The sequence below is a fragment of the Panicum virgatum genome, chromosome 6K (genome assembly GCF_016808335.1).
Source record: "Panicum virgatum strain AP13 chromosome 6K, P.virgatum_v5, whole genome shotgun sequence".
Lineage (NCBI taxonomy): Eukaryota > Viridiplantae > Streptophyta > Magnoliopsida > Poales > Poaceae > Panicum > Panicum virgatum.
Window position 1 is genome coordinate 28339989 of NC_053141.1, and position 71931 is coordinate 28411919.

Genomic DNA, 71931 nt, shown 5'->3' on the forward strand with positions numbered 1-71931 from the left:
ATATTCCGCCTCGGCATACTTGTCGGGATTCACGAACTTCAATTGTTCACTGCAGCATGAACACATTACAAAGTTATTAATATGTAAAGATTCCTATTTGGTTGAGGGCCTTGAATTTGGTATGTTGCAAATGCCTAGGGAATCCTATTTTTCCTGATTAGTTAATATTTTTTCAAGACTGGGCAGGAAAAATGTAAATGGAGAATGCAATGTGTTCAGGTTAAGCTCTTTAGGCCCTGTTTAATTCCCAAATAAATTCCTACAGTACCCGTCACATTTAATCTTTGAACACATGCATGAAGCAGTAAATGTAGTTGAAAAAATAACTAATTACACAGTCTAACTTATTAGCACGGGATGAATCTTTTAAGCCTAATTAGTCGACGATTGGATATTATTTGTCAAGTAACAACAAAATGTGCAAACCAGTCAACTAATATATACTTAGTCGGCCAAATCCACTACAAACCAGAATTAATAATAAAATCTCATGAGATCAAAATCTAAATTATATATATATACAGGAATAGAAGCATCTTATTTCTCACAAAGTAGTATAACGCAGTATAATAACAAAGTAGAATTTTGCTTGAAACTAAAACTTGAACATTGAAGAAACAGAGCTTTCATGTCATGCATATGAGATCCTGGCAGAAATAAAAATTGACATCATATACCCAACTTTGTGTTGCCTAATCTGATATTGAACACACCTATAAATGTCTGTTTTGAATAAAATTGGCAACATATGACATACTAAATTGTAGTTGCACATTTACTTGAGCAAACCTTATGCCATGGTGCTAACATGTCAAAAATTACATAGAATTGTTATATTTTATTCTCTCTGTGTTAGTATGTCTGAAGGGATATATTAAAGCACTGCAGTCTTAGCAAGTTTCTTCCATCTAAATAATTTTCAAGCTCAACTTACTATATCTGGATTTGGATCAAGAATTCTACGAACCAGTCTTAGCAAGTTTGGTGCAAAGCCATGAAGGTATCAGCTGCAAAAGATTTAGTATGGTGCAAGTTTGGTGCAAAGCCATGAAGACAAGTTCATGAGGATGAATGACTTAGTATGACACAAACATGATTTCTCAAAGTAGAATCAGCTGCAATACTAAAGATTTAGTATATTCTTGGAAACAAAGATGCAGGCCTTGCACTAATATACTCTACAAGCCTCTCCCTAACTACAGAGACTCAACAGGTAGCCAAATCAAAAGAAACTATTCCCAGTTGCAACAAATAGGATTTAGTGGCAGTCCATTTTGACTTTTGAAGGGGACACATGAAACAGAAACACTTTAAGAAAGGTAGTGACTAATCAACATGCATACAAATGATGAAAGGTAGTGACTAATCAACACTTTAAGAGCACTGGATCCATGGTTACCATCACTTCCTTCTTTCATCAATCTTGGAAGAAGCTCATCAAATATTTCGAAAAGACACAAAAATAAAGTGCTAGGTTCAAGTAGGTACCTGCAATTCCCTTTATTAACCCTTTTCGCACATTCCGGCAAATTGCAATGCAAATTGCATGCAACCAGTCTCATTACTTGAAACCCGGTGTCTTCTTCAGGCATGCTGCATCAAAATATTTTTACCTGTCAATAATTGTATTCAAAATATTTTGCAGTCATTTTCAGGCAAAGAAAATCCCCATCCTCCTAGACAAGATATGTCTGCCATGGGAAGGTACCAATATGGATACTACACAACCAATTGACAGTATAAAGTATAAACAATGGTAGGGAAATTGACGCTGGCTGAACTTGCACAAAAAAAGGACCTCTATGGATCTATCTAGGACCACAAAAAAGATTGACAGAGGACCATCTTCTTCCATAAGAGCACCAAAGAGGACTATCTCTTGCTCTATCAAGGACAACCAACAAACTGATATGCGATGGAAACAGACTGAAACGTAGAGCAAGTGCAGATGACATCAAGCTGTATTGTACCCCTAGACACCGAGCAACTTCCAGAGCAACTCACGGACTCCAACTCCTCTAGCTGAGCACCATCCCTTCCCTCCAAGCATTTCAACCCACGCCAAGCAAGCACACTCCATCCTCCATGAACTCTAACAACTACAGAACCGATATATGTCCTGATAATTGATCATAAAAAAAAGAATAATGCCACGAACAATAAATCCATGTTACCCTAATCAAAATGTTACTTGAATGTTAGCAGGCAATGCTAAACAATGTAGAACGATAGAGGAATGCAGAACCGAATTGCATAATGAAAATCCCCAAATCTCCCAAACCCTAACCCTAAGATTGAGGAAATCCTCACCTTTGCGGGAACATGGAGTCGCAGGCAGGGCACTCCAGCAGCTCGTGCATGCTCATCGCCGGCGGGCCCCCGACTGCTCATCCCATGGAGCCGCGGCAGTAGCAGCAGCAGCAGTAGCCGCCGCTCCGCCCCCGGCATGGTGTGCTCCCTTTCCTCCCGCCGGATCCTTCCTCCATGTCCAGCGCCACCACCACGAGGGCGTCCCTGGTCAGCAAGGTCAACGCATGAGTCGATGGCCGGGCTGAGGAGGACGCACGCATCGGCGGTCGGGCGGAGTGGATCCACTCCGCAAGGGGCGGAGCGGATCGGGCGGGGGCACGGCGGCCGCGGTCCGCACGGCGTCCGCACGCTGCCCGCCGCCCGCGCGCCGTGCACACCGGACGCGGGGCACGCACGCGCAGGGCAGCGCCCCACACCGCGGGGTACGCACGGCCGTCCGTGCAGGGCGGCAGCCCACGGCACAGGGCACGCACGCGCCGGGCGCGTGCTGCACGGCCGAATGGAAGAGCCCCTTGAACCGCCCCGGACGGCGGTGGGAACGACTGGCCGATAGAGGAGCCCCTTCCTCCGGCCCGAACGGCGGCGGGCATGAGCGGCCGGCGGAGGAGTCCTTCCTCTGCCCCGGACGGCGGCATTTCCGGGCGGCGGAGGATGCCCCGGATGGCAGCGTGCTCGGCCGGCGGAGGAGCCCCTTCAACCGCCCCGGACGGCGGCGTGCCCGGCCGGCAGCGGAGGCGACGGCGGACCAGAGGAGGAGGTTGGGGGCTCACACGCCGGCTGCGCCTTGGCCCTCGTGGCGGCTGCCGTGGCCAAGGCGAAGAGGCCGAGCAGCAGCGCGAGGTGGCGGAGGGGGCGCTCCATGGGGGCGGGGTGGGGGGCAGGGCCTCTCGCTTGCTAGGGTTTGAGTGCGGAGGGCTTGGCACTGGGTAGGGAGGAAGGCTCTCGGGATCGCGACGCCAATTTTGGGAAGAAAATGAGTGCGGGGCGGGGGCGGGGGCGATTCGAACGCGGGGCGCGTCAGAGGGGCGGGCGCGCGGGGGGCGCGGGCGATGGGGTGTCCACTTCAACGCACGTTGAAGCGGATGATCCTTAAAACGTGAGCCGTCAGATCGCATTGAGTCCTGCGAGTAGTATTTTGAGCCGTCGATTTTTACAGAGGTGAGATTGTGGGTGCAATATGTTTGGTGCACATCTTGGAGAGTCTCTCATGGGGGGACGATTTTTGGGGTGGATGTAGTCTAATTCAATCGGTCCCTTATAGGATGGGGAGGATGGATGGATGGATTTTTGCGAGTACTAGTATACTAGTAGTACTAGTACTGGCCATGTTTGGTTTCGAGGCACAAAAAATTTCTTGAAAAGTTTTCCATATGTTTGGCAAAATCAATCATAACCAAACATATGTAATCTGATGCAATTGCTAAATGCACACAGCTATGTGTCCCCAAAATTCTGAAATTGCTAAGTGCACACACATAGATACATAAACAGCCCAACATAATATATAGAATTCATTTCCTTTGCAACACAAATATGGTCCATAAATACAAATATTGGGCAACCAACTATGCCAGCACAATTCACACACTATCTCAAAGTTTACATAGCAAAACAAAGTCCCACAAACAAATACTAACGACGATACAAACATATTTTGGCCCCCAACATATGTTACATATGGCATAATTTACATGATTCTCACCGGCGCCTTTGTGCCATAAAATATGCATATGCAATTTCATCACGGACCGTATTCATGTTCACAACGTCTTCAACTTTATCGGCCTCATGCGTGTCCGCCTCATCCTTATCTTCTTCGAGCATTCTCAACCCGCCTAATGCCGTAGCCATATTAAAGTCCACATCGTCATCATCATTTTCCAAAATGAAATTATGTAGGCTACAACATGCTACAATGATTTTTGCTTGTGTACGCTCAGAATATTTAGGGATGCCGTAATACAGAATTCTCCACTTCATCTTCAAGATCCCGAATTACTGCTCTATGACCGACCTAAGTGAAGAATGCGCTTTGTTATATACCTCTTGTGTACCCGAAGGTCCTGGTCCCTTTCTCCATGCCCGCTGATGGTACTTCACCCCCTGTAAGGTGCTAGATATCCCGGCCTGTTGGGGTACCCCGCATCAACCAGATAAAACTTTCCTACATTGACAACGCAACAATCAACCAACATGGTTTACATATTCATTCCAACATACAACAATGCTTACTTGCAAAAAATTTACCTGCGGGTGGATGGGGAAAATTTGTGCCATATTTGTGAATGGCTTCTTGCAGCACTGTCCAATCATGTGTTGATCCAGGAATCCCTGCAGCAACAAATGTGAAGCGACGATCAAAGTCACATATAGCCAGTACATTTTGAGTTTTTTTCATTTCGCCTATCGATATATTGGCCAACCTTACTGAAAGGTATGATAACTTTGACATGTGTTCCATCTATTGCCCCTATTGCATTGTTGAAGGCAGGAGCAGACCTATGCTTCGCTACCTTGTTGTGGACACAACTGAAAGTGGAGTCCTTGGGGCGAATTATATCTATGGCTAGTTTCAGGACACAAGATAAGACATGGTGGAATTTGCGGCTAACAGTCTCCATGGACCTCTCAAATCTATTTTCAGCCTGCCTAACAGGTTGTGGGGGTCCAACCATGTAAAGAAACAATTCTAAAGCCTCTCTAGATGACATCTTCTTAGTAGACTTCAAACCATATCTGCCAACCAACTATTGATGTAGCATCTCCCACACATGCGGCTGCATCCTAAACATGTTGTAGCAACTATTTGCATTTCTTAATGTCCTCTCTACCCACTGAATTCCTGACTCCACTGGCACTCTATATGGTTGTTTGCACAAGTAAGTGTCATGGTACATACCTACAAGTATGGCCTTCTTCATCAGTTTCCGCCTCCTCCTTGCACTGTCCAAGGCAATCTTAATGCCCTGGAAAACCGGATTTTCTTTGCCATAAACTCCTCTAGCTCCTTGTACTGCTCCTCATCTGCCTCATCACTTGAGTTATCTTCACTCACCAAACTCGAGTCTCCTTCAAAATCAATGCCCTCCAAATCGGATCCTGAGGTGTCCCCGTTGATGCCCTCCTCTGCTGCCACGGAAGGACCCATTCCAAAAATTTCTGTGTTGTCACCTCGACTAGAACCCTGCATTGCAAAGACATACAACTTAGTTAGTAAATGTAGTATGGGATAAGAAACTAAACAGGACATCATGTGTAAAGGAATTCCGACTTAATAATGACATAACAGGCCATACGTACTACCAGAACATAGTATAGAAATTACTCATGCATGCACACCCCGATACATTGTACGAATACAATTAAACAACACGGTACAGTGGTTCTAGCAAATTACAGACCCTTAATTAAATAGTTCCTAGGACAACATACGCACTACGGCACGACAACACATCACTACTGCAGTACGACCTAACTGAATGTTCACGGTACTGGTAACCACTCAATCAACGCCGCCTCTCGAACGCTCTCTAGATCCAAATCCACCTAGCTTCACGTGTTTTCAGGGACAAGTACGCGTCTCATTCTCGCTCGTCCTTGAAATGGTCATGAAGAAAAAAGTACTCCTCGCTCGCCTCATCGATCCCACAATCAACTGCCAACTGCAAGCAATGCATATATGCCTCACGTTGCTCTTGGATCCGCTGATGCTGCTTGTCATTAAGCTGGGTGATCGCCTTTGCAGTTTCGCCATCATTTGCTTTCAGCTTGCCTAAAAGTTTTTGTAGCACCGTTTTTTATTTTTTGGACCGACTGCTGCTTGTTGGGGACATTGCTGGTTGCTCCTTCTTGGAAGGGCTGTCAGCAGTCGATTTGGTTGCGTCACTGCTTCCCCTCTTGCGGCTACCTGATGTTGGTAGAGAGGTGCTATCCTGGGCAGGGGTGTCCGCGGAATCCCGCTCTTCTGTGCTCCGTGCGGCCGCTGTTCCAAGCATGGAGCCCCACTTAATGGCAACATCCTTGAACATGGCGGGCAGCAAAGAAGCCCAACTTGGCTCCTCGAACTTCAAGCGCTCCACCTCCTTCAGCTTCTGTCAAAGTAATATAGACACCAATTAGCTTCAATGGCATGACATGTAGTACCAAAGACTTCAAGCATAGAAAATGGAGGTACTGTGCAAGAATGCTTACTTTAGTGTAGTGATCCCAAACATCTTTGCAGGCCTTGTAGCCGCCCCCTGCTCGGCCACCCCCTGTGCTGCTTTTCAATACAGTCAAACAAGCATGGAAGATTTTTAGCTACCGGTACCTAGCAAGCAACTGATTCTTATCATGGTTCCACCCTGCTCTTTCTTTGAAAGCCTTAACCAGGTTCCTCCACCCTAAACGAGACATTTTACCCTCTTGACAGTTTCCTTGCTGCATTTGTTCCAGCCATAGTTCACAAAACGCTTCCGTTCGAGAATCATTCCAGTTGGCTCTACGGGTCTTGTTCTACGTCCACAAATGATTCAAGAAGTGACAAGTAATCAGGCATACAGCAAAGCGCGGGAGAACAAAAGCTAAAGCTAATGGCAAACAAATATTAATCAGACATCAGTTGGTGAACATTATTCTGCAAGTGGAAACTTTATCTCACACACTACGTGCACCAAGGAAAAACATGATTGACCATGTCAAATCTGCTCAACAAGTACTATTCAGTTAAAAGATGATACAATTTGGCAAAGTTTAGGCATCAGTTAGATTTCTCAGATCCAGGCTGATTGATATGCATCTCCTCAGCTTAAAATATAGGAGTGCCATGGGATGGCGTGATTTGAGAGGCAAGAAGTAGGCCTGCAGCCATTAGAGCAACAGTGCTCATCATGTTGTTAGATGACCTGTTAAGGGCCATTATTTTTTCTAGGAGAACGGGTTGATCCTGGCTGACCAGCAAAGAGAGCTAAGATGCAGTTACTTCAAGCTACCTATCGTTTGCTGATGGATTCAAGCTCCTCTGTTTTCAATCAAGCAAATAGATTCAGCGTGCACAGACAGTACTTCTGTCTCAGACAACAAAACAGAGGATACTTTCAGAAAGTATGAAGCTATTAGCTTTTGGTTTAGTTTTATTGGGGTGCTTACAAGGTTTTGTTACTTGTGACTACCAAGGTAAGGCCTTTACAGTTCGATATGTCTTTGCCACATCAGATTTTTCTTATTTGGCAGGAATGATATAAAACAGTTATTATACTTAAATTGATAATTGGTTCTGAAATAACAAGCTCAGGATGTATTGTGCTATATTGACTAGACTGCCTGTACTGAACACCGAAGTCTGTTAAAGATGTGCCCACCAGTTGTACATGTGCCAGTGAAATGTGGGAATTTAAAACTGTAGAAAAGTTTTACATGAAGCCCATGCCCATCTATCTAGTATTGATTATTTTTCACTCAAGGCTTACATATTTGTCATGGCCTACATGGCTAACTTAACTGATCCAGAGTTGATGTGAGACACTTATCAAACATCAGAATCATTTCGCCAAGTTTTGTTTTCTTTCGTCTACCTGAATCACACAAATAAGGCTTCATTTTTCATCCACAGTTACAGCACTGTATGAAATCAAGATGCATCTCACTAATATCTGAAATCACTACAGGTCTCGTAGATGCTAATATCTGAAATCAGAAACTACAAAATGCGTTTCTTACCGACGACAATCCAGCGTCATCATCCTCGGATGCATTTGACTCATCGTTGCTTGACGGAATAGGAACGGGGGACGGCGCCTCCCGGCGTGTTTGGCTTGGGGTGATCCGACGTCCGGGAGCTGAGGAAGCAGAGATATCGTCGCCCATAGCAACCGGAGCCCATGGCAAAGGTTACCCATTATTGCATTGCCCTTTCATGTGGTTGCAATGTAGCTGTTATTTCCAGAAATAATAGGGGTTCGTAGCTCTGATCTAGGGAGCATCAGTCCAATCATGATCAGTGTAATAGGGAATTAAACTAGCTAGTCTTGTATCCTTCCAAGGTTAGTTTTTCGAGGTGGATTTCTGGTGATAAAAATGAAATGCAGCTACTGAGGGAAACCTAAATTGTCCATATGCATCTGATAGTTGAAGTGACAAAATAATACGTAGAGTAAAATGCACTGGGGGTCCTTAAACTAGTTGACATGTTCTGTTTAGGTCTATGAACTTTGAAAGTGCATTTTTAGGTCCACAATCTATTCAAGTGTGTCACTTGAGGTCCAAAACACCTCTTACCGCGTTGACCGCCTACGTGGACCGCCACGTAGATCCAACGTGGACCGTATATTTGCAAATCACCCCTTTCCTACACTTTGTTCCCCTAGGGGCGCGGGGCGGGGCGCGGAGATCCGAGCCTGAGCTTCAACCATGGCCTCCGCAGCGCGCGAGGGAGGAGGCCCCACCGGAGCCCGAGGGAGGAAGAGGGACGAGGCCGGCGGAGCTCGACGAGGGATGAGGCCGCCGCGGCGAGGGAGGAGGGGCCCGCCTACGACAGTTCCTCCCTGCCTCCTCCCACGCCCGGATGCCGCTGAACGGCCGCCCCGCCGTCCTCATCCGCGCGCGCGAGCTCCGTGCCCAGCGTAGAGCTGCGTCCATGGCGTCCACGTCAGGAGCGGCCGCGGCCGCCGCCGCCGACGCACACCGCGCTCACGGCGCCGCCGCGCGCGTGAGCACGAGCTCCGCGCGCCCGACGTTGACACTGCTGGAGCAGGGGAAGGGCGAGCCGCCGTCGCCTCCGCACCGCCTGCGGCACTCCAGCCGGCCGCCCGTGCGCGCACCTCTGCGGCCTGCCTCACCGCCGCTTGGCCTGCCGCGCGCTCCGCCTGCCGTTGCGCTTGGCCACCGCGTGCTCTGCCCGTCATCGCGCTTGGCCCGCCGAGGCCGCTCCTCTCCGCCGCGCCGCACCACAATCGGCCAGCCGCGGCCGCTCCTCTCCGCACGGCCGGCGTGGTAGGGAGGCCGGATCTCGTGCGGCCTCCACCGCTGCGGCCATGGTCTCCACCGTCGTGGCGAGCTTGCCGGCATGGAGAAGAGGGAGGGAGGCGATGGGGAGGGAGGAGGGTAGCCGGCCGCCATGGTGCGCGCGCAACCCGCCGAGTCGCAAGGAGGGTCCGCCGTCCGTGCCGGCCGCCCGCTCGCCTGTCACCGCGGGGCCTCGCTGCCCGGCGCCGGGAGGGGAGCGGAGCCGCCGGGGGGCAGGGGCGGCGCCGCTGGAGGACGGCCGCAGGCCGGAACAGGGGAGGGGGCGGGTGGGAGAGAGAGAGAGAGGAGGCTGGGAGTGAGGAGAGAGATTGGGGAGAGGGGTGATTTGCAAATATATGGTCCACGTTGGATCTACGTGACGGTCCACGTAGGCGGTCAACGCGGTAAGAGGTGTTTTGGACCTCAAGTGACACACTTGAATAGATTGTGGACCTAAAAATGCACTTTCAAAGTTCATGGACCTAAACAGAACATGTCAACTAGTTTAAGGACCCCCAGTGCATTTTACTCTAATACATATATATAAATGTTCTCATACACTAATATGTGTGCTAATTTGTCATCAAGATCTGAGAAATCGCCACAGCAAATGTGTTATTTTAAGCAGGACATGAACCTCAAATAAAAATATCAGAAGGAACTTGAGGTCGGCACTCACCGTATACGCAATGAACTTGAGGCATTGGAATCGACGGGACGGATGCAGAGGGTCCACCATCCCATGGCACCATGGATGCGGTGGAATGCCTTGCAGGTTCTGCAAGGGAGTGTCCGCTGGTAGGAGGTGCTCATTAGTAGTACGGATGCGCCAGTGCAGACATGGCTCCGTGGGGGGCATTACTGTGGGAGGAGCGCCGAAGTACAGGGAGTGATGCTCGTACCCAGAGTAAGGAAATGGCGGCACATTGGGGCCTCCGCTGCCCGGCGGTGCGCTACTGAAACCGGACAACCCATGCGGCGGCGGTAGCATGCCTCCGGTGCCCGGCGCTTGGCTCGACGACGAGCCGAAGTAGGGGTTGAAGCCGGTCGAGAACCAGGGGTCCGGCTGTGGGTAGTTGCCGAACCCGTTGTCCCCTTGGCCGGCCATGGCACACCGCTGCCAAGGGTGCAGACCAGCGGGACGGGAGGAGCAATGGAGGGTGTGGAATGGATGAGGTTGAAGGCCGTGGGGGGGGAGCTTGCTGTGGGGAGCACAAGGATGGCCACAGAGCCGGGGTGGAGCGGGGAATGGGGGATGGTTTGGCGGTGGGATGCCGGATCCCGCACAAGGTAGGCACGCGCCGTGCTGTGGGTGAAGCAAGGAGGCCGGCCGGCGCAACGGAGCAAGGCAGGCGGCAGAGAAAAATGGTGCCACTGACCCGGGGCAGCGGATGCCTTGCAAGGGAGGGGATGAGGCCGGGACCGTGGAAGACACCGATTGGGGGTGGACGGCGGCGGATTCGAAGGCCGGCGCGGCGGAGGGAGGGGGGCGAACACGGGCCGGTCTGGCCCCGACCTTGACGTGCCGCCCGGGCGACTTTGACACCGCGAAGCCTGTAGCCTCCCTCAAATCCGGTGTGTCATCGGCGGCGGGCCACGGATCCGTGAAATGGCGGAGACTCCACAGTCCGCCGGCGGCGGAAAGCGGCGGCGGATCGACGGCGCTGGGGGCTGCGGGTGGACAGGCGTTGCGTTGGTTTGGGGGGCACATCGTTGGCCGGGGGGATGCGCACGGGGGGCGCCTAACGCGTTCGGCCGTGCGGCCCGCCTATGGCCCCATCACGTGGGCCCAAATTTTTACACTGTTGCAACCAAAGATATGGGTTGGATTACCGGGAAATTTTTCCCCTCCCACAACCAAACAGGGCCGTAGGTCTCGATCTTGTGGCCCGCCAGTATTTCTGGCCTTTAAATAGTAGGGCCTCGCAACCCTAACGCCCATCACCCCACACCCAACCCCACGCCGCCTCCCCGCAACCATCGACATCGCACCACCCCCACCCCTCACCGCCTCCTCGCATCCATGGACATGCCCTTTACGCGCTTTCTTCCTGATTCTTGCTATGCCGAAGCCTCAGAGTTGTTTGAAGCTAACGCCAGTTTACCGCTGAAGCAAAGGATTGAATTGCTTATCAAGGTAGTGAAAGGTTCCCCAATTTCTGTGTTTCGTACACATGCTTTTTTTCGGATCCGGTTTCTGCTTTCTTTTGGCTAGACGCAATTGTAAGGTTCCCCAATTTCTGTCTTTCGTTCACATGCTTTTTTTCGGATCCGGTTTCTGATTTCTTTCCGCTCGACGCAATTGTCTTCTTCGGTGAACATGGTTAGGGATTGTTTGTAGTTAGGGTTTAATTCTAGACTCACAAAAAAAAGGGTTTAATTCTAGACCATCGGCTTAGGTGAGAATGACCCAAGTCCAATTCAAGGGTATTCAAGGCACCGATGAGATGACAGAAAAATGAAAAAAAGGAGGCAGATTTATCCTTGCTGGATTGAGCAGGGCTAGGATGTTGTTATGGTTGTACAAATATTGGAGATGTTGACACATAATATAATTTTCTGACTTGTTCTTGTGGCAAGGGAGTTTTGGTGGGATGGAAACGGGGCACGGCAAGACAAAATCTAGGCCCAATCTAAGCTCGTTTATTTTTTAGATCTGAATCTTATTGTGTTGAGATCGATCTGTTGTATACTTTGTTAGCTCAGGAATTTGTGTTCATATGGATGTGAACATCAGAAATGATTTTGCTTTCGCAATTCCATTTTATTTTACTATTTGCAGCACTGAATACTTGTATAAGCTTAATGCCATCATCTTCGGTTTGCATATCAGGTCCTTGCATACAAAGATTCATACACAGACCTTCTTATGTTATCTAATTTATGAAAATTAATTTAGTGGAAGTGTTTGTGCCATTTTCCTACCATCTATGCTGTATTCTTTTGTATTGTGTTACTGCAATTTTTAATGCTTTTCATTATATTATGTGATTGGTACAAACAATCAATTACTTTCTTACTATGCAATAAACCTGCAGTTCCTCGAAGAAAAAGAAAAAGAGCTGAAGGCAGGAACTTGTACTGAAGTCCTAGGTGACATGAATCATGAGAAAGATAGTGGAATATGTAAGGTAAGGATGGCCATTGTGACAGCCTCCCATTTTAGTGCAGCCTAGTTTCATTCATCATAATTCTTGATTATAATGTCCACTGGCGGAGCCTGACCACATAATTAGGAGGGGCCAGCCTTTGTTAATTTAGCCGGGGGCATGGCCCTCTATGGCCCCAACGTAGCTCCGCCACTGATGAACAAATGATGGATAGGAAAATGATTCATACAAAAGTGTATTTTCTTTGAAGGGGAAACTGTGGGGGAAATCCTCACAGTGCTTCAATTTTCATTAAATGGGTTAGAAAAGTTAGGCGAAATACTTATAGGGGAAAGAAAGAAAAGGAAAAAGTTAGCAGCCAAGAAGCTACTGAGTCTTTGATTACATGATTAAAACAAAAAAGGTGAAGCAGCACTTGATCCCTGAACCTCACGGACCAGAGATGTAGAGAAGGTTGTACATTATCAAAGATAACCGAATTCCGCAGTTTCCATAATTCCCAAGCTGCAATAAGAAACACCTCCATAAAAAAGTCATGGGGAAAGTGTATTTCGAAGTTAAAGAAAACAAAGAAACACACATCCACAGGTCATGCCATGATGTATTTAGTTACAAAGTTGAGGTTCCAAGTCTATCAAGTTTTATTCAAACAAAAATGACAAGAATTCAGGTGAACATAAATACATAGATGAAAATTTTCCTCATATAGTGAACATGCACTCATAATAATTTTTTGTAAGTAAAACAAAACGAGTTTGCACCTAAAACTATGGATGCTCCTAGTTTGTCGAGGTTCTCAATCGTTTGCTCACTCCCTCCATCCCAAAATAAATGCACTTCTAGAGTTCAAAATTTGTCCCAAAACAAATACACATCTATGAATGGAACAATCTAGCTCTGGTTGTGTTTTTATTTTAATTCGGAGTCAATGCTATCTTTGCTGATCTCGCAAAATGAACAAAAGAATCCGCCTTGACGACAAGGACATTTCGTTTCCGACGCAGAGGAAACTGTCTTTTGCATTTCCAATTTGATCAGAACCCTAAAATTCTGCCTCCAGTCCAACACTCGGATCGTCGAGAATGTATTCCATGCGTGGTCATCTGATCTGGAGTTTGCACCTGCAGCTAATCGCCCGGCCTGCTCTACGCATTGAGGGAGGACTAGCCATAGGTAGACAACGTAGGGGAGCGCTACTGTGCTAGATATTTCGGCTGCTGCAATAGCCAGAGCGTCATCAGTGACTTTTTATGGTGAGATAGGCACCAACACCAGTAGGTAGGTGAGGCTATCCACACTCGTTTTCATCTATTTTCATCCTCTAAAATGAATGTTCTGTCCTAGTAATCGATATTCTTTCCTCTATACCCAGTTCTCCCATACCCATCCATACTCTATATTTTATCATCTATACCAACTACCATATATTTTATTCAATCATCTCCAACTCCCATCTCCTTTCTTCTCCTTTTCTTCTCCTCTCCTCTTTTTTCTCTTTTCTTTTTTATCCTTCTTCCCTTTTACAATAGTTTAGTAATACAATTTTTAACTAAAAAATAATGGTTTTTATTTTTTTCTCTTTTTTCTTTTTTCTTACTTTAATCTTTGTCAGGACTGCTGTTGTGCAGGGAGTAGGAGTGGGAGGTCAGAGGCCGCGGGCTTGGCTCCCGACGGCGGCGAGGGCGCGACGCCGTCCTGACGGCCGGCGTCGAGCAGAGGAGCGTGTGCGTGAGGGAACGGTTGAGCAAGAGGACTAGACGCCCTGAGATCCAAATGATCTCCAAGCATAACTGCATTAGTCTCAGGTTCAGGCCTTTATGGCCAATTTACATAACTGACTCGAGATTACAAATTCAAACTAAAAGATACAACTGCTCTAGCAGGTTGAGCGACATGGGCACGTGCCCTGTACTAGTCACGACGACGCCTCTGATACACATTGCTGTACATAACCTGGCTCTAATACCAGATTGTCAGGACTGCTGTTATGCAGGGAGTAGGAGTGGGAGGTTGGAGGCCGCGGGCTTGGCTCCCGACGGCGGCGAGGGCGCGACGCCGTCCTGACGGCCGGCGTCGAGCAGAGGAGCGTGTGCGTGAGGAGGGAACGGTTGAGCAAGAGGACTAGACGCCCTGAGATCCAAATGATCTCCAAGCATAACTACATTAGTCTCAAGTTCAGGCCTTTATGGCCAATTTACATAACTGACTCGAGATTACAAATTCAAACTAAAAGATACAACTGCTCTAGCAGGTTGAGCGTCATGGGCACGTGCCCTGTACTAGTCACGACGACGCCTCTGATACACATTGTTGTACATAACAATCTTTCTCCCTTTTTTCTCTTCTTTTTCTCTTTCCCCTTTGGTTTCGAGTCCTCAAAATTTTATACTAGAATTCTTGCAACAAGTATAATCTACTGTAAAAGTTTCACATGCATATCTACATTACAATCTAGAGCTTGAAACAAGATTAAATAAAAAACTATATCTAAAGACTTTGGATTGTCTTGAAAATTTTACACAAGTTCTAAGATCTACAAACTAGCCTATGGCCCAAAAATCAAGCCTAGAACTATCCTAGAACATGCGTTACAATTAAAAGCTAATAAAAGTAACATTTATTCTAGACCAAAATTTATATTGAAACTGGTCATGGTCCTGTACAAAAGTTGTAGATCTTTTCATAAGGATTGCCACAAGTTTCACTTTGCATTTTTAGAGTTTTTCTACAATTTTATACAGATTTTACAAGTTTGCAGGATTGAAACCAAAACTTGAAACATGATTTTGCAGATGGGCCCATGAGTTTTGCACGCAGGACCCTAGAAAGATCAAAATCGAAGCAATATATGTGGCCCTCGGCCATGGCTGGTGGTGCTGCAGCTCAAAATTCCGGCAAGGGGCTCACCGACGGCAGTGGAGAAGAGGTGGGAGAGCACTAGAGCGATGAGAGGAGCCTGGTGGTGGCCTCGGTTGGACGCGTGGATGGCCGAAGTGAGCCTTCGACAGGAGCAGTGCCATGGCGGTGGTGCTGGTGGCAGCGAGCGGCGGTGCTCTAGCGAGGCAGGAGGAGCGGAGCTAGGCCGGAGAGGTTCTGGAGGAGGTGGGTGAGCTGTTTGTGGGCCTGGCTTAGGTTGAGGAGGGGCAGAGGAGGGGGTTCAATGACCGAGAAGGCACGACAGTGCTAACGGCGGGCGGAGGATCTGCTCGGTGTGGCAGGCGAGCGGACGGGCGGCGGCCTCCAGCTCCAGCCAGATGATGGGCCCCATACCATGTTGGTGCGTAGCTATCATCCTCTACCTCCGCTAGATTTGGCGTCTAGAGGCCGATACGGAGCGATAACGTGAGGGATGTCGGACCCTGGTGCAGCTCATTTATCTACGCTAATGCGTAATCTAGGGGCGGATACAAACCCTCGGTATGGATAGCCTAAGCCTCTTAGGGTCAGTTTGGAATGGAGTGTTTTTATAACAAAATTAAATAAATAGATTTTTTTGGAAAGTTTTCTGGTTTAGGTGTTTGGAACGAAGGAAAACTAATTTCCATCCCGGAACGGCTTCTTTCCTTCACAAAACATTGGGAAAAAGTATCCAACAGAATCCAAAAGAAAAATTCCTATGGTATTTCATCAAGATGGCCCTACTGAAGAGTAGGTCTAGCTATGTTACTGTGCTTCATGATTTATTGCCGATGAATCCGTACGTTGAGAAGTCTCGTCAATTTAAATAGTAACATGTGGGGCTTTAGAAACAAGAATAATTAGGGGAGGATGAGGAGGGGTGTGATTATTATGGGAGAAAGAAAGGAAGAAACAAGGAGGAGATTTGAGAAAGGAATGTATAAGAACTTATTCTCATGTATTAGCATGTAAACCTAGTTTAATTAGAGCGAACTGCCGGAATCTTGTTTAATTAGCATTTGTGATTTTTTCATATCTTTCTTAAAAATCCAAAGGACCTAAACTTTTCATTTCTGTGTTTCAAAATTTTGTAGTTTTTCACGTTTTACTCCACACGATTCCTGCATTTTTTCCTGTTCCTATATTTTGCATTTCAACTTTCCAAACAGACCCTTAACTTTTATGAAGACCACAACAGAACGACTTTACGACAGCAATTGATTATAGATAAGGAGACGCACATATAAGGCTAGTTTTAGTACAAATTTTATGGCATTAAAAGTTATGCCACATCAACAAATTTGTTGACATGGCAGGATCACTACAAGGAGAGATAAGGGACAGTTTCATGGATGTGAGATAGGTTTCATCCTTGTTATACTCGGTTACCAAGTTCATAGTCTTTGTAATAGTGCAATGAAACTATGCATAGAGATTGAATAAAAGATAAATTTAATTTGATAAATAAATAGAAAGATAAGCATATTTGAATATTTAGTTTTATTTCCTCTATTTTCTTTTGATAGCCCTATCTCCAAAATTCAATTATTATATTTCGATAGTGGCATACAAGTTGACATCTTGGAACAGTACGGATGGTCATTCGATTCCCATGCAAAATGACTTCTCTTGGAAAAATATCAATGTACGAATATGATAACATCGAAAATGAGGAGTCATAATTAATGAGATAATAAGTGAAGTTCTTCTCCTTGATCTTCGTACCAAGATGAAATAGAACTATCAAAATATAATAGAGGAAATATTATTTTGTACCTATTTTAGCTTGTGCAACACAGTAGCTCACTAGCTAATGCAAGACTCGCCTCCAGCTATATTATTTTAACTTTTGATGGCTGAAAACTTAATTAATAGAGGTAGCAGAGTGCATGCACATGCAAGGCAAAACTAAAATACTAGAGCTTCATGGAATACCTCAATTTCGGATCTTGGAGTTCGCGAGTTCCAGATAAGGTCGAAGCTTGGCTTGATTCTAAGTAGGCAACATATGGGGTGAAAACCAGGCTGCTGTGCAAACTATGCAAACTAGCAATCAAGACTCTAGGATTCTAATCCAATAGCAACACATAAAGGTGAGTTAGTTTAGCACTTAAACCCTCCCACCAATCCCCTCCTAATTTTACTTTGTGCAAACCCCCCGTCGGTTCGGTTCTGATCCGCCCTAAACCGGGCACCGCGCCACCGCCTCCTGCCCTGCGCTTGAGCCGCTGCCACCATGTGCCTGACCTGCCACCTGCTCGTGCGCACACCGCCCCCTGCCGCCCTGCGCTGCGCCTGGAACCTACCGGCAGTCGCGGCCTCCATGGCGGCAGTGGCAGCACCGGTGTTAGGGTGTGTGCAATGGTAACAAGATAAAGTTTTTGAGCAAGCTTTATCACCAAAAGCATGGAACCTACCAGAACCAGCTGAAGACACAGATTAAACAATCAACTGTAATTAAACTTGTATTTATTAGGACAAGCATCACAAGGAAGCAGGATTGATGCGACACCTGAACCAAAGGAATCACTGCCAATCTTGCAGAAACAACGTAGGGCGGCAGGCGGCGGCAGGCGGAGGGGCGGCAGCGGCGGGTCAGGTGCAGGCGGAGGGTCAGGCGGCGGCGGCGTCAGGAGGTGCCCGGTTTAGGGCGGATCAGAACCAAACCTACGGGGGTTTTTGCACAAAGTAAAATTAGGAGAGGATTGGTGGGAGGGTTTAAGTGCTAAACTAACCCACCTTTATGTGTAGCCATTGGATTAGAATTCTAGAGTCCTGATCGCTGGTTTGCATAGTTTGCACACCAGCCTGGTTTCCACCCCATACGTTGCCTTCTCGGTATTGCTTAGCTTGAATTGAGTTTTTAGCACGTTAAATATAAATAGCTCATTCGTGAATGCTCAGCAGGCCAGTATGTGTAAATCAGCAGGTCATCAAATTATAGTGTTGGGACGAGCAGCATGCTAATATGGTGGGCACCCTTGTCATTGCTAAAGTCAAGGTCGCAACAGCCAGCATCATGATAGGAGAATTTTTTAGGATGGGAATGTGTGATATGTATGAAAGTATTAAGTAGGGCTAGATGCCAAAATTTTATTCAAAAGATTTTGATCAAGATGTTGTCATGTGAAATTTAATTATATCATGATAATATGAAACCAATAAAATTAATAAATGCTTCACACTATCAGCCGTAGTAACACACGTGCTAGGATTATAACAAACCGTCTCAGCTAAAAAATCTTATTCTACTAAGTATTAAAAAATATATCATAAAAGACTTCAAATTATATAGTGGAGCAAAATATCACCTATATGACTCCCTAGCAACTGCCAAAAGGCTTCCAGACTGCAGCGAAGCCAAGCTAGCCGGTGGGCCGGTGGCGGCGTACATGATTATTAGGGCCTTAAGAATTACAATTTGTTTGTCAATTATTGCTCATGGCTATGCTTAGCGGCACACCGATCTTCTCTTATTTAGGGTTACACCAGCGGTCAAAAGAATTGTTACAAAAAGTTACATGACGGACCAAGCCAAGCACGAGCATTCGTGCCAGGTGCCACGAATGGCGTGCTTATTTCGGCAAAGGGTTACATTTTCATAGCTAACACAAGCAGCCTCAAACTAGGGAAAAACTAGTACTACTTACTAAGCTACTAAGGTTACAGAGGCTGCCGGCGAGGTGGACAGCAGGAACACCGGCACCGACCTCTGCAGCAGAACACCGCAGAAGGGGCAAAGAGGGACAGCGGGTCCAGACAGGTCGAGCTCGTCTTGGTTGGCGTCCAAAGGGGACGCCTGCATCGGGTTTCTTAAAACCTGCTGCTCCTCGGAGCTCTCTCCGCACTTCGTGGGCCGCGTGGCACACAGCAGTGAGGCTGGCCACTGTGACGGAACCGTCAAATTAAATCTCTAATTAAGCATAATGGCTGTCATTTGAAACACATCGGGCGTATTATCTTAATGGCTTAATTTGGCGATCCTTTCTCAACCCACGGCCCGATCGAAACAACACCGGTAGTCTCACGCGAAGGTAGGCACAGATGGTACAAGCGCAACTCATTACTTGAAAATACAAGAGTGATCACGACATGAAACATTTAGTTTTACAAACCGAGTTCAAATACATAAATAATTTACAAGATTAACACTTACATAGACATGACTGAAGTCGAAAACAAAGATCCTACAACTACTCTAGCTTACATCAGTTCTGATCCACCCCGACCGGTCGGACCGGTCCACCCAACCGGTCGAACCGGTCGGCACCACGCTGCCAACTCCACCAGTCAGACCGGTCCCACGGACCGGTCAAACCGGTCTACGCAAAACAGAAGGGCTGCACACTCAGCCCACAAGTGTACAACTCGACAGCGCCCTAACCTAATGGTCCCGCTCCTCAACCTGCCACCCATCTGCATCTCGGCAGATGAACTTGACACAACAGGGGCAGAAGTCGACGTCCGGGTGTCCTGTAATAATAAATGTGGCAACAAACACTGAGTATTCTAATACTCAGCAAGGCTTACCCGACCGGTGGGTATAACTTAGCCCACATAACTAGACATGCAATGCTTTTGGCTGGTGGTCATTTTGCAGAAACCGCGGCTAAAGTAAGTCCTTACTTTCATGATTTTAGCCCAGATTGTATATATAATCTAACCATGATCTATCATTAGCATAAACTATCTATAGCAAACATGGTGGAGCAACAGGTATAAAATCAATATAGAGAAACCTTATATTAATCACTTATCATCCCTACTCGCACTACGCTGCGACTCGGTGATCAAGGTGCTCATATCCGAGAGCGACTGACGGCGAATCGATCCGATTTAACCTTGCAAGGTGGACCTAACCAACACGGCACGTATTTGCCCCGTCGGACTATACATGCCAACCATTCTCCTCCCCGCCTCGAACTACAGGAACCAGCCCAACGACATATGGTCAGCCGAGCTCAACGTGAGACCACCAAAAGTAAACATATGCATCTCAATTCTCCGCGACTACTCGACTCGCCCCAGGAGTTGGGTGCGGGTTCCTATACTTTCGAAACAAGGCAGTACTCGGCTTACCGGTTTCGACTACCTCCTACTCTCGGTATACGGTTAGTACAGTTCAAACATGATCAGCAGGGCCAACAACAGCTCGGTCCTTAACCGACACAGACGGGACTAAGACACCCAGGAACCCTGTCCTGCTGTCATACCTATACATCATCATTCCCCGTCCGGTCTCAATTCTCCATTCATTGCGTATCAATTTCACAACTCATGTACTGGAATAAGACTATACCTTGTATCTCGCGAGTAACCGGGAATTACTCGACTTCTAAACATCCTATATCTCGCGAGTGGTAAGAGGTCACTCGTCTTCTACCGAGAACTATTTAGCATAGCACTTCTATCGTCCTATATATACTAGTATAAACTCGAGGAAACATAGGGATCATGCAGCTAGGGTTCCAAGAAATTCCTACACCTAATGCACAAGTAGTAAAGACATATATAGGTGTTATAATTTGAAATAATAGGAGTTGCACCGGGGCTTGCTTTGCGTCTGCTGCTCAACACTAGGATGAGTTGGGCCTTGGGCCGACTCCCCGTGAACCTCCTCCTGCGGGGCTGGCCCCTGCGGCTCCTGCGGCTCCGCAACCACCTCGTACACGACCTCCTCTGCCGCGGCTGCTACACATGTGCATATGCATATGACATGAGAATGCATGCATGAGTTATAAAAATTATAAGTAACTAATACCCAAAATAATTTCTAACCAATTGTACCAACTACCCCGACTTTCACCTTCTCAGCCAACACTCCACCGGTCAGACCGGTCCATCAGACCGGTCAGACCGGTCCTACCGAACCTACCGTGACACCGGTCAAACCGGTCCCTCCGACCGGTCCAACCGGTCTTAGCCAGACCAGAACCTAGGAACCTTGGTGCGGTGAAAATCGCCCACCAACGCCAAATACCTTCTAGGATCTAGTTCAGGGGTTCATGTGGATGCTTTTGACCAGAGGGAAATCACCTAAAACTAGCTAGAACAAGAGATCGATCCATATCAAGCAAAATACCTTAGAGAAGCTTTCCCCCGTGGAGAGCTTGAATCCATAGCACCCAAGGGAAGGAATCAAGGAGATGAAGCTTTCCCACGCCGATTTGATCCATTCTAGGCCTTGGAATCAAATGGAGGGGAGGTTTTGGGTTCTAGGGTTTGGAGGAGAACATGGGAGGGGGAGAGCCTGAGCTCGGGCTGAGCACGGGGAGGGTGAGGGAGATGGTGGGGAGAAGAGAGAGAGAGTGTGATTTAAATGCTGTGGAGCCCAACCCGACCAACTCGGGCTAGACCGGTCGTCCATACCGGTCAGACCGGTCCGGGCTGAACTGGCCCAGGCTGACAGAAACAATTTTTGGTGCTTTGTCGCACGGTTTGAAACTAATGACCGTAATTAATTTAATTAAGTAGTGGATTAACACCTGAGTGTTACAGCCACTTGCTATCATCTCCCCTCCTCATCCGTAGGCCCCACACGACCCCCTCCCCTCTCTTTTCTCATTTGTTGAATGCTGCAGAGCCCCTCTCGAATTTATTCTCAGAAACAGAGGGCGGCGGCGGCGGAAGGCGCGGCCTCGCCGACGAGCCCACATAAGCTGTCCCCTCCCCCGTTTATCTCTCCCCTGTTCTCATCAGTTTTCTTAGCCCCTCTCTTTCCCTGGTCCAGGCAGCACGGAGTCTGGAGATGGAAAGCGGCGGCGGCGCAGCCTCATCCACAAGGGATTCCCCAAAGTCTCCTCCCTCTATCTACTCCCTGCCTCCGATGGTGCGCACCCGCTGCCCGCTCCTGAAGTATCGCTAGACATTGGATAATGCAACAACTCTTCTTTTATCTATCTTCCCCCACCCCCGCCGTTGCTTGCAGCAGCCCCCGTCGCTGCTCGTGGCCTACCTCTGCGACGGCGTGCCTCCAGCGGGATGGAGCGACTCGGTGGTGTCGTATTCCTTTGTCCTCTCTCAGCCCTTTAATTTACTTCACCCCTCTTTGTAACAACTCATATCCGCCCACCGGCCACCGCTTCCCTCTAGATCTGCTGCTGGCCATGGAAACAGGGGTGGCCCTTTGAAGCTCCACGTAGCGCAGAGGAAATGCTTTAGTTTTTAGAGCTGCAATCGCCCCAGCTTGTCACACCCGGTTTTAAGGACAAAACCGAATGCATAACTATATGTATGCCAGGATCAAATTTCATACATATAGAGACATCATAAGTGAATAATCAGTACAGTATCACAAAAAAGAAAAACTAAAACAATTAAAAGACTATCAGAGTTTACAGCTTATCCTGGAAACGGAGACTCCAAACTTCACAGGCAATCGACTGGGGGTTGCGTACGCCTAGAACTCAGCAACAACTTCAATAGACTCCACCATAACTTTCTCCTTCTGAGCAGCAGTAAGCAAGGGTGAGTACACTTATGGTTGGTACTCAGCAAGGCCACAAGAAAAAATCCAGAAAATGATTTAAATCCATCTTTAAGTTTATTAATCATGTGAGGGTCCAAGCCGCTCTTGACCGTGAGCACGGCTAACCGGTTAGTTTTAACTCTGCAGAGGTTGTACACTTTCACCACAATTCGCGTAAAAGTTCCGAAGAACTTTAAACCCAACCACGCAATGTGCTAGCTAGGCACAATACCACACTTCCGAGGTGTGATTGCATAGGGACGCTACGAGGCATTTACAAAGAATCCCTATATGTATGTGTTGGTCCCTGCCGTGCGGTCCCTCAGAAGACGCAGCTTCCTTCACCCGCTCCACAACACAAACTCATAACCACCAAGCAGAACAACCCCAACACAACATATAGTTCATCTAATTACTCAGCCAAGACCAGAGCCCATTAGTATTGTGGTTGTACGGTTTTCTTGGGTGGTTCTCCATGTTCCAATTAAATCATAGTACTCTTGTAAATAAAGCATAGATAGAAGTATGGTTAGGGTCACTTGCCTTTCTCCAACGAAAAGCTACTCTTACTGCTCTTCAGCTTTTGCTCACTTGAAACTCTTGATCTTCAATCTTCAGACAGCGATCCTTCTACTCGGAGCAAACAACGAGCAACCATACAAAGCAAAACAACAAGTACAACTAAGAACAATACACCAATACAAAGAAAAAAAACTCAAAAAGAACATACTAAAAGACAAGGCTCGCTGTTACGGTTACGAAAGCGCAAGAAATGCGGAAAACAGAGCTAAAACGGCGATTCTATAGACTAAACGGTGCTTCAGAGATCTAGTTGTGATTAACTAAAAAGGTTAAGGACTAACAGAAAAGATTTGTAAGACACAACAAAATGTGCTCACAGAGGATAAAAAGGTTATAAAGCTATCGCACACGTTGCAAGGATCACGTGAGCGCAAGAATCGCTGAAAACGGAGTTGAAACGTGAAAGATATGGCTAAAACAAGGTTCTAGGGGCTTATTTGTGAAGAAACAGGGCTTCCAGGGGCTAGATCTGAAGAAACCAGGGACCTAAACATAATTAAACCTAAAACTTCAGGGGCTAGCTTGCAAAACTACGCACTAAGGATGGCGGGTTCTATTTTGGAAAAACTCAGGGTGTTTTCCGTAAAGATTTGGACTAAAACAGAAATAGTTTTGAACTGCGATGGACGGAGGGTTGATTTTGGAAAAACGGAGGGGTTTATTTGCAAAAATGACCACGGTTGAACGGTATTTGGTTTAGTTGACTCGGGTCATATTAGATCTGGGCCGCTGGATCTAAATCGGACGGCGGGAGTGGATTGGGGTGGGCTGGCGGCGGCGCAGAGCTAGAGCGGGCGGAGCGGAGCTCGCGGCGGCGCATGGCGGATGGCGGCGACGGCGAACAAGACCGAGCGGAGCAGAGCGAGAGAGAGGGAAGAAAAGACGGAGGAAGTTGCTCACCGGAGAAGAAGAAAATCGTCGGAGTCGAGGAAGAAGGCATGGGGTCGACGGCGAAATGGCGACGACTCACGAGAAGGAAGACACCACGACGAAGAGGACAACGAGCTGAGCACTGGGGTGGCGTCGGATTTCACCGGAGATGCACGGATGCGGAGGATGGTGGGATTCTGGGGAAAAGATTATTTTAGGGATTCCCAAACAAGGAGCCTCCCTACGGGTAGTCTATATTTTTGTGTGGAGTTGCCATGAGAGGTTGGTTTAATATATAGAGAGAAAAGTCTCACCATCCCACATCAACTAGCAATGTGGTACTAAACCTCCCTCCCATGCTAATGGGCTTTACGTGCCTTTAGCCCATTAGGGAACACATGAATGGGCCCTTGAGGTCCATTAGGGATTTATGCACTTTTGATAGACTTAGCCCATTTAAAATTTCGGAATTAATTATTTTCGAAATTAAAATAATTCTAGAAAAATCTAGAATTCATATTTAAAGTCTGAAAAATATTCCAAATGGCCCGAAAATTCTAGGAAAAATCCTAGAAATATATTGGGACCTAACGAACTCAAATAAAATATTTGGAGCTCATGAGAAGATTTGGAAGAGCCTCTAAAAATTAGAGTTTGCTCTAGGGAAAATGGGAAAAGAATCCAGAAAATTCCGGAAAATTCCCGGGAAGAATTTTTGATGATAGAACACGTTTTGAAAGGTTTTCACACTCAACAACACTATGCATGTGACATGAATGCATCACCAGAAGAACAACATCATTTAATTTGAAAAACAACCAATATTTATTTTCTTTTACACTAAATTCTCTGTGAAGAAAAAATAAATGTTGAGAAAATTTTAAAATTGTGAGAAAATTGTTGTTTTATTTTTAATTTTAATCACATCCTGAAATTCAAAAATTTCAGGGTGTGACAGAACTACCCCCTTAAAAAGAATCTCGTCCCGAGATTCACAAGGTTAGAAAGAGACAAAGGTTTAGGTGGGTAGCATCCGACACATTAACTGTCTTCCTGATCATTCCTTCTTACAATATGTCCTCAAACATGCATTTTTTTTTTGCAACTCACACCAAACACTTCATGGATACTCATTCTTTAGCTATCCATTCTTTCCTTAGCTCTGTTGGCCCATCTAGCATACCCATTTCGACTTTCTCGTTTTGTGGGACATCTATTGGCATAATGGCCCTTTTCACCACATTTATAGCACATTACTCTTTTAATACGTCCATCCCGACTACTTTTCTGCTCTACCTCAACTCTTGGTGGAATGACTTGTGTGGCTGGATTCTTCTTGATAGAGTTGTCATATGGAGGTTGAACCACTTCAGGTTGTAATTGGTTGGAACTGGATTGAACACCTCTATCTGCCAATGGTTGTGGTAACTCCATCTTCTCTTGGCTTGCTTTACCAATTTGTTTCTTGGACTGCTTGCTTCTTTTAGGCTGAAACTCTTTGAAAGTGATAGTCCAATCCTCGAGGTTTATAGTCGGATTTCTATCTTCAGCTTGAGTAACTCCTTCTAGGTTTGGAACATGCATAGATAACTTTCTATTGATATCTGAATGATAACATTGCCTTGCTTCTGCTGTCATTAAGCTATCTTCTTGTAGACATCGACGGCCATAATGCTCACAACATTGGCACTTTTCTGAAGTCTTACTAATCTCATGTTGTTCCTTTATCTGTGGCTTTGGTGCTTCATAGTTTCTCTTACGCTTTTCATTGTTCCATGCTTCAGCTACTTGCCTCTTCACTGGTCCAGTGGGGACTTCTGTCTTGGTCATCTCCATGTTATTCGAGGATGTTGTTGTAGACTGCAACCTTCCTTGTAGGACACGAGCTTGCATAGCTAATAGCTTCTCTTTTTCAAATGCTGGCAGACCGGTTGGGACTTGATTATCCCTGCTAACAGGGTTGTGGCTCCTAGGAAATGAGGCTTGCTCTGTAACATGTTGTTGGATATTGACCCTGGTTGGAACCATTGTTTGTACTCCCTGAGTTTGTGCTGGGATGTTGAGGTCTTCTTTCTCCTTTCTGTTGGGACTCACCATCTAGTTGCGTGGTAAGGATGAGGTCAGTAGAGAGAATGAAAAAAAAAGATCGAATTAACAAGGCAAAGTCCATGATATCCTTTTCAACAGCTCTTGGTGGTCACAACTTAAATAAATAAAGATGGACGGGAGAAAGACATGGGGTAACTGCAAGGAGAAGAGAACATTCTTGTCTTCAGTTTCTTTCATTTGTTGATTATTGTAGACGAGTGTTGCCATGAACTCCTTTCTGGACATCCTCTAAAAGATTGGGTAGAATGACAGAGGATAACAAGGAGGTGGGAGGTACACAAGAACCCAGCTAGACAACTGATGTCATTGTAGGTAGAAGACCCACAATACACCAACAATCATTACAAAGAAACGAATCAGACATGGTCATAAAGTCAAGCATCATCATGCAAACACTGAATTCCACCAGTCAACATAGTCAAAGACGATGCTAAACGTTGTTAATAGGGCTTCAAAGGGTACTCCTAAGCATGGTTATATCTTCTAGCTTCGTTGTTGATGACACATGCCTCCTTCAACTTGTTCAGCGTTGACATCACCTTCATGATTGTAGTGGCAGTGAGAGTGTCATAACTTTGCTCAGGCTTGATTCTATGGTAGTGCTCTGAATTCTTCATCCAACATGAACAGAAATATGAGCAGGTGGTATAGTATCCAATTGCTTCGACTTGGCTCCACATGATGAACTAGCGGTCACATTCTTCAGATGATTTGGATAGACAAACATTAGGATAAATGTTGCGGATCATCTATTTTTTTTGAATCAGAAGAGATACTTTGGAATCAAGAATCAAGGGATGAATCCAAAGCGGCATTTATTTAGAAAGAACGGAGAGGCACTAAGCAGATTGTGAATAAAGCAAAGGAAAGATAGATCCAAAAAAATGAGTTAAAAGAATTTTGAGGAGCAATTTCACCAGCATATCAAAAGGAGGTGAGCTGGATGAAATTGGAAAATCATACATCAAAGGGGAGGTATGATCAAAATCAAGGAGTGATCTAGGAAAATAAATAAATAGACAGTGTTGAGGATCTAACATTTGCAAAACAATGAAGTGCAAATAAAGAGAGAGTCAAGGTTGACTGAGGAAAGAAAAATAGTTAAGGAGTGAGAATATTCACCAAAGAGGTCAAGGATAAGGTAGGAATTGTTTTGGTGACATAAAAGGCCTTAGGAAGCGACCATTGCTATCTAGGCTTGCGTCCTACAGTCGATACAGCTCTGATACCACTTCTGTCACACCCGGTTTTAAGGACAAAACCGAATGCATAACTATATGTATGCCAGGATCAAGTTTCATACATATAGAGACATCATAAGTGAATAATCAGTACAGTATCACGAAAAAGAAAAACTAAAACAATTAAAAGACTATCAGAGTTTACAGCTTATCCTGGAAACGGAGACTCCAAACTTCACAGGCAATCGACTGGGGGTTGCGTACGCCTAGAACTCAGCAACAACTTCAATAGACTCCACCATAACTTTCTCCTTCTGAGCAGCAGTAAGCAAGGGTGAGTACACTTATGGTTGGTACTCAGCAAGGCCACAAGAAAAAAACCAGAAAATGATTTAAATCCATCTTTAAGTTTATTAATCATGTGAGGGTCCAAGCCGCTCTTGACCGTGAGCACGGCTAACCGGTTAGTTTTAACTCTGCAGAGGTTGTACACTTTCACTACAATTCGCGTAAAAGTTCTGAAGAACTTTAAACCCAACCACGCAATGTGCTAGCTAGGCACAATACCACACTTCCGAGGTGTGATTGCATAGGGACGCTACGAGGCATTTACAAAGAATCCCTATATGTATGTGTTGGTCCCTGCCGTGCGGTCCCTCAGAAGACGCAGCTTCCTTCACCCGCTCCACAACACAAACTCATAACCACCAAGCAGAACAACCCCAACACAACATATAGTTCATCTAATTACTCAGCCAAGACCAGAGCCCATTAGTATTGTGGTTGTACGGTTTTCTTGGGTGGTTCTCCATGTTCCAATTAAATCATAGTACTCTTGTAAATAAAGCATAGATAGAAGTATGGTTAGGGTCACTTGCCTTTCTCCAACAAAAATCTACTCTTACTGCTCTTCAGCTTTTGCTCACTTGAAACTCTTGATCTTCAATCTTCAGACAGCGATCCTTCTACTCGGAGCAAACAACGAGCAACCATACAAAGCAAAACAACAAGTACAACTAAGAACAATACACCAATACAAAGAAAAAAACTCAAAAAGAACATACTAAAAGACAAGGCTCGCTGTTACGGTTACGAAAGCGCAAGAAATGCGGAAAACAGAGCTAAAACGGCGATTCTATAGACTAAACGGTGCTTCAGAGATCTAGTTGTGATTAACTAAAAAGGTTAAGGACTAACAGAAAAGATTTGTAAGACACAACAAAATGTGCTCACAGAGGATAAAAAGGTTATAAAGCTATCGCACACGTTGCAAGGATCACGTGAGCGCAAGAATCGCTGAAAACGGAGTTGAAACGTGAAAGATATGGCTAAAACAAGGTTCTAGGGGCTTATTTGTGAAGAAACAGGGCTTCCAGGGGCTAGATCTGAAGAAACCAGGGACCTAAACATAATTAAACCTAAAACTTCAGGGGCTAGCTTGCAAAACTACGCACTAAGGATGGCGGGTTCTATTTTGGAAAAACTCAGGGTGTTTTCCGTAAAGATTTGGACTAAAACAGAAATAGTTTTGAACTGCGATGGACGGAGGGTTGATTTTGGAAAAACGGAGGGGTTTATTTGCAAAAATGACCACGGTTGAACGGTATTTGGTTTAGTTGACTCGGGTCATATTAGATCTGGGCCGCTGGATCTAAATCGGACGGCGGGAGTGGATTGGGGTGGGCTGGCGGCGGCGCAGAGCTAGAGCGGGCGGAGCGGAGCTCGCGACGGCGTATGGCGGATGGCGGCGACGGCGAACAAGACCGAGCGGAGCAGAGCGAGAGAGAGGGAAGAAAAGACGGAGGAAGTTGCTCACCGGAGAAGAAGAAAATCGTCGGAGTCGAGGAAAAAGGCATGGGGTCGACGGCGAAATGGCGACGACTCACGAGAAGGAAGACACCACGACGAAGAGGACAACGAGCTGAGCACTGGGGTGGCGTCGGATTTCACCGGAGATGCACGGATGCGGAGGATGGTGGGATTCTGGGGAAAAGATTATTTTAGGGATTCCCAAACAAGGAGCCTCCCTACGGGTAGTCTATATTCTTGTGTGGAGTTGCCATGAGAGGTTGGTTTAATATATAGAGAGAAAAGTCTCGCCATCCCACATCAACTAGCAATGTGGTACTAAACCTCCCTCCCATGCTAATGGGCTTTACGTGCCTTTAGCCCATTAGGGAACACATGAATGGGCCCTTGAGGTCCATTAGGGATTTATGCACTTTTGATAGACTTAGCCCATTTAAAATTTCGGAATTAATTATTTTCGAAATTAAAATAATTCTAGAAAAATCTAGAATTCATATTTAAAGTCCGAAAAATATTCCAAATGGCCCGAAAATTCTAGGTAAAATCCTAGAAATATATTGGGACCTAACGAACTCAAATAAAATATTTGGAGCTCATGAGAAGATTTGGAAAAGCCTCTAAAAATTAGAGTTTGCTCTAGGGAAAATGGGAAAAGAATCCAGAAAAATCCGGAAAATTCCCGGGAAGAATTTTTGATGATAGAACACGTTTTGAAAGGTTTTCACACTCAACAACACTATGCATGTGACATGAATGCATCACCAGAAGAACAACATCATTTAATTTGAAAAACAACCAATATTTATTTTCTTTTACACTAAATTCTCTGTGAAGAAAAAATAAATGTTGAGAAAATTTTAAAATTGTGATAAAATTGTTGTTTTATTTTTAATTTTAATCACATCCTGAAATTCAAAAATTTCAGGGTGTGACAGAACTACCCCCTTAAAAAGAATCTTGTCCCGAGATTCACAAGGTTAACAAGAGACAAAGGTTTAGGTGGGTAGCATCCGACACATTAACTGTCTTCCTGATCATTCCTTCTTACAATATGTCCTCAAACATGCATTTTTTTTTTTGCAACTCACACCAAACACTTCATGGATACTCATTCTTTAGCTATCCATTCTTTCCTTAGCTCTGTTGGCCCATCTAGCATACCCATTTCGACTTTCTCGTTTTGTGGGACATCTATTGGCATAATGGCCCTTTTCACCACATTTATAGCACATTACTCTTTTAATACGTCCATCCCGACTACTTTTCTGCTCTACCTCAACTCTTGGTGGAATGACTTGTGTGGCTGGATTCTACTTGATAGAGTTGTCATATGGAGGTTGAACCACTTCAGGTTGTAATTGGTTGGAACTGGATTGAACACCTCTATCTGCCAATGGTTGTGGTAACTCCATCTTCTCTTGGCTTGCTTTACCAATTTGTTTCTTGGACTGCTTGCTTCTTTTAGGCTGAAACTCTTTGAAAGTGATAGTCCAATCCTCGAGGTTTATAGTCGGATTTCTATCTTCAGCTTGAGTAACTCCTTCTAGGTTTGGAACATGCATAGATAACTTTCTATTGATATCTGAATGATAACGTTGCCTTGCTTCTGCTGTCATTAAGCTATCTTCTTGTAGACATCGACGGCCATAATGCTCACAACATTGGCACTTTTCTGAAGTCTTACTAATCTCATGTTGTTCCTTTATCTGTGGCTTTGGTGCTTCATAGTTTCTCTTACGCTTTTCATTGTTCCATGCTTCAGCTACTTGCCTCTTCACTGGTCCAGTGGGGACTTCTGTCTTGGTCATCTCCATGTTATTCGAGGATGTTGTTGTAGACTGCAACCTTCCTTGTAGGACACGAGCTTGCATAGCTAATAGCTTCTCTTTTTCAAACGCTGGCAGGCCGGTTGGGACTTGATTATCCCTGCTAACAGGGTTGTGGCTCCTAGGAAATGAGGCTTGCTCTGTAACATGTTGTTGGATATTGACCCTGGTTGGAACCATTGTTTGTACTCCCTGAGTTTGTGCTGGGATGTTGAGGTCTTCTTTCTCCTTTCTGTTGGGACTCACCATCTAGTTGCGTGGTAAGGATGAGGTCAGTAGAGAGAATGAAAAAAAAAAGATCGAATTAACAAGGCAAAGTCCATGATATCCTTTTCAACAGCTCTTGGTGGTCACAACTTAAATAAATAAAGATGGACGGGAGAAAGACATGGGGTAACTGCAAGGAGAAGAGAACATTCTTGTCTTCAGTTTCTTTCATTTGTTGATTATTGTAGACGAGTGTTGCCATGAACTCCTTTCTGGACATCCTCTAAAAGATTGGGTAGAATGACAGAGGATAACAAGGAGGTGGGAGGTACACAAGAACCCAGCTAGACAACTGATGTCATTGTAGGTAGAAGACCCACAATACACCAACAATCATTACAAAGAAACGAATCAGACATGGTCATAAAGTCAAGCATCATCATGCAAACACTGAATTCCACCAGTCAACATAGTCAAAGACGATGCTAAACGTTATTAATAGGGCTTCAAAGGGTACTCCTAAGCATGGTTATATCTTCTAGCTTCGTTGTTGATGACACATGCCTCCTTCAACTTGTTCAGCGTTGACATCACCTTCATGATTGTAGTGGCAGTGAGAGTGTCATAACTTTGCTCAGGCTTGATTCTATGGTAGTGCTCTGAATTCTTCAACCAACATGAACAGAAATATGAGCAGGTGGTATAGTATCCAATTGCTTCGACTTGGCTCCACATGATGAACTAGCGGTCACATTCTTCAGATGATTTGGATAGACAAACATTAGGATAAATGTTGCGGATCATCTATTTTTTTTGAATCAGAAGAGATACTTTGGAATCAAGAATCAAGGGATGAATCCAAAGCGGCATTTATTTAGAAAGAACGGAGAGGCACTAAGCAGATTGTGAATAAAGCAAAGGAAAGATAGATCCAAAAAAATGAGTTAAAAGAATTTTGAGGAGCAATTTCACCAGCATATCAAAAGGAGGTGAGCTGGATGAAATTGGAAAATCATACATCAAAGGGGAGGTATGATCAAAATCAAGGAGTGATCTAGGAAAATAAATAAATAGACAGTGTTGAGGATCTAACATTTGCAAAACAATGAAGTGCAAATAAAGAGAGAGTCAAGGTTGACTGAGGAAAGAAAAATAGTTAAGGAGTGAGAATATTCACCAAAGAGGTCAAGGATAAGGTAGGAATTGTTTTGGTGACATAAAAGGCCTTAGGAAGCGACCATTGCTATCTAGGCTTGCGTCCTACAGTCGATACAGCTCTGATACCACTTCTGTCACACCCGGTTTTAAGGACAAAACCGAATGCATAACTATATGTATGCCAGGATCAAGTTTCATACATATAGAGACATCATAAGTGAATAATCAGTACAGTATCACGAAAAAGAAAAACTAAAACAATTAAAAGACTATTAGAGTTTACAGCTTATCCTGGAAACGGAGACTCCAAACTTCACAGGCAATCGACTGGGGGTTGCGTACGCCTAGAACTCAGCAACAACTTCAATAGACTCCACCATAACTTTCTCCTTCTGAGCAGCAGTAAGCAAGGGTGAGTACACTTATGGTTGGTACTCAGCAAGGCCACAAGAAAAAAACCAGAAAATGATTTAAATCCATCTTTAAGTTTATTAATCATGTGAGGGTCCAAGCCGCTCTTGACCGTGAGCACGGCTAACCGGTTAGTTTTAACTCTGCAGAGGTTGTACACTTTCACCACAATTCGCGTAAAAGTTCCGAAGAACTTTAAACCCAACCACGCAATGTGCTAGCTAGGCACAATACCACACTTCCGAGGTGTGATTGCATAGGGACGCTACGAGGCATTTACAAAGAATCCCTATATGTATGTGTTGGTCCCTGCCGTGCGGTCCCTCAGAAGACGCAGCTTCCTTCACCCGCTCCACAACACAAACTCATAACCACCAAGCAGAACAACCCCAACACAACATATAGTTCATCTAATTACTCAGCCAAGACCAGAGCCCATTAGTATTGTGGTTGTACGGTTTTCTTGGGTGGTTCTCCATGTTCCAATTAAATCATAGTACTCTTGTAAATAAAGCATAGATAGAAGTATGGTTAGGGTCACTTGCCTTTCTCCAACGAAAAGCTACTCTTACTGCTCTTCAGCTTTTGCTCACTTGAAACTCTTGATCTTCAATCTTCAGACAGCGATCCTTCTACTCGGAGCAAACAACGAGCAACCATACAAAGCAAAACAACAAGTACAACTAAGAACAATACACCAATACAAAGAAAAAAAACTTAAAAAGAACATACTAAAAGACAAGGCTCGCTGTTACGGTTACGAAAGCGCAAGAAATGCGGAAAACAGAGCTAAAACGGCGATTCTATAGACTAAACGGTGCTTCAGAGATCTAGTTGTGATTAACTAAAAAGGTTAAGGACTAACAGAAAAGATTTGTAAGACACAACAAAATGTGCTCACAGAGGATAAAAAGGTTATAAAGCTATCGCACACGTTGCAAGGATCACGTGAGCGCAAGAATCGCTGAAAACGGAGTTGAAACGTGAAAGATATGGCTAAAACAAGGTTCTAGGGGCTTATTTGTGAAGAAACAGGGCTTCCAGGGGCTAGATCTGAAGAAACCAGGGACCTAAACATAATTAAACCTAAAACTTCAGGGGCTAGCTTGCAAAACTACGCACTAAGGATGGCGGGTTCTATTTTGGAAAAACTCAGGGTGTTTTCCGTAAAGATTTGGACTAAAACAGAAATAGTTTTGAACTGCGATGGACGGAGGGTTGATTTTGGAAAAACGGAGGGGTTTATTTGCAAAAATGACCACGGTTGAACGGTATTTGGTTTAGTTGACTCGGGTCATATTAGATCTGGGCCGCTGGATCTAAATCGGACGGCGGGAGTGGATTGGGGTGGGCTGGCGGCGGCGCAGAGCTAGAGCGGGCGGAGCGGAGCTCGCGGCGGCGCATGGCGGATGGCGGCGACGGCGAACAAGACCGAGCGGAGCAGAGCGAGAGAGAGGGAAGAAAAGACGGAGGAAGTTGCTCACCGGAGAAGAAGAAAATCGTCGGAGTCGAGGAAGAAGGCATGGGGTCGACGGCGAAATGGCGACGACTCACGAGAAGGAAGACACCACGACGAAGAGGACAACGAGCTGAGCACTGGGGTGGCGTCGGATTTCACCGGAGATGCACGGATGCGGAGGATGGTGGGATTCTGGGGAAAAGATTATTTTAGGGATTCCCAAACAAGGAGCCTCCCTACGGGTAGTCTATATTTTTGTGTGGAGTTGCCATGAGAGGTTGGTTTAATATATAGAGAGAAAAGTCTCGCCATCCCACATCAACTAGCAATGTGGTACTAAACCTCCCTCCCATGCTAATGGGCTTTACGTGCCTTTAGCCCATTAGGGAACACATGAATGGGCCCTTGAGGTCCATTAGGGATTTATGCACTTTTGATAGACTTAGCCCATTTAAAATTTCGGAATTAATTATTTTCGAAATTAAAATAATTCTAAAAAAATCTAGAATTCATATTTAAAGTCCGAAAAATATTCCAAATGGCCCGAAAATTCTAGGAAAAATCCTAGAAATATATTGGGACCTAACGAACTCAAATAAAATATTTGGAGCTCATGAGAAGATTTGGAAGAGCCTCTAAAAATTAGAGTTTGCTCTAGGGAAAATGGGAAAAGAATCCAGAAAATTCCGGAAAATTCCCGGGAAGAATTTTTGATGATAGAACACGTTTTGAAAGGTTTTCACACTCAACAACACTATGCATGTGACATGAATGCATCACCAGAAGAACAACATCATTTAATTTGAAAAACAACCAATATTTATTTTCTTTTACACTAAATTCTCTGTGAAGAAAAAATAAATGTTGAGAAAATTTTAAAATTGTGAGAAAATTGTTGTTTTATTTTTAATTTTAATCACATCCTGAAATTCAAAAATTTCAGGGTGTGACACAGCTCCCGCCGCCAGCCATTGATTTGGACGTGCTCATGCTTTGGAGCTTAAGAGTTAAGATATTCTCCTCCCCCACCAGGTAGGTGACCACAAGTACAGGCAGGTCTTAAGTCTAGCTGCATCATCCGAGAGGGCACAGGCAAGAGTGATGATTTCACCATATACAACCACAAGCAAACTCTCTGATTCGCCAATTTTCGTACAAATTAAATAAATTAATTGATGAGGTTTTTCTCCCTTCATTTTACCATTGATCTATGCTTGATTTTATTTTTCCCTGCATATATTGCCGTAATCATGGCAGGAACATAAAAAAGTATTTCCAGGTTTAACTGAAGCATAATTCCTAGATCTCATATCCATTATATTATTGGATAACAATTGTAGGAGTAGATGCAGTTAGTATCACTAAGTACATTTATAATTATTTATGTTTGCCAATTAGATTATTTTATGTATGTTAGAATTTTGATTTGCACAGATGAGTGCATTGGAAAGATAGTTTTAACTACAGTCTGAAAATGCAAATTATATCATTTTATAGGGTCCAACCTGCAGGTCGATTCATTTGGCTACAAGAATATGTACAGGTTATACTCTTATGCAGTGTTTTTTGTTTACTTCTCTTTTGAATGTCTTAATTTCAATGGTCATTTGGTTTGCATGATTCACTGCAAGTTGCCTTGGATCCTGAAATCGATGATGTAGCAGTGGATAGTGAAAAGAAGCTACACATGTATCCATTTCTCAGTGAACTTTAAATAATGAACTACTTTGGGTTGGCTCCTAAAGAGATCATGCATCTTCATTTTCTTCCCCTCTTCAGACTTGCAGGAGTGTGGTCATTATACCACTTTTAGTTCAGATTGTGTTTACAAGGCTCCTATTTCTACTTATATTTGAGCTACGTCATTTTACTGTTTACCTGTGCTTGTGTTCATCCATCATCACCCGTTGTATTTCCCTCACTTTTATAGAGTACCATTAATCCCCTGAAAACCATAATTTAATATTTTAGGAGCTACAAACTCATATCTTAGTATATTCATGAAGTCATGATAAAATTTTCCTATAAGCTTTGCATCAAAGAATGCAGACTTTCATGATAATTTATTTTATAAGTTCTTTCGTGCTTTATGTTGCTTTGTGTCCCTGAGCTGTTACGGTTTAGAAACTGCAAATCTAATAAACTATGGCAATTGGGTATCTTGCTTTGGAAGGTATCAGGTTTTTAGCTTGTCTGTTGCTGGCGTTATCAAATCACCTAAGGCTTTCAGTAAAAGTTGAATGAAAAGGTAGAATTTTTTCTACTTGGTTTCTAGACTGTGATGATTAGTTTTGTAATATTACTGTAGCGAGCTTTTGAACGAAGAATCTGACGGCTTTAAAGCTCTCTATTGATGAGACATTGTTGTCAGATCTTGAATTTACGGCATCCCATAGAGTTATATTACAATATTTTCTTATATTTTCTTGATGCGTGTTCACCTTTTCTTTTGTTTGTTTGCCTACTATCTATATACCATGTGTGTTTTGCTCTATACAAGACATGTCCCTGATATTGTAATATATTGTAATTCTACCTGGGTACAAACATGCGGAACAAACTTTGTGGAATAAAAATTTTGCTGCTGCAGATTTTGTAATGGATTTGTCTTTTCATTAACTTTTCATATTTTCATTTTACCTTGTTTCTTTCTACTTAGATGGTCAATGAACTCCTGATAGGGCGCGCAAAGCGCGCCTTTTGTTCTAGTGGTGAAGAATGACTGCGGCAGCAGCTTGTCGACCATGCCTCCGCAGCATACGCAGTGCCACACCGGCTGCAGGACGGAGGCACGGAGCACAAGATTATGGACGCCCTGAACCGCGTCAACGTGTGACTTTCTCTGCAGATGGCTACATCGGTCGACTCGAAGTGGACCGGTGCAGAGCAGTAGGGGCAGGTTTCTTCAACAGAGTATCCACATGCAGAGTTGATCCTGAAGGAGGAAATCAGTTCTGTAAAACTATTTCGTGATGGCATTTCAATGTTGTGGGCAAACTAGCAAGTCTGTTGACATTTGTCGATACGAAAACGGTTGAGAGATGATCAATGGAGTTAGTAAAATATACCTGTTTCCGAGATCTTTGATCCTAGATCTGAGATACTTGAGCTGGTTATGCACTTCTCCTTCATTCATAGATACCCAAGAATCCATTTGGGCAACTCCAACAGGAAACCAGCTGTTTTCAGTAGAGGTACCATTGAACGAATATGCTGTCCTTTTCAGGACTGCAGCAAAGGTGAAACCCACCAGTCTCTCACGAAGCTCTCTTTCACTCCTTGTCAAAAGAGTGCTCCAGAGCTCAGTTTTCGAGTCATTACCATTTTCAGCATCAGGACCAAGCTGCGCATGATTGCTGAGCATTACTTTTCTACAAATTATGTTCAGTAAGTGTAGCTTCCGCAAACTGACACTGGGCAGCATGTCATGCCTTGAACACGATGGAGCATTGATTGAAACACACTGTGGATCACCTGAAAATAAAGCTGAGATCCACATATCCATCAAAGTCTCCAGAAAGGTGGGTGCATATTTCTTGAACCCTTGCAGCGCAGCTACAACATCCCATAAGGCAAGCCCCTTTTCAACATTTTCGTATTTCTTCAACGACCACAAAATGTTAGATCCCCACCACAAAAAGTTACTCGAGGATAAGATGGTAGACTGTGGAATGCAATTTGCAAACATCAATGCGACAATGCTCCTGTCTAGTGGAATACCAACAAATTGACCACCAATCCAAATGAACTCAACCACCGGCTTTTGTGTCCTATTATTTTAATTAACCCAATTATGACCATGTGAATGCATTTTCTAAATGTTATATCAAATCAAAAAAGATTTATACAAGGATCCTAGTACATTTCATAATGAACTATAAATGTATTACCTGGCTTGATACATCTGGCCTAAGACGTTCAGATCCAAACCACGGACCTGAAAAAGACAGTTTATCAATTCTTACAGCTTATGCATACAATTTTACCTACAACTACAGTTCACTTGAGCAAAAAAGGTGCCAGATATAGAAGCCTAAAACATGCCACAGCAATCATTTGTCCTCCAGGTGCTAGTGTAAGACCAAAGCATTGATTAGAGACTTCTGATAGCTGCATGCACATTCAGGAGCCAATTATAAGGGAAAAAACACTTGGACATCAAAGAAGAAAACAGTTAATTATTTATTTTTACATCTGTTAATTCTTTTGACTCTGGAAAATTTGTATGCACGGGAATTTCTTCAAGGTGGTTTCCGTTACAGATCCAGCAGCGTGCAGAATTATCCTAAAAAATAAGAAAAATATTAAGAATCTGCAAGTGATACAATGCCCAAGAAGAAGAAAGTTTTGAAAGACTAACAGAGTGCAAAGTATGGTATATTCAGCAGAGTTACTAATATAATCAACAATCAAGACCGCCTTCATCTTTTCAAGTTATAATAGGTTATATTTGTCAAAACTGAAACCACTCCTTCAGATAGTACCACAGTCGAAAAGGGCCTCGTTCGGTTAGACCCAAACCGGGCCGGAATGGTCTCCAAACCGGCCGGAACAAAGTAGCCCGGTTTGAAATAGGATCCGGTCCGGAATCGTCGTTCGTTTAGGCCCAGTCCGGAATGAAGACGGGCGCTTTTTTTATTTTTATATTTTTTATTTTCGTTTTTTACAAAAATATATTTTCAATATTATAATTTACAGTTTTGTACCCCTACCGCCCTCCTGGGGGCGGCAGGGGGCCCCCAGGAGGGCGGTAGGGACTTATTTGTAAAAAAAAATTTATTTGCGCGGACGCCCCTGGCGGGAGCCTGCCGCCCCCCTGCCGGGCGGCAGGCCCCCTGCCGCCACTCCACTGGGCGGCAGGGGGCCTGCCGCCCGGCAGGGGGGCGGCAGGCTCCCCGACATATTGCCCTGCCCGCTGTGCCCATTAAATGTGTTTTAGATATGGATACAAATAAAAAACCATTAGTAAAGAATATGAATATGAAAAGTATAAGCTAGCAATTCACACACATACGCAAATGAGAACGAAATAGGTGATGTATGAGAACGAAATAAGTATAACATGATGACATGTCCATAACAAAAATACAGAAACAGCTAGAAGCACATCCTAACCACCCCGGCCACCCCGGCCATGTCGACCTCTTTTACGCTGAGCGTGGACGTGGTCTGTAGAGTAGGTGTGTCGCTCTGGAAGCCCTACGTCTCTACCTGGACGTCCGGTGGGCACAGGTGTCTGGAAGATAGTATCGGCCTGCGGGTTAGGTGTAGAAAATAACCGACTCCAATCTTCGAAGTTCGCCTCAAAGGTATCCTGTGTGGGCCCTATACAGTAGCAATTAAGATATCTTAATCATCGTCTTATAAGTCATATATTTTGGTATATATTCATCATACGTACCTGGTGGTGGTGGATACGATGAATGACCCATATCAGGAAGCTGGTGGTGCGATCCCGTAAACCGTTCAAATTATTTAAAATATTCGTACAGATAAGAAGCACATTATAAATTCGGGCTACAGATTAGGTATTTACCTTGCGTTCCTTCTGCTGTCGCCGTTGGTTGAAATGACATCCCTGCAGCTGGTGCCATGGTACTAAACTGAGTCCCTCCGTGAGGTTGGTAAGGTGGGTGTGCATCACCTGTATGCACTGAGAATTAATTGTTGGCTTCGAAGTAGGAAGTTAGTAAGTATCCTCACGTACCTGGATAATGCTGCTGAGAGCAATAAGGTGCTTGGGAAGACTGCTGCTGTGTGGGACCACAAGGAGACGAGGTCGAGGCTTGAGACGAACCGTACGAGTCATCGTACGAAGTCCGGCTACCAAAGGCTTCAAGCATGGAATGAGCTCTTTGTGAAACTCGGGTCCAGGCCGACTCTTGCTCATTCCTATCCATCATAGATCCCCCTCGAATCCTCATCAAATTCGCCCTGGCATCTAAGTCCATCAACCTGCACATTTCAAACTGCAAGCAAGAAAAAAAAGACATTAACACTGTAATCCAAAGTATTTGAAAAGCGATGATAACTTTGACTCACCGCCCCAGCTAATGCTTCATTCCTATGTCGTGCGTACCCATCCTGTGCTGTCGCAACATGCGGCTGTGGTTGCATGTCAGCATATATCAAGCGGCAACGAGTCTGAGGTTGGTACCAGCTCAGGTACGCCCTGTACGAAGCCTCCGTGTGTGCAGGGGTCGCAAGCGCCACGTTCTCCTCTGCCTGGTCCCAGGCATCGACCCAAGGCTGCACCCTTGTCACCCACATGTTGGAGAAGGGTTGCCCAGTCCTCGATAAACTAAATATTGAAAACAATTTAGTCAAATATGATTAGTTAACCATACAATGCATAGTCACTGAAATAGTATATGAATTGTTACCTGTGGTCATGGCGTTCGACCCGATCCAATGCTGACGGCACAGGATACAACTGCCTTTGACCGAACTGTCTCCTGACTCTATCCGGGCAGTGAGCCTCAATGTAAACATCGTACACCAACGCTGTAGTTGTCATCCATAAGGCCTGGTCCTGAAAGCAAACCGAAGATATCCCGATCAGTGCACGAGTGTTTATAGCCAACTCGGAGTAGGGCTCCCACACGACGTCTTCAGGTGTCAACCGATCAAACTCAGCCACAAAATCAGGATAGGCCCGACGAGACTGTACGTGGGCCCACCTCTTCTGCACAAAATTAATAATAATATGTACAAATAAGAAATACAAAGAGGGTAAAACAAAGCAACAGAATTGCCAACAGAATAGTACGAGTAGCAGTCATTTCCGTACCTGACGAGCGTACCAGACAGTCCCCATGGTGGGCCTATCGTCCTCGGTGTCACCGTACATATCCAGCTCATACGGTGAGTGGTCGACAAGCGGGCGACCAATTGCTATCCTCTCGTACGACTAAAGCTGTAGCAGAATTGGACATCCTGTAAGAATTGCATTGTGCTTATTTTGCACCGATGCCTTGCAGAGGCCACGATACGTGGCTGCAAGTACCGCTGCACCCCAACTGTATTGAGGCATTTCCTCCACAGCTGCCTCTGCGATCTCCAGTGCGTAAGGCACAAGCACCCTATCCACATAGGCCCCGTGTGAGTTGTTGAACATTATGTATCCAAACAACCACAATAGGTATGCCTCAAGGGATCGAGTGACGCTATCATCATCAGCATCATGTGCCAAATTGTCGGGCTGCATAGAAAAGATGAACATTTATGAGTACGAGATCAATTATAAAATAAAACCATATTTGCACTAGTCAAAAGCATAACTCTAACATTAATCGTAACAAAACAAGGTATGTACCTGGAACTGGAGGATCCATGCCTTGGCAGGGCCTATTGCTTTTGGGTGCTCTTCTACATCAATCGCGATGTCAATATTTGCAAAACGCTCTTCTAGATCGTCCAACCACGTAGGCGGGACGACACGAGGCCCTACGACATCCCCACTGATAGGAAGACCCAGCAGCATCGCAATGTCCTGTAGGGTCGGTGTCATCTCCCCACAAGGGAGGTGGAAGGTGTTTGTCTCAGGCCTCCATTTATCAACTAGAGCCGTCAGTAGGGACCTGTCCAGCTGTACTAAACCACTCTCAGCAAGACGACCTATAGTAAGAAGACCAGCCTCACTCAACTTGAAAAATAGAACGATCAAATGTAAGTACATTATGTACGAAACGTGTACGAAACATATACGAAACAAACGAATTTTTAAAAACATAATCCGACGACATATCACCTGGGCACCCATCGTGGCTCAACAGGAATAAACTCCGCTGGTGGACGTGGACGCAGCACGTTAAGTTTCACGCGCTGAACCACAGCAAGAAAGGACCGGTGCGACGAGTCTGAATGTTTCATATACTTTTCTAACATTTTCTACAATTTATCTAAATTTTTCTGCATTTTCTACAATTTTTCTACAATTTATCTTAAATTTTCATAAACTTTTCTAACATTTTTTTGCATTTCCTACAATTTTTGTACAATATAATTTTATAAATATATTTTTCTAATATTTTCTCGTATTAAACAACTACTCAATACCACAAAATTTGTTGGTAAACCTAATTGGTTTTTCTAAAAACTAATCTTAATTCTACCTAAATTATATTAAAAACATTACCTAAATCGCTAAAATATCATTACTGCTGCTTACACTAATTATAGAATTAAACATACAATAAATTTAGATCGAGAAAGTTGAGAAATATTTATTACCTGCGGTTAGGATCCAAAATCCGGCAGGGCTTCGCCGTTACAACTCCCTCCCTCACCCCTCTTCTCTCCCTCCCGCTCTCTGGATGTCGTGGGAAGCAAATGAGGGGGGAGGGGAAACCTTTTATACAGGAGGGGGGAGCCTGCCGCCCCCCTGCCGGGCGGCAGGCCCCCTGCCGCCCAGTGGAGTGGCGGCAGGGGGCCTGCCGCCCGGCAGGGGGGCGGCAGGCTCCCGCCAGGGGCGTCCGCGCAAATAAATTTTTTTTTTACAAATAAGTCCCTACCGCCCTCCTCGGGGCGGCAAAATATACTTTTGTAAAAAACGAAAATAAAAAATAAAAAAATAAAAAAAGCGCATGAAGACGGGCCAGCCTCTCCACGCCGGAATCGATCCGGACCTCAAGGGTCCAGGAATCGATCCAGGAGAGGCGGCGCAACTGTGGCTCGAGGGCTCGAGGCGCGGCGAGGCGTCCTGGCGGCGTGCGCGGCGACGGCGGGCAAAGGCAAGGGCGACGGCGCACCGGCGTCCGGCGGCGACCTTCTCATCCTCCACCTTCTCACCGGTAAGCCGCCGCCTCTCTCCTCCTTCCCCTCTCCGCGTTTCTTGGATCTTGCCTCCTCGGGCGGCACCGGCGGCGGCGGAGGCGTTGAGGATGCCACTGGCTGCGGCTGATCCAATCCCAGCGCCAGGCCCCCGAGCTGCGAAGTGATTACACGCACGTTGCCCGCCGGCGACGACTCCACACACTGCAGCTCCGGAAACGTGCCGAGACGGCAGTCATCTTTGTTTCCCACCCTGTGCCTCTGCTCTCATGCGCTGGTGGATTCGCCGCCGCACCGCCCGTGCGGGGCTGTCCGGGCGCTTTTCCCCATCGGCGGCAGGCAACCGGCCGTTCCTTCTCGCTGCCTGGCGAGATCAGCAGCGGCAGACGGTGGCCGTTCCTCAATTTGCTTTGTAAAAGTTCCTCAATTTGCATGTGGTCGTTGTTGTAGCTAATTGCTTTCTCCTGCTTGCGTAATCTGAGGCAAAATTGGTGCTTTCTCGTCGGAGTAAGCCTGTAGATTTACTTTTTGGAACAAATTGTGATATTGGACATGACAACACTTAGCAGTTCAATGTAACTTGTTGCTGTTGCTTCTGAAGGCATGTTTGATAGCTTTATTGCTGACTGCGTGGTGAGCTCAGAGATTCGAATCTAGGAGCTAGGTTGACCTGTTGGCTCATTGGTCATTGCCTCACTGCTATTTTTAGAATTTGGCATGCTTTCTTTTTGCCAAAGGATTTTTTATAACGTGGTGAAGGATACCTACAAGTTTAAAAGCATATAAAATTCATGTGTGTTTGTGGATGTAGACCTTTGATTAATCTGTTGGAAGTTACATTCATATGTGTTTGTGGATGTAGCTAATTCCTAACCAAAATAAATCTTGAGGTTTTGACTTCAGACATGCATTGCAGTTCTGAAAATAAGCTAGATTAGGCCTTGATTCATCTGTTCCCCAGTTTTTCTCGTCAACATGTTCTACAACTTTGCTATTTACCGTGGGACCAAGTGCTTTCATTTTAATTATCTTTGAGTGGGTACAAATGAACATGATCACAGCCAAGCAGAACTTATTGTCATGCATTTGTTGTCCTACCAGGCTATGATTGATGCAAGATTTAAATGATCGAACACCTCATTTGTGAAAGCTAATTTTACTGAAAAAATCATTTATACTTGCAAAATTGTATTTTTGTTGTTCAGAGAAGATCTATGACTGGCTACATAGATTACATGTCACTGTCATAATTGTGCATCTCCTATGAAATCATATATTGTAGAAAATCAAGGCACTAACTAATTTGTCGACAATGCATTTAGCTTCCCATGTCACTGAAGAAAATCATCATAGAGGCACATAGTGATTGTTACAGGAAAAGTATATTGGATCTAACTACGACTAATTACAGAAATTTATTTGACATTGGATTAATTTCAGAAAGTATATTGGATCAAACTTTTGAGTACCTGGGACCAAAGGCGAACAATTGAATTCATTCTTCTGACTCTAATTTTGCCTGTGCCTAACATGTGTGCTGTTCCAACACCTTTTTTGCCTTCAGATTGTACCAGCAGTTTCTAGAATTGGTGAAGACGAGCCACCACCACCTTGGGACCCGATTTTGACTCCGGAAGGTACTCCATTAGTTCTATATGACTACCCTGTTCTTACCCTGTTCTCTTGTATGAATGTCATGTTCTTTATAAATATATGGCTGCCCTGTAATTTTTTTATATAGTAATCCAATGAATATTACTTTGAGAGACCATATTAGAAAGAGGAGGGAGGAAGATGACGATGACATGATGCTGTTTATTCTCCCTGCCCTTTCTCTTTTGGAGTCTAATTGAGGCGGGGAAAGAAACAACGTCATAGCCCTGAGGAATCGGGCGAGGAGGAGGTCCATCGGTTGCTCCAAGGACATGTGAAGAACTGTTTGGTAGCTTAAGGATGGAACCTTGGATCTTCAGTTATTTGGCTGATTACCTTCCTAGGAACAAATTTGTCCTTGATACAAGAATCAAGGTCGAGGAGAAACTTGGATTCTTTCTTTACATGCTCAGCCACAACTCTTCCTATCAGGATCTCCAGATCAAATTTCACCATAGTAATGATACATTTCACCGCCACATAAACCACTTCTTCAAGAATGTTCTCCTTGGTCTTGCTTGCGAATTCCTCAAACCTCCCAACCCTAATCAAGTCCATCCAAAAATCATCTCTTTTGGTGTTGTAGTTCTGTCAAGTGTTTAGCTCCTATGAGTTAGTGATCTTGTGGCATGTCTCTGTCTGACATATTTGCTCAAGCGCTCTTTTGTGCTGGATCTGCTCGTGATTTGGTAGTACAGCACTGTTAACCATTTCACAGCCATATACACCTAGTTGTGCTTTGATTAGGTGGTGACCTGTTAGGTTTGATGTGCACATGCACCTTTTAATTTCCTGGTCGATTTCAGCAGGGCAAGCAATTCATACAGCACAGCTGGTAGATACTTCCAGTTTTAGAATTTAAGTTGTAGATGTTGAGGAAGTTGTAGGGTGTAAATTGCTCTAATTCGGGCCTTCTAAGTGATTCTGTCTGTTTAGTGTTGATTCATATATTGCCATATCCTTGTTACTGCATAGCAAGTTACCTTACTGTCACAAGCATTTCTAACCATTGCTAGCTGCTTTGCCTTATTGCTAAATATTTTGCTTTCAGTATCTCTCTTTCAGTTTGTTGGACCTCTTTGCTTTGAGGAAAAAATCTGAATGTTGGATTTTACACCTGATTACAACAAAAACAATCCCACTCCATTGTGTTAGTACAGCTGTAGTCTATTTTAATTGGTAAGTGCATGTTTATTAATCTATATATGTACACGTTACAGGTGGATTGGATGTCAGAGTTGCACTGGCGGTTCGTGCAGGCGGTGGAGCAGCTGGGCATTGGCGAGAAGGTGTCGTCCCAGTTCTCTTGCATTGTCCAGGCACAAGGAAAATTACATTAGGATGTTGTGCTGTAATGGTTGATCTCGATTGCTAACAATCTATTGTGTTAAATTAAACTCTAGGAAGAGGATTTTGTTGCTCATGCAGTTTGAAAAAAGATGCTTGAGGCGGCTTGCCGTAGCTGTGATAGTCATTTCTATAGCATGTTACTAATTGATGTTCTTGTATTTGTATGGCTTTAATTGCTTCATGGACTAGGTGGGAACATGTTATAAGATTCAGGAACGGTTCAACATATCTTGTGCTCAGTGGTTCCATCTGTATCTTGAGATTGAGCTATTCTGTACGTGCTCTGCATATGCATGAGATTGAGCTATCTTGAGCTGGATTGATTCCATCTGTGCTGTTCGGTTTGAGTGGATTTGCAGGATTAAATCCTAGCCGGATTGAGTGACACGGCCGGTGCAAAAAGTCAAATTTACAGGATTCAGCGCGTGTGCAGCATGGTAGATACCGGTTCTGGTTGAACATTTTGGTGATGAAGAGGGATTGACGCTGCGTTTCGCCCCTGATGAACTCCTTGAGGTGCGAAATGGTCTGCTTGTCGAGCCTGCAGGGGTTAGTCACAGCAAGGGCTTCCTCTTGCGCCCCCGTGGTGATGGCCTTGCCGCCGTTCGCCGAGCCATGCCCCGGAACGGTCTGCTTCCCGCCGTTCGTCGGGCTCTGCCCAGGTTTGGACTCTCCGGTGGCGTGGTCGCCTGGGCCGCCACCACCCGCGCCTTCCTGGCTGTGGTCGCCGGAGGCGCCACCTCCCGTGCCTGCGCCCGCTCCTGCATCCGCGACGTTGTTGCTGTCTCTGTTAACATCGGCGCCGGGTCCGGCCGCATAGCCTCGCCGGGCCATTGCCGAGCCCAGCGGCGGCGAACGGAGGAAAACCCGCAGCAGCGTAGAGCTTGTTGCAGTAGACGGGGCCCCATGTGGTGCGGACCGGCGCGGCGCCAGCAAGCGCCGCCACGAGCCCGGCGCTGCCCGATCCGGTAGGCTCGCCTCTTCTTGTCCAGTCGAGCGCCGCGGCGGCGGAATACGGCGGAGGGCGGAAGGCGGAAGTGGCGCCGACGGAGGTGAAAAAGGCGGGACTTTTCCCCGCAGCAGAGTAGGAGGCGAGGATGCGCATATAGGTGGCCAACCGGGCCGCACGGCATGGGCACGGCCCGAGCACGGCCGGCACAGGCACGGGGAGGCACGGCACACCGGGGCACGCCGGTGCCGCCGTGCCGTGCCGCGTAGTGCCGCCGTGCCGACATCCCGGCCCGGGCACGGCCCTACGAGGGCACCGGCGTGTCGGGCCGTGCCCCTGGGCACGGTAGTACGGCAGGCCCGAGCGGCGGCGGCCGAGGCGGACCATGGCAGGGAAGACCGGCGCAGCCGCGCATGAGACCGGCGGGGGCGACGGCGGCCCTTGGCGGCGGCGGCGAGGTGGGCGAGGACGAGCTGCGGCTGGCCGGCGACGCGACGCGGCAGAGGCAGGGGACGCCGCCGCCGAGGTCGCACCCCGGCTGCACCCCGGCCCTCGTGGCGGCCGCCGCGGCCAAGGCGAGGAGGCCGAGCAGAGCAGCAGCGCGAAGGCGAGGCTGCGGAGGGGGCGACGGCGGCGTCTGGGGGCGAGGTCCGAGCTTACGGACGGAGGCGAGATCCGAGCACGCCGGAGGCAAGGTCCGAGCTCGCGGACGGGAGGAAGGGAGCGGCGCGGCGGATCCGGCCGGAGGGGGGAGCGGCGCTGCGGCGGGCGGCGGCCGGGGGTGGGGCGGTAGCACGCTGTGGCTGCGGCCGGAGGGGGAGCGGCGCGGCGGCGGCTGGGGGGAAGAGGCGACGCGAGCGGCGAGTCGCCTATCGGCTGTCGCGAGGAGAAGGATGGGAGGGGGTGCGATGCGGGGGCTCACATGCCGAGGCCGTGCCGCCCCGTGCTGATGCCTTAGCCGGGCCGGGCCCGTGCTAGTGCCATGGGCTGGGATTGCGGCCCAGGCACGGCCCGGCGCCTGGCACGGGCCCGCGAGGCCACGGGCCGGGCCGTGTTCGGGCCGTGCTTTCTCGGGTCGTGCTCGTGCCGGCCCAGCGGGCTCGGCCCAGTTGGCCACCTATAGATGCGCGCCGGGAGCGGAGCAAGGTGGCGCCCCGCATGTGGCCTGGCCAGCGCAGGCACTGTTATATTGTGATCTAAATTCATTACACAAGAAAAGACTCTTTAAATGGGTATTTGAGATTTGATGAAGATTGTTGAAATTTAGCCCATGTGGTGCAAACTTTTAATCCCACATTATTAGTGGAAGTTAAGGAGACCATGTGACTCTCCTATATATCTAATTTATAGGCTGCACCAGAGAATATCAATCCGATTATTCTTCTTGTGAGCCGCCGTTAGGCGTTGTAAACACACACCTGATATAGTGAAGATTTGCTGGCTGATGCCCGTGGTTTTTTCCTTTCGCATTGGAAGGGTTTTTTTATGTTAAATCCCCGTGTCTCCTGTGATTTTGATCTTGTTGTTTTTTGTTGTTTCTTTGCCATCGTTTATAACAAGTGGTATCAAAGCTTTGGTTACGGTTCCACGATGGCATCGACGAAGTATGATCTACCGCCGCTGGATTACAAGACGAGATTCCCGCTGTGGCAAGTCAAGATGCGTGCGGTTCTAGCGTAATCTCAGGATCTTGATGAGGCGCTGGAAGGCTTCGGGAAGAAGGATGAGTGGACCGCTAAGAAAAAGCGGAGAGATCGTAAGGCCCTATCCCTGATTCAGCTTCATTTGTCTAATAATATTTTGCAAGAAGTGCTACAGAAAAACCATGCTGCAGAACTCTGGCTCAAACTAGAATCGATCTGCATGTTCAAGGATCCAACCAGTAAGATGCATATGAAGTTGAAGCAGTTCATGCTTAAGATGCAGAAGGGTGACTCGGTGCTGAGTCACCTATCTGTCTTTAAAGAGATCGTTGCCGATCTAGTGTCGATGGAGGTCAAATATGATGATGAAGACTTAGGTTATGCACTTTGCCAGCTCGTATGCAAGTTTCTGTGACACCATATTATAAAACCGTGATGAACTAACCCTTGCTGAAGTTTGTGAGGAACTCCAGTCAAGAGAAAAGATGAAAAGCATGGTGCAGGTTGATGGATCGTCCTCAAGGGGCGACGCTTTGCATGTTAGAGGCAGATCTGAGCATAGATCATCGAGCGACAATAACAATCGTTTCAAGAGCAATGATGGTACAGACCGCTCCCAGTCCAAAGGTCCCAAGAAGAAATTCTGTAAGTACTGCAAGATGAAATCTCACAACATTGAAGAATGTTGGAAATTGCAGAATAAGGAGAAGAGAAAAAATAATTCTGATGGTAAGACTAGTGTTGCTTCTGCTGTTGATAATTCTCAATCAGATTGCCTGGTTGTCTTTGCTGGTTGTGTTGCTGGTCATGATGAATGGATACTTGATTCCGCATGTTCATTTCATATGTGCACTAACAGAGATTGGTTCAGTTTATATGAGCCTTTTTAGAATGAAGGTTTTGTGCGTATAGGAGATGATAACCCGTGTGAGATTGTGGGCATCAGTTCTGTTCAGATCAAGACCCATGATGGTATGATTCGCACACTGAAGAATGTGAGACATATATCAGGGATGAAAAAAAATCTAATCTCATTGAGCACACTTGACAAAGAAGGGCTCAAATACACTGGTTCAGGTGGAGTTGTAAAGGTATCAAAAGATTCTCTTGTATGTTTGCTGGGTGATCTCAATGCTTCAAATTTATATGTTCTCAAAGGTAGTACTGTGCATGGTTCTGTTGCCGCCGCCGCTGCTGTTAATAATTCTGAACCTAGTAAGACTGACCTTTGGCATATGCGTCTTGGACATATGAGTGAGCTTGGCATGGCAGAATTGATGAAGAGAAACCTTCTGGATGGCTGCATCTTGAGTGGCAAGAAGTTCTGCGAGCAATGTGTCTTTGGTAAGAACAAGAGGATAAAATTCAATACCTCTGTTCATACCACAAAAAGTACACTTGATTATGTGCATGTTGATTTATGGGGTTCTTCTCATAAACCTTCATTTGGTGGTGCTCGTTATATGCTTACCATTATTGATGATTACTCTAGAAGAGTGAGGCCTTATTTTCTGAAAACAAAGATGATACCTTTGCTGCTTTTACAGAGTGGAAAGTCATGATAGAAAGGCAAATTGAGAAGAAGGTCAAAGTCCTTCAGACTAATAATGGTGGAGAGTTCTGTTCGGATGCTTTTGATGATTGCTGACGCAAAAAATCAACACACTGGAATTCGAGGGCAAGTGTTCGCCGAGTCACGGAAAGTCAACCAAGCGTGCCAGTCAATTTGACCTGAAATTGACAATGGAGAAAACAAAGTCAAATTCGAGAGCGTATCGGCTGGGATTCCGAATATCTCTCAGATGGGCGTATCGGCAAGCTTTGCCGATACTATGGACGACAAAAAGATATTAAATGCAAGCGCGTAATAAACGAGCGTATCGGCAGGATCAGCCGATACACTAAACAACAAAACTGGCTTTGAACAGCCGATCGTGTATGTATGACAAGATCTAAGCTATGAATGTGTAACTTATATGATGTGAAGCTAAAAACAGATCTAAACCGGCTCCTGAGATAACAAAAGTGTTACTCCAAACCCTAAAGCCGATCTAGTATGTTTTTAGATAATAATGGCCAAAAAGCATAGGAAAAACTACAAATCTAGCCGATATCGATAATTGGTCAATTAATCTAGACGCGACGACAGCGATGCGTCCGGAAGTCAAAGTCTAGATAAACTCGATAACTTTTGAATAGATTTGAACGAAGCCACAACGATGCGCCCGGTAGCTAAAGCTCAAATATACTCGGTAAAACGAAAACTCACTAGCAAATCAAGTTGCTCGAATGTGAGGCGTCCTTGATCAACTTGAAAGAACTCATCGAAAAAGAAAAGAAAAGGTGAAGTCGCTGAAAAAGTGCGAAAGAATTGTAAATTTTATTGTATTGGATGTGTATCAAGTTTTTTCGGTCCCTTACAACTGATATATATAGCCTAGCGCTATCAAGTCCTAGCCGATTACGGCAAACATTACTTGACCCTAAAGAAAAGACTATTTAAAAGATAAACTACTTAAAATATTACAACCGAATCATCAAGATTCTCGTAGAGTCTGGATCCTCTTCTCCTTCCTTGACTTCATCAGCAACTCTCCATCGGCCGAGCACCAAAGCGGATTTGATCAGCATCTTTGCAGAATATTCTCCTAGTCCATCTAACTCTGTGCATCTTTTGGTTTCTTTTGAATCGGCCACCTTTCCTTTACCGAAACCACCTTCCTTGACACGTGTCAAAAAAATGGTGTCAACACATGTCCCCCAGTTTCGGAGTAATAGATCTGTTGCTCTGAAATTAATGTTAATCATTACTGCCAATGTTCAAATTTATCTAAATCTCCCAATCAGACGGTATATTGAATCCCCATTTTGCCCTCGAGCAAAGGTCATAAATATCTCCGTCTTCCCTTCCGCTGGCACATTTTCTGTAGCATCTCCACCTTCTCTCTTGCTCGAGAACACATCTGTTCTGCCGCCGCCATCGCAGCTCCCTAGGGTTTCGAAGATCCAAATCTAAGGACCATCCCCTCCAGCAATGGCGTCCATCTCCGAGATTCCAGAGGTACGTCTCATTTCTTCATCCGTAGCATTTGTTTTTCATTCCCCTTCCGATCCCTTCAGTAGTGTTCCTCATTTCCGCCTTCATTTTCAGAATCTGAATGGTAACATGATTATTCCGCTAGAAAATCAATTCAGCATGGTCTGCTTAGGTCCTATGGGAATCCCAGACCCAACTAGTATAATCAACTTGGAAACCAGCAGGATTCCCCTTAAGTCCTCCAATATGAACGTAGATTGGACTCCAGCCTTCAGATCTTGGCCGAGCGTTACTCCTGGATGGAGAAATTGGTTCCACAGAATAGCCAATTCCCAGAGGACCAACTGGGAAAAATACGATATCAGCCAATGCCTGAATCTATCCTTATCGGAGATGATTAGGAACGAGCCGATGCTCATATCAGCTTCTTACTTCTGGTCCGATGCACTTAATGCATTCATGTTCAACCATGGACCCATGACACCGACTCTAATGGATGTCATGATGCTTACCTGCCTGAATATTCATGTTTCTGATAGACCTTTCCGTCTGCTAGAAAAAGCTTCTTTTAAGATCGAAACAAAGAACATCGGTGGATAGAAAGGATATATCAGTAAGAACATAAAAACTGGATCTGTATCTGCCAGAGAACATGCTGCATTCCTCAATATGTGGCTTGAGAAATTTATTTTCTATGGTAAAACCGTTGGCCTAACAAACAATAATCACAAGTTGGCAGAAAATCTGGCTACTGGCAACCTTGTCCCTCTCGGCAAACATCTTCTGGGGTCAGTTTACTATCTGCTTCATCAAGTATCATCCAGACTCAGAAAGAACCAGCCGATCACCAACTTGGGAGGCCCCTGGTGGTTTATTCAGTTGTGGCTGCACATGTACATGCACAAAACTATGACAGTCGAATTGTCAGAGATAGAATTCCCATCAGAAAACTTCTCTAAAGAAGAAGAAACCGTCACTCGCCGATGTACATCATTCGGTGAAGCAGCTATCATGATTGCCAATGATCCCAAGACCCTTGGTATTACTGACTTTTTCAAGTCCTTCTACAATGGGTTTCCAGAAATCTCTACTATCTGGTTTGCATATCAAGATGAAAAAGTCATTTATGAGAATCCCTTCAAATTCCAGCTTGATTTTTGGAAGACTGACGAAGAAGCCACAAAGATAATGAAAGAGATAATCTCTCCAAGAATTCTGCCAATCAACTTCACAGCTGGCAAAGATACCCCTAGATATGAGTTTTATAATCCATCAATGGCAGCCAGACAATTAGGATTTGGCCAAGTGCCCCCTTTTCTCTTCTTCGCTGGCAAAGTTCAGTTTAGAGGAGCCCTTGACAACGCCCTCTCTTATGATCGACTGAAAAACTTGAAGCCTGATGTGAACATGATACTTCTAGCCGATTGGCAAACTGCAGCTTTTGCCACCACCCCTTTCATCCAATGGTGATCTGAATGGCAAGAGCATATTTTTTTGCAAATCGGCCAACTTATACTGCATCGCTCTTGAAAACAATTATCAATCAGACGAAAATGAGGTACAAGCAAAATCAACCCCCACAATGTCTCTTAGCACTTCTTGCTTGCAGCCTTTAACTTCTACTCTTTGCAGGATGATGATCGAAATCCTCCAACAATCAGCAGGAGTGGGCAGCCGATCAACTACGCCCTGCCAGCCGATAAACCAAATATCGGCTATGGTGCTCCAACTCTGACAGATGTGGCCACTGAGAGAAAACGTAAGGTACCTCATACCAAGGTAACAACTTGCAAGAAAAGGAAATCTCCAGGCCAATCCTCAGCAACTGCAACTGCACTTCAAATAGATGTCTTGGTCGACCTCCCATCCTCTTTAGAAGGTAAAAAGCCTGAACCCCTTATAATTTCACTTTATCTGAATGCTGATCATATTTTTTTCTTCACAATTAAGACACCCCTGAACATCAATCTGGAGGGGAAGAAGATTCTCAACGCACACCTCCTCCTCCATTACCCATCGTTCAGGTATAATCCTGCTTACTCAGTAAGTATTTTAAACCTTTCCATGATCCTGAATCTGGTATTATTTCCTTTTGGTTTCATCAGGCACAGCATTCACCTCCAACTCCCAGGAAATCTAGGGCGGACTCTCCATTGATACAGGTACGATTTCAGAACTCGCTTACGAACATATTCTGTATATTTCTGACAATCATCCTTCAGCTTGCCGACCATGCACTATCTGAATTACTTGGCCAGCCAAACACTGCAATCCCGAGCTCTTCATCGCAACCCCTCGTCCCTGCTGACTCCAATCTAGAAGAAATACGCCTGAAGCAGGTAAACAACTATTCTTTCTGTCGGCCGATCCCATTACTCTTTTGTTTCCATCGGCCATCTTAACTTTATCTTTTTTCAGGACCAGGAGTCCCTGGACAACAGTCTATTCTCTTTCCAAATCGAAGCTACCTCTCAGGAAGAAGGAGAAGAAACATCATCGGCCGATTCAGCTGTATTTTCAAATGAAATCAAGGCCAAACTCCAAGAATCCCTCCAATTTCTGAATCAAGACATCAGCCGACTGATCAAGAACGCACAGCCCATCCGCGCCATCTTGGAAGAACTAGAGGGTAAACTTCCAGAAGTAATCGAAGATGCACTAACTCCTGCAGCCTTCATCGAGAGCCACCGCGCACAATTCAACAAGGCTCAGAAACAACTCGCCGATCGTCATCGGCAGAAAGAAATCATCAAACAGAGGGACAACTTCAAAGTTTTAGCAGAATCGGCCATTGGTGAAATGAAGTCCCTGAATGACACCCAGGCTAGCATCTTGAGGAACAAAGCTAAATTGGAAGCTGTACGTGATCATCTTCTGCAAGAACTTAATCGGGTAAACAAAGCAATAGATATCGCAGATCACAATCTTTCTCAAATTCCACCTACCATCACCAAACTCCAAGAAGACAAGCAGAAATACGCTCGTCAAGCATATCAACTCCATAAGACTCTGCAACCGATTTCTAGCTCATCGGCGGATAATAATCAAGTGATCGCAAACATTGATCAAATTCACCTGTGTGCGATAAAAGTAATCCGAGAAGCTCTAGGATTACTGTAAAGGCACTCCATGTATTGTAATCTCTAGGAATTGCAAACACTTGATCCATTTTCAGAAACTTTGTCTTTGTGATTTATTGCTCTAAGGGCGACTCATATCGTGTCGGCCATATTACAATCGATGTATCCAACTTGCGAATCGGCTTTCACATATTTTTTGCACTAAAGGCAATACTTCCTAGTATTGGCTATAATTTACAAAATCCAGCCGATACTACAATTGGCCATACCCCTCTTTCATCTGAAGAATCTCCTGACTTCACCGATGTGACTTCATAATCAGCCATCCAAAAGAAATCCTTCTCCCATGCTTGACTAGAAAGACAATTCATCCGATCATAACTCACTATATGGGCTTCAGCCGATGCCACGCTGAATGACGAATCGGCCGATACTATTTCAACAGTATCGTCAACCCACAGAATCAAACATTGATGCATAGTAGATGGAAAGCAACAATTGGCATGTATCCAGTCCCGACCCAACAGCAAACTATATCAACCTTTGCCATTAATAACGAAGTAGTGGGAAGGGTCTTACTGCAAATTATGAGATCGACGCATAATGCCCCTAAAGCAGGAGATACGACTCCTTCGAAATCCTTGAGCATAATATCAGTCTTCATCAGATCATCCTGATTCTTCCCAAGCTTGCGTAGCATAACATAGGGCATTATATTCACGGCTGCACCTCCATCAACCAACATCTTCGTAACAGGCTTGCCATCAACGAATCCTTCCAGGAACAGTGCCTTAAGATGCTGCCTCTTATCATCTTCTGGCTTCTCAAATGTTGCTAGCAATGGTTCTAAATTTAACTGTGCCATGGCTTTTTCTAATTCTAGTTCATGATCTTCATCACCTGGCGCCATAAACTCTTTCGGCATTATGAAAACCATATTAATTGGCGCAGCCGATGATCCAGAATCTTGATCACCATCGGGCCTGGGTTTAGCACGCCAAACTTGTGACCTGATCCCTTTCTTGCACGGAGTCTGTTCTCACTCTTCTTCAATGATCTCCAGCTGGTGTAACCTCTGAACACGTCGCTTCTGAGACCTGGTCAAATCCCCTGGACACCATTGAGATTGATCCGTGCGATCGGGTTCACGTTTTGGATCTCTCCGTATCGGCTGATCATCTTGCACTCTGTCATCGGCCACCTGTTCTAGCCGATCGTGTACAGGCACTCTTCTCCCAGCAGGATCACGTAGCATTGTCCCGCCCCCCCAGTCGATCATGCACCGATACCCTTTTTCCTAGCCGATCATGCACAGGAGTGCGCTCACGCCGATAGGGCTCATGACGTGACCTTTCATATGATCGGCTGCCTTGACCATTGCATTCAGGACAATCATATGCCGATGGCAATGTCAACCCTTCTTCCCAGCAGTAGACAAAGAAACGACACCTCCAATGATTTTGCTCGCGTCGCTCCTCTTCTTCTTTACGCTGCCGCTTTTTACGATCACGCTGAAACTTGTTCAACAGCATTTGAGATGTTACACGTTTACGTGGTGCCGATAAACATTCAGCATCCTTCATTAGACCCTTTCCTTTGACCTCATCTGCCCCTATCTGCGCTTTAGGATCAACAGCCCCAGATCTCTTGGCCGATGATGATGTCAGAATCTTGGCTTGAGGAGAACCTTCATCTCTGGCCACATCAACCATGTTTGTGGCGAAAGGATGTCCGTCGATCTTCATCATCTTCTTGGGAGCCTCAAATTTCAATCTCCCTTGTTCGAAAGCCATCTGAATCTGCTGTCGGAAGACCTTGCACTCATTTGTGTCATGCGACGTGGCATTGTGCCACTTGCAGTACTTTATATTTTTGAGCTCATCCTCCAATGGAATCTTGTGATATGGCTTCAACTTAATCAACCCTTCCGACAATAACAAGTCAAAGATCTTGTCGGCTTTGGTGATGTCAAACCCATACGACTCATGTTCTTTCCTCCCAAACGGACACGTCACTGGCTTTTTGCTGTTATGTATCCACTCAGCCGATGCAACTATTTCTTGCTCCTCTTCAGATTCATCATTGGTAGAATATTTTATATAGTTGATCTTCTTCTGAAAAGGCTTCTTGGACTCGTAGGATCGAGTCTCTCCTGTCATCCGACTTGCGATCTGGCTAATACTTTCAAACTCCTGCGAGGCATATTTATCTTTAATGTGCGGCAAGAGCCCATTGAATGCTGCATCAGCCAATTGCTGGTCGGACAGAACCAAACTATAACATCGATTCTTGACATCTCTGAACCTTTGGATAAAAGCAGCAACCGATTCATCGTTTCTTTGCCTTAAGCCGATCAAATCGGTCAACTTCAACTTAGTAATCCCAGAGAAAAAGAACTGATGAAATTGTCTCTCTAGATCGGCCCAATATAATATGGAGTTTGCTGGCAAAGTGGTGAACCAAGCAAAGACCGATCCAGACAAAGACAAGGAGAACAAACGGACTCTGAGTGCATCATGGGTGCCCGCTTCTCCCAACTGTAGAAGGAACCTATTAACATGTTCTATCATAGAAACTTCTCCCTGCCCTGAGAACTTTGTGAAGTCAGGCATCTTGTACTTGTGGGGGAGAGGAATCTAATTGTAAGCCGGAGGATAGGGAGTCTTGTACATAACGGATTGTTGCTTTGGCCTCAAACCTTACTGCTCCCTCATCACTTCAGCTATCTTTGTGCTCCAATCAACTTGCGGCTCAACTATTGGCATTTGCTGAGGGGAAACCGTGCTTGCTGCACTGGTCATCATTGCAAGTTGTTGAGCTACATGGTTCATCGGTTGTCCAGCCGATTGCATCTGTTGTGCTTGCTGGGCTATCCGATTAGGTGTTTGCTGAGTTATCGTCGGCTGTGTAGCTGATGGGTTAGCCGATTGTTGACCAGTAATATCCATGTACGGCACATTGACATACCGTATCTGTCCAATTGCTTAATTGTGGAATACCCAGTTGATTCCCTTCTGATGCGGAGATTGCGACAATAATACTTCTGAAGGAGACTGGGGTTGGAGCGGGATAGCAAGACGCTGCTGTGGGGTCATCGGCGGTGGCGCCGATGCATTAGCTTGTGCCATCTGTTGTGGACTCCATGCGCCTTGTGCATTCAGCTGTATTGCCAATGCATCCTGCTGTGCACCCATCGGCTGAACGGCCGATGGATCAGGCTGAGAGACTATCGGCTGAGAAGCCGACGCACTAAACTGCATCTTGGGTGGCGTAGAAAAGAAATCCGGATGCATACCATACACAGTAGCAGGATTCCACCCTTTAGGAAATATAGACGCAGATCCATCTTGCACAGTCGTAGCAATCGGCGGCATGGTTGAGTAGATAGGATCTGCTGAACCCGCCAATGCTGCAGTAGTCATCTGGGGTGGAGTTTGACTGTTGCTTGTTCCTGCCTGGCCGTCTTGAGCCGACAGGGCTACTGCCATAGACACCTCCAAGGGAGTATATTGCATCTGATCTGGTTGTATATAGCAAGGATCCATGCACCCTGGTAATGTGCCTTCAACAAAAGTCTTGACCACTGCATTGTGCACCGTGTTGCCCATGGCTGTTGCACTCTTGATGAAGGCTTGTGCCATAGCTTGGCCAACTGCGTCTATCATCTTGCTTTCACATTGAGCCTCTGTCAATGGCTGGAAAGATGAAAGATTAAACTTCTTGATCACCTCATCAGATCTGTTGACGCTGTACGACTTGAGGCATTCACGTTTGAATTTCTCCACCAGCTCTTCATATTCCTTCTTTTGTTCTTCTTTGAGCTTGTCTTCAGGAACAAGAATCTAGTTTTCTTCACTAACTGTAGATTTATCTGTGAGTTCCACCATGTTGAAGCTTTCGGTCCCACTGGGCGTGCCAAAAAATGTGTTGACACAAAAATCAACACACTGAAATCCGAGGGCAAGTGTTCGCCGAGTCACGGAAAGTCAACCAAGCGTGCCAGTCAATTTGACCTGAATTTGACAAGGGAGAAAACAAAGTCAAATTCGAGAGTGTATCGGCTGGGATTCCGAATATCTCTCAGATTGGCGTATCGGCAAGCTTTGCCGATACTATGGACGACAAAAAGATATTAAATGCAAGCGCGTAATAAACGAGCATATCGGCAGGATCAGCCGATACACTAAACAACAAAACCAGCTTTGAATAGCCGATCGTGTATGTATGACAAGATCTAAGCTACGAATGTGTAACTTAGATGATGTGAAGCTTAAAACAGATCTAAACCAGCTCTTGAGATAACAAAAGTATTACTCCAAACCCTAAAGCCGATCTAGTATGTTTTTAGATGATAATGGCCAAAAAGCATAGGAAAACATACAAATCTAGCCGATATCGATAATTGATGAATAAATCTAGACGAGACGACAGCGATGCGCCTGGAAGCCAAAGCCTAGATAAACTCGACAACTTTCGAATAGATTTAAACGAAGCCACAGCGATGTGCCCGGTAGCTAAAGCTCAAATATACTCGATAAAACGAAAACTCACCAGCAAATCAAGTCGCTCGAATGTGAGGCGTCCTTGATCAACTTGAAAGAACTCGTCGAAAAAGAAAAGAAAAGGCGAAGTCGCCGAAAAAGTGCGAAAGAATTGTAAATTTTGTTGTATTGTATGTGTATCAAGTTTTTTCGGTCCCTTACAACTGATATATATAGCCTAGCGCTATCAAGTCCTAGCCGATTACGGCAAACATTACTTGACCCTAAAGAAAAGACTATCTAAAAGATGAACTACTTAAAATATTACAACCGAATCATCAAGATTCTCGTAGAGTTCGGATCCTCTTCTCCTTCCTTGACTTCAGCGGCATCTCTCCATCGGCCGAGCACCAGAGCGGATTTAATCAGCATCTTCGCAGAATATTCTCCTGGTCCATCGGACGGACTCCTATCGGCCGATTCCAACTCTGTGCATCTTTTGGTTCTTTTGAATCGGCCACCTTTCCTTCACCGAAACCACCTTCCTTGACACGTGTCAAAAAACGGTGTCCACAATAATTATTGCAGGAAGGAAGGCATTGTTAGGCATCACACCATCCCATACACTCCGCAACAGAATGGTGTGGCCAAGCGCATGAATAGAACTATCATCTCGAAAGCTCGTTGCATGCTGTCCAACGCCCGCATGAGCAAGCGTTTTTGGGCGGAGGCTGCTAACACATCATGCTATTTGATTAACAGGTCGCCTTCTATACTCAACAAGAAGACTCCTATTGAGGTATGGTCTGGTACACCTATAGATTACTCACAGTTGAGAGTTTTTGGCTGCACTGTTTATGCTCATGTTGATAATGGAAAATTAGAGCCTAGAGCTATTAAATGTTTGTTTCTTGGTTATGGTTCGGGAGTCAAAGGATATAAATTGTGGAATCCTGAAACTAGAAAGACTTTTATAAGCAGAAGTGTTGTTTTCAATGAGTCGGTGATGTTTACTGACAGCTTGACCACAGATGATGCTTTAGTTGAAAAATTGCTGCCACAAGTCAGTATGCAGATGGAGCTAACGGATGACCAGGAAAATGATGTTGTTGGTAATAATATTCCAGATAATGTCCCTGATACTATTCAGCAATCACCTCCAGTTTTACAGTCTGTTTTGCAGCAAGATGAGGATCTAGATGCACCTATTGCACTTCGCAAATCAAAGAGGAGTTGTGGACCTCCAACTCGTTTAATTGAGGAGTGTAATTTGACTTATTATACTTTGAGTTTTGCTAAACAGGTGGAGGATGCTAGTGAGCCAGCAACATATACTGAAGCCATTGATTCTGTTGATAAGGACAAATGGATCTCAACTATGCAGGAAGAGATGCAGTCCCTTGAGAAGAATGGCACATGGGAGATTGTGCACTTGTCTAAATAAAAGAAGCCTGTCCGCTGCAAATGGGTCTTCAAAAGAAAGGAGAGTTTATTTCCTAGTGAGCCTCCAAGATTTAAGGCAAGGTTAGTTGCAAAAGAGTTCAGTCAGATTCCTGGTGTTGATTATAATGATATGTTCTCTCCCGTTGTGAAGCATAGTTCAATTCGTACTTTCTTTAGTATTGTTGCTATGCATGATCTTGAGCTTGAGCAGTTAGATGTGAAGACTGCATTTTTACATAGAGAGCTTGAGGAGGAAATATACATGGATCAGCCAGAAGGATTCATAGTGCCAGGCAATGAGAACTTTGTTTGCAAATTGAAAAGTCCTTGTATGGTTTGAAACAGTCCCCTCGTTAATGGTATAAAAGGTTTGATTCATTTGTGTTGTCACATGGATTTAAAAGATTTGAATATGATAGCTATGTATACATTAAGATTGTTGATGGATCACCTATATACTTGCTGTTATATGTTGATGACATGCTTATTGCTGCCAAGAGCAGAGTAGAAATCACTACATTGAAGAAATTGTTGAGTATTGAGTTTGATATGAAGGATCTTGGTGCTGCTAAAAAAAATTTAGACATGGAGATTACTAGAGATAGAAAATCTAGTTTATTGTTTCTTAGTCAGCATAATTACATTAAGAAGGTTCTTCATCGTTTCAATATGCATGATTCAAAGCCAGTTAGTACTCCTATTGCACCTCATTTTAAATTGTCAGCTACTCAGTGTCCTAGTTCTGATGAGGATATTGAATACATGTCAAAAGTCCCATATTCTAGTGCTGTTGGTTCTCTGATGTATGCCATGGTTTGCTCTCGCCCAGATTTATCATATGCTATGAGTTTGGTTAGTAAATACATGTCTAATTCTGGTAAAGAACACTGGAAGACAATTTAGTGGATTTTCAGGTACCTCAGAGGAACAGCAGATTCTTGTTTGAAGTTTGGGAGAACTGATCAGGGACTTATTGGTTATGTGGATTTAGATTATGCTGCTGAGTTGGATAGGCGCAGATCACTCACAGGATATGTGTTCACTGTTGGCAGTTGTGCTGTGAGTTGGAAGGCTACTTTGCAGCCTGTTGTTGCTATGTCTACCACAGAAGTAGAATATATGGCTATTGCTGAAGCGTGCAAGGAGTCAGTTTGGCTGAAAGGTTTGTTTGCTGAGCTTTGTGGAGTTGATTCTTGCATTGACCTGTTCTGTGACAGTCAGAGTGCTATTTGTCTCACCAAAGATCAGATGTTCCATGAGAGAACAAAGCATATTGATGTCAGGTACCATTATATTCGTGATGTTATCTCACAAAGGTAAATTAAAGGTATGCAAGATCAGTACTCATGATAATCCTGCTGATATGATGACAAAGCCAGTTCCTGTTTTGCTCAAACTTAGTTGGTTTGACAGCTTATCCCAAGAGGCTATTTGGCGCCAGAAGTTTTGTTCTTTGTTGTGTTCAGGTGATGGTTTGATTTGTGCTACAAGAGAGAATTTGTCTCAAGGTGGAGTATGTTATATTGTGATCCAAATTCATTACACAAGAAAAAGGCTCTTTAAATGGGTATTTGAGATCTGGTGGGAGATTGTTGAAATTTGGGCTTGGCCCATTAAGTATTTCAGCCCATGTGGTGCAAACTTTTAATCCCACATTGCTAGTGGAAGTTGAGGAGACCATGTGACTCTCCTATATATCCAACCCATAGGCTGCACCAGAGAATATCAATCCGATTATTCCTCTTGTAAGCTGCCGCTAGACATTGTAAACACACACCCGATATAGTGAAGATTTGCTGGCTGGCGCCCGTGATTTTTCCCTTTCACATTGGAAGGGTTTTCCACGTTAAATCCTCGTGTCTCCTGTGGTTTTGATCTTGTTGTTCTTCGTCGTTTCTTTGCCGTTGTTTATAACAGGCACGAGGGGGCCGCGGCGCTCCACCGCCTGCGCAATCGGCGCCCCGCGTGGCCATCCCGGCACGGCGGTGGCGGCCTTGCCGAGGGTTTTCTTGCTATCGAGGATCTCGGCGAGATGGTTGTTGATGTCGACGTCACCAATGCTGATGCAGGTGGTGTCCTCGGCGCCGGGCTTGGTCGCCCCAACGGCGTTGAAGGCGGGACCTTTCCCCGTAGCGGAGTACGAGGCGAGGAGGCGCGCCGGGAGCGGAGCAATCTGGTGCTCTGCGTGCGGCCCGTCCAGCACAGGCGCGAGGGGGCCGCGACGCTCCATCGCCGGTGCGATGGGCGTCACGCGTGGCGGCAGGACAGCTGCGGCGGCCGCCTGAGCCTTCCCGACGGAGAAAGGAAGGCCTCTTGCGGCCATCTTTGGGGAGGACGCGGGGAAGAGAAGGGTCGGCGGCTAGGGTTTGCGACTGCGATCCGGGCAGGGTTTGGAGATCTCGGCACCCAGCCAGCCAGCGAGGTGGTAGTGGGAGGGGGCACTGGGGTAGCGAACGCCCTTAAAGCAGAGAGGAGGGACAGGGTTGTTGGGGGACTGGGGAGGAAGGTGGCAGGGAGGCCAGGATTTTGCCGCTTTGAGTCGTCGGTATCTCGCGATATGTCACGTACCTATCCGTGCGGCCGTGGCCCAAGCTTTTTTCTCGTTTCAACGGGAGGATTTTGCACACCAAGGCCTTGTTTAGTTCCATAATTCAAAATTCCAAATTTGAAAACTATCACATGCATGGAGTATTAAATTTAAATGAAATAAAAACCTAATTGCACAGTTTGCTTGTAAATTGCGAGGCCAATCTAATTAGGGCGTGATTAGACACTAAAGTGCTACAGTAAACATACACTAATGATGGATTAATTATGCTTATTAGATTCATCTTGTAGTTTACAGATGAGTTCAGTAATTAGTTTTGTGATTAGTCTATATTTAATACTTCAAAAGTAAAAAGATTCTATTTCAAAATTTTTACGAGAAGGAACTAAACAAGGCCCAAGTGCTCCCTCGGTCGGAAAAAAAAACATTCTGCTATTTATTTACTTATTACATAATGTTTTTAGTGGCGCACGGCGCACCCTTTATTTACTTGCCTGATCAGTTCCAATTATCAAAACTCCAAAACTGATGTATGCCCGGCACATTCTGCCCCTCCAAATTTTTCCACACCTATTTTCCTTATCCATGCTTGACAGCTTGAGTGGTATTGGTTCCAACTTTCAAGTACTGTTGATCCTTTTGGGGGCTGCGATGAACGATTAACTTTTTGTTCTTATTCTAAATCAAACATTTTTCTTTTCAATTTAAACATTTTTCATCCACTGCTTCGGGGAAAAATAATGCTCAAGCATTAGCAAGAAAATATTTTACAACGAGAAAAATATCTAAAAATAGAAACAACATGTTCTGAGGGTGTTCGATGTGATGATTTCCAGTCGCATATGTGCTGAAAGCCAGTTGTAGAGAGACCAGAAAAATATTTCATCTTGAAATAAATCATACTTAGTAGAAAAAACAATAATTTCACCATTGCCAAATTAAATCACACCAGGAATGGTCCCCAATGCTTAACTACTTGGTTTCTACTGCTAGAGGAGGGGGTCGATCGTGCTCCTTAATATGGTTGTTATATGGGTGTGTTCGCAATTACAACTAGTTATTTTCAGTGGTAAGCTACATGTTTGTAAACAACAAAACGCTTGTGGTGGCTTCGTTAGTTCATCTCAAAATTTTTGCTGATCTAGTTTCTTAAAGGTGTTCATAAACAAGTACAAAGTAATACCAAGTAAATATGCTATATACTATTAAGATAAGCATATTTTGCTATTGTTTAATTGAAAAAGTTTCTTGTTTACATGTTGATGTATTTTTCTATAAGGTTGGTAAAAATATGTAGATATTTTTCCAAATTGATGAAACTTTGTTAACATTTGTAGAAATTGGTGGAAATTAGTGAACATTTAGTGTAGTTTGTGAACATTTGTAGAAATTGATGAAAATAATAGGTAATTGTAGTAAATTGGTAGGAAATACTATAAATTGGTAGAAAATTCTATAAATTGATGATTTTTTTGTGGGAAATTGTTTAAATTCTTAGGAAATACTATAAATTATTAGAAAATTCTATAAATTGAAGAATATTTTTAAAATTGGTGAACATTTTGTAGGAAATTGTATAAATTGGTATGAAATACTATAAATTAGTATCAAATTCTATAAATTTGGTGAACTTTTTTAAAATTGGTGAACATTTTGGAGGAAATTGTATAAATTGGCAGGAAATACTATAAATTGGTATCAAATTCTATAAATTTGGTGAACTTTTTTAAAATTGGTGAACATTTTTTAGGACATTGTATAAATTGGTAGGAAATACTATAAATTGCTAGGAAATTCTATCAATTGGTAGGAATTATATTTTTCTATGAATTATTTTCTATGAAATTATAGAGAATTCCATGGCACATTGTAGAGAAGTTCATGGTACATTGGAAATTGTAGAAATTCTATGGAATGTTTGAATATTTGTCTATGAAATTGTAGAGAATTCCATGGCAGATTGTATAAAATTTCATGGCTCATTGGATATTGTAACTTCATGTCTTTATATCTTCATAATTATTGTAATAAATGTTGTATTACATTTATATATATGATGTAAATTATGTGTTGTACAATTTCATTTATTTAACTTGTAATTTGTTATTTACAATGTTAATTTGTATAAAATTGTGTTCCGAACAAATGTTATTTCACGTAGGGATCGAAATGGAACCCTTCTGTCGTGCGGAAGACGATGACTTCCTTCACGATATAATTTGTGAAGGACAAGATGCCGAGTATGATGGCAGCCAGTATTTGAACGAGACTGGTGAAGGCGATGCTGGCCAGCCAGAGCAAATGGCTGCGCAAGACGATACAGGCAATGCTGGCCAGCCAGAGCAAATGGCTGCGCAAGATGATACAGCCGAGGCTAGTATTGAAATAGTGCTCACATATATGTACAACTTCTTGAATTCTGTGTGTACATATGTTCAACATGTATTAAATGGATATTTGTCCAGGCATCCGGATCGAGGAAGCCAAAACGGAAACGAGACCTCACGAAAAGGATGGAGGGTCATACCACCATCACCTCACAGTACCCAGAAGATGAACCAAAGTCTCCCAAGGGTGCGAAGACGACAGTCGTCAACCAATGCGGCTACTATGTCAGGGAGAATATTCCCATCAGCTTCAAGCTATGGAAGAGAAACAAAGTAACCGACAGTGATGCTGACATCATCCCAGACACGGAAAAGGAAATGTTATGGGCAGATGTCAAACAACACTTCAGTTTTCAAGTGGAGCACGAACTACTATTTAAGGATTGGGTCATGAAGAAGATTGCTATTGCTTTTCAGATGTTCAAGAAAAACTTGAACAAAGACTATGTAAAGAAGGGCCTCACCCTAGACTTTGAGAAGGACTTTAAGAAACAACGTCCTTATTGGGATGCATTTGTGCAATACAAATCGTATGAGGACAGCGAACAACGAACAGTAAAAGCCAAAGAGAATGCAAGCAAGAAAATACACTTCCATCGTCTTGGCCAAAGGAGGTTACAAGACAGTGATTTCAAAGTGGCAGAAGATGGAAGAAGATCTCATGTCAAGAGCAATCGTACCGACAACCTTCAACTAGCCGATGCGAGCAAAGTTTTTCTATTATGCCCACAGAGGCACATTGAATATGGAAGATGGCTCGTTTGTCAGTAGCAACGCCATAAGAGAAGCGGCCGACAAGCTCGATGAGGCACTCAAGGCTGTGTCAGAAGGCAGCTTCAAGCCTGACAGAGAGAAAGACGAGCTGACGTACGCTCTCGGGACACCCGAACACACAGGACGTGTCCGAGGCATGGGCGTAGTTCCATGGAAGTATGGCTTCAGAGCTGACTTGGACACTTATTGAAGCCAAGCCAAAAAGAAGAGAAGATGCGTGCCCTAGAAGAACGGGTAGCAACAGTGGAAGGTGCATTGTCCGCTAGCCAGCAGCAACAAGATGTCAGATCAGCTGCTCACTTGGATGCTAGTCCCGGCTCCCAACTCCGTAGCAGCGTCGCTTCCACAGAGCATCCACCCGGGGGTCCAACCAAAGTGGTTGCGGACGAGCCACATCATCACCTCATAGACGACCTCACCGTGAGGACCCCCTATGAGCTTCTTTATCAGCAGAGGAAAAAGATTAAAGTGGTCGCACACGAGATTGCTGAAGTACCCACCCAAGGCGGGACTATTCCTGGCATGCAGATTCCCGAAGGATATGCTAGGGTCATGGTTGATTGAGTCGAGAGAGGATGGGAAGATCTTGACCTGGAGATCCCTGGAGGCGATGGAGAAGAGGAACTAGGACAGGCCCTCCATACTTGGATATTATGGAACAAGCAGTACATAAGATTGGCACGAGGGATGACCACAGAGTCTGCATCATCGGCTCCGAGGTCACCGGCCGAAGAAACAAACCCCAGCGTGCATCCGCCGTCACCGGCCGCTCCCCGATAACCCAGTGCAGAACTGGCTCAAGCGCCTTCATCAGCTCCACCAGCTCCAGCTCCATGCCCAAATGTGGATCCGCCGTCACCGGCCGCTGCCCGAGGACCCAGCACGGATCCACTGTCGCCGGCCGCTTCCCGAGACCCTAGTCCATCCCCTTCGCTAGCTCCAGCTCCACCTCCACCTCCACCTTCTCCTCTGGCAAAGAAGCAGAAGAAATCTTCATCATCTGCTTGGGTCTCGCCACCGCCGCCACCTAGGCCGAAGAGGACGGCACGAAAAAAGAAAGAGAAGCCTGAACCGAAGAAGTTAGGATGTGACATGACTCCTGACGAATTGATAGAGTATGTGCAAAAACAGGTTGATGATCACTTCAAGCCAAAGAAGCCTGAGCCCAATGTGCCAGTGGATCCAGCAGGCAAGAAGTTCTTTCTTGGAATTATGTGCCAACCAAAGCAGAAAGAACAACTATCGGACTACGACCGCTCGATTACAAAATCATGGGAGAAAAAGAGTAATCGTCGGTACAACTAAGTCCCCCAGCTCGGACAACAACTCAAACAAATGAAACCCCCTCTCAAGGTTCTTTCAAAAGAGGATGAAGCAATTCCAGAGTTTGTGGTTGAAACCGGGCTCTCAAAAGATCAGCTGCTAGGGAAAGAAAAGTCCGAGTTAACGAAGGGTCGAGCAGAAAACCATTTAAACTGAGGGAACCTCTTATGTGGCCAGAGCTTATTGACATGCTACCAACAAGAATGCGTGAGTTGCATCAATGGTACATGAAATGTTCTAAGGGACATGTAATGTTCGCTACGCGCATTAAAGATAGCCATTTCCATCGAGGGATGGACGATGTATGGATCGAGCTTGAAAATCTGTGGGATCTATACCATCAAGACGCCCTAGACAAGTCCCTCCTCAGTGCATGGTGCACGTAAGTGCTTCCTCTCTCATTTCTATACTCTAGCTCTACTTTAGTCTGTGCTTTCTCATCCCGTCCTTGTATTTCTAATAGTGTAGGATGAAGATGCAAGAATGCAGAAAAAATGGGATCTACAACATCGGCTTCATGGATCCAAATGTTATACATGAGTAGGCGGTATGAAACTACCCAAATCGCACCGAGAATAATATATTCATGGCCATGAATGGGAAGCACGCTTGTACATTCATTCTATTGCCATACAACTTCGAGTGAGTCCTTTAACTGATTTCATCACTTCAATTTACTGTAAAACTTTGAGTGACTTGTCCTTTAACTTCTTTTAATCACTTCAATTTCAACAGCTTCCACTGGATCTTGCTCTGTATCGAGATCGATCGGTCCCGAGTTGTGGTCTTCGAATCCTTGCGGAAGCCAATTGACAAGTATCAAAATCTCATAGACATCCTTCAAAAGGCATTGGGCTCGGTTCATCAAAAAACACATAGGAGTCACGACAACGCCTTCTGATCTTTTTATCAAACTTGACAAACCGGTACGAATACATATCGCACATCTACTGTGATTTCTTTAAATGCCATGAATATTTTATAACCCATCTATATATAGTATTTGAGACAGAAGGAAGGAAACAACCTATGTGGCTACTATGTATGCGAGTTCATGCATTACTTTTGCTGCTCCAGCATGAGGATGACGCAACAAAGATTCGATGTATGTGCGTGTAACATTAACAACTATTTCTTGCATTTAATTCCATGAAGGTACTAATTGAAAATTTTGGTGTTTGCACTTGATAGATTTGGTGTATGAAGCAGGACCTCATTGAACCGGCAAGAATCAGGGCAATTCAAGAATCTTTGTGTGGATTCCTACTAGATGAGGTCATAAATCCAAAAGGAGAATTTCATTAGGATCAAAGGATAAGCGTTGCTTGCCTTGATAAGCAGAAGCGCCGAGGCGACAACAACGACGACGACAACTAGGAAAACTAGTTTCATTCTCCTTTTTGGATAATTGTCGGAAAAAACTAATGACCATGGATACTTATAAATATTTTTGTAAGTAATTGTAATATTTCAAGTGTATATAAATATAAAGTTAGACTATAATTGTTTTTGCGTGCTTTGCACGATACAAATATATATGAATGCTAGATACGAATACAAATACACAAATGGCTACGAATACAAAAACTAATTAATTGAAACTAAAATAAAAAGAGGAGAAACTAGATTGAAAGGGACAAAACAAAAACAGTTAGTACCGGTTGGTAACATAAACCGGTACAAAACTGCCGCGCCACGGCCTGCAACATGGCAGGCAGTTTAGTACCGGGCTACAACATGGCTAGCGCATTTAGTACCGATAGGCCGGTACCGGGCGCGGAACCGGTACAAACCGGGGGTTCTGGCCCGGTACTAAAGGTCAGTTTTCTAGCCATGGTACCTCTGTCGTGTGGAAGACGGTGAGCCAAAACGGCGAGTATGTACATACCTCTCTCGATGGGCAATAGCTATCTAGGGCTGATGGTAAATAAATAAATAATGTACCTCAACCCCAAGAAAAAACTGATGTATATCTAGCGAGCTGAGTGATCAAGGAGCTAACGGCGGGCGAGCGATCGAGCTTTAAAAAATGGATGTCCATTAACCATCATCGCACGGTGCACCCACCTGACAGCCGCCATATGTGTCCCCGGCCCGGCCGTTAGTACTGTTGCATGCACATGCATGCCCACAATCTGTTTGCATTGAATCCGTAACTGCAAAGGGACTGCTGATGTGCAGGTTCCACAGCCGTCGGGCCCACCCGTCAGTGAGGAAGTCCATATATATAGTTATGTAGGGATAAGTCCACCCCATTAGTTTCACGCTACTTAGATCCGTAGTCACTCACAGTCCAGGAACAGGAAGCCAACAAGCAATTGCTAGCCACTCATGAATCATGATCCGCTCCAACGTGTCCAGGCCTAATTAACTGCAACACCCTTGACACATGCATGCATGCAGTTGCTCGACGTACGTACTCCGTCCTGCACGCATGTGGACCAAGTTGCCCCCACCTCGCCTGGTTACCGATCAGCGGGCCCTGAAACGTCCCCGACCTCTCGCATAGGCACACGTGGCACGTCTCCAACGTACAAGCAGGCGGGTTTGCATGCATGCATGCTGTCCCACGCCGTTCACGTAGGAGCAGGCCATTATATTAATTAGCCTAATTAAGCTAAGCTAGCTACTATAGTAGCAAGTTAAATGAATGAATATTGTAACGCGTGTGGGTGGGTGGTGGCCATTTGGGCTCATCATATCGACTAACTCGTGCATATGCATGGGTCTCGATCGATACGCGGAAAGTATCTTATTACTCCTCGCATCTCATTATTTCCCACTACTACAAAATTCTATTTTGCGAGACACTTAAAAATCAGCTCCGAGGCGGGCACAATTTTTAACCGCATCGGTTAATGCCCAGCATTAACCGAGGCGGTTATTTTATATTAACCGAAGCGATTACAAAAAACCGCCTTGCAAAATAGATTAACCGAGGCGGGCATTTTATTTACCGAGGCGGTTTAAATAACCATCTCGGTTAATTATTTACAGACTCGGACATCTGTAACACAACCACCTCAAAAAATCCGGCCCAACTCAGGCCCAGTTTGCAGCCCACTGCGGTACTCGGCTATAAAATGAAAACTTAACCCTAACCCACGCCACCCCCACCCCATCCCGCGCTGCCCCGGTTCCCATCCCTTGCACCCCTCACCTCCTCTCTCTCTCTCTCTCTCTCTCTCTCTCTCTCTCTCTCTCTCTTGCGCGCGCGTGCCCGGAGCCCGGAGCCAGCCGCCGGCCCCCTCCTCCCCCCTCGCCCCGACGACCTTCGGAGGCGGAAGCGGTGGTGGCCAGGCCGGGCGGCGGGGCGGAGGTGCCCAGGCGGCCACACCCTCCCTCTCCTCGCGGCGCCGGCGGTAAGGACGGGACGCGGCGCCGGCGGCCAACTCCTGGGGCGGCGCGGCCGGATCCAGGCTGCCCGAGGCCGGATCCGCGCGGCCGGGGAGCCAAGTCCGGCGATGGCGCAGCCCGAGGCCGGATCCGGCTGCCCGGGGCTGGATCCGCGCGGCCTGGCACGTGGGGGCGTGCTCCCTCTTGGCGCGGCGCGGCCTCTTCGACGGCGGTTCGTCGGGGGCGCGGCCCCCCCGGCGGCGACCTGGGACGGCGCGCGGTGCGGCCCCTCCGGCGACCAGGGGCCAGATCCAGGGGGTAGAGGCCGGCCGTGGCCCGGAGCAGCGGCGGCGGCCCTTGCCGTGTCGGGGACCGGCGACCAAGGGCAATCGCGGCCCGGAGCGGTGACAGCGGCGCGAAAGACGGCGGCCGAGCGGCGACAGCAATGCGGAGGATGCCTGGTGGCGGCGGGGCGGCGCCAGGCATGACAATGGGCTCGGCGGGCTTGTGATGGGCTCGGCGGGCCTATCACGGGCCTGTTGGGCTTTTTTTGTTTTTTTTAATTTGATTTACCGAGACGGGCTGAAAACCGCCTCCGTTATTCACTAATTAACCGAGACGTTAGCTCGGAGGTGGTTGCCTTTGCCCGCCTCAGAAAATGAAAAACTTCTGCCTCGGAAAAAAAAATTTGTAGTAGTGTCCGTTTGGACAAGCTTTTGCCATATACTTTCTCCGTCCAAAATTATTTATCATTTTGACTTTTTTATATACATAGT

The 71931-nt window shown here is 45.3% G+C and overlaps 3 protein-coding genes and 3 long non-coding RNA genes across 7 annotated transcripts; 4 read left to right on the top strand and 2 right to left on the bottom strand.

Moving 5' to 3' along the window:
- Positions 1–3790: 3790 nt before the first annotated feature.
- Positions 3791–5489, bottom strand: LOC120639158. Its single transcript, XR_005661298.1, has 3 exons — positions 5210–5489; positions 4558–4641; positions 3791–4474 (listed from the first exon to the last, which is right to left on the bottom strand). It is a non-coding gene; the product is annotated as an uncharacterized LOC120639158 (long non-coding RNA).
- A 129-nt stretch (positions 5490–5618) lies between these two features.
- Positions 5619–10940, bottom strand: LOC120712159. Its single transcript, XR_005690726.1, has 4 exons — positions 9971–10940; positions 8008–8198; positions 6502–6804; positions 5619–6401 (listed from the first exon to the last, which is right to left on the bottom strand). It is a non-coding gene; the product is annotated as an uncharacterized LOC120712159 (long non-coding RNA).
- A 308-nt stretch (positions 10941–11248) lies between these two features.
- LOC120712160 lies at positions 11249–14321 on the top strand. The gene is made up of 3 exons (XM_039997872.1): positions 11249–11428; positions 12330–12422; positions 14030–14321. The coding sequence occupies exons 1-3, from the start codon at positions 11315–11317 to the stop codon at positions 14156–14158; spliced, it is 336 nt and encodes a 111-aa protein (XP_039853806.1). The 5' UTR covers positions 11249–11314; the 3' UTR covers positions 14159–14321.
- Positions 14322–21840: 7519 nt separating this feature from the next.
- Positions 21841–36875, top strand: LOC120712161. Of its 2 annotated transcripts, none has more exons than XR_005690728.1 (2): positions 21841–22128; positions 35877–36875. It is a non-coding gene; the product is annotated as an uncharacterized LOC120712161 (long non-coding RNA). The 2 variants fall into 2 exon arrangements; XR_005690727.1 differs by lacking the exon at positions 21841–22128 and adding an exon at positions 35327–35411.
- Positions 36876–42958: 6083 nt separating this feature from the next.
- On the top strand, positions 42959–46382 carry LOC120712162. The gene is made up of 3 exons (XM_039997874.1): positions 42959–43171; positions 44716–44788; positions 46025–46382. The coding sequence occupies exons 1-3, from the start codon at positions 42965–42967 to the stop codon at positions 46177–46179; spliced, it is 435 nt and encodes a 144-aa protein (XP_039853808.1). The 5' UTR covers positions 42959–42964; the 3' UTR covers positions 46180–46382.
- A 24901-nt stretch (positions 46383–71283) lies between these two features.
- On the top strand, positions 71284–71643 carry LOC120713366 (myosin IC heavy chain-like). Its single transcript, XM_039999347.1, has one exon. It carries the CDS (start codon positions 71284–71286, stop codon positions 71641–71643), a length of 360 nt encoding a protein of 119 aa, XP_039855281.1.
- The last annotated feature ends 288 nt before the right edge of the window (positions 71644–71931 follow it).

Coding starts and splice junctions, on each gene's coding strand:
- LOC120712160 (XM_039997872.1), top strand. CDS start 11,315: ATGGACATGCCCTTTACGCGCTTTCTTCCTGATTCTTGCTATGCCGAA. Junction 11,429..12,329: donor GGATTGAATTGCTTATCAAG/GTAGTGAAAGGT, acceptor ATAAACCTGCAG/TTCCTCGAAGAAAAAGAAAA. Junction 12,423..14,029: donor AAGATAGTGGAATATGTAAG/GTAAGGATGGCC, acceptor GCTGTTGTGCAG/GGAGTAGGAGTGGGAGGTCA.
- LOC120712162 (XM_039997874.1), top strand. CDS start 42,965: ATGAAGACGGGCCAGCCTCTCCACGCCGGAATCGATCCGGACCTCAAG. Junction 43,172..44,715: donor CATCCTCCACCTTCTCACCG/GTAAGCCGCCGC, acceptor TTTTGCCTTCAG/ATTGTACCAGCAGTTTCTAG. Junction 44,789..46,024: donor CCCGATTTTGACTCCGGAAG/GTACTCCATTAG, acceptor TACACGTTACAG/GTGGATTGGATGTCAGAGTT.
- LOC120713366 (XM_039999347.1), top strand. CDS start 71,284: ATGGCGCAGCCCGAGGCCGGATCCGGCTGCCCGGGGCTGGATCCGCGC.